Genomic DNA, 72,089 nt, shown 5'->3' with positions numbered 1-72,089 from the left:
ATCTCCTCCTGAAAGAGACCCCCAAAGGAAAACTCCTAGGAATATTGTAACCAAATTCCAGAGTTCCCAGGTCAAGGAGAAAATATTACAAGCAGTCAGAAAGAAACAATTCAAGTATTGTGGAAACACAATCAGGATAACACAAGATTTAGCTGCTTCTACATTAAGGGACCACAGGGCATGGAATATAATATTCCAGAGGGCAAAGGAGATGGGATTACAACCAAGAATCACCTACCCAGCAAAACAGAGTATAATTCTTCAGGGGAAAAAATGGTCATTCAGTGAAATAGAGGACTTTCAATCATTCTTGATGAAAAGACCAGAGCTGAATAGAAAATTTGACTTTCCAATACAAGACTCAAGTGGAACATGAAGAGGTAAACAGGAAAGAGAAATCATAAGAGACTTATTAAGGTTGAACTATTTACATTCCTGCATGGAAAGATGATATGTGTGACTCATGAGACCTTTGTCAGTATTAGGGTAGTTGGAGGGAAAAAATTATATCTAGGTATATATAGATAGATACATAGTTAGATAGATAGATGGATGGATGGATAGATAGATAGATAGATAGATAGATAGATAGATAGATAGATAGATAGATAGAGGGCACAGGGTGAGTTGAAGATGAAGGGGTCATATCTGGAGAATAAAATTAAGGGGTGAGAGAGGATTATACTAGGAGAAGGAGAAAGGGAAAGGTAGAACGAGATAAATTATCTCACAAAAAAACAGAAAAGAAAAGGCTCTTACAGTGGAGGGGAACTGGGGGAAGGTGAGAGGAAATGAGTGAATCTTATTCTCATAGGATTTGACTTAAGGAGCATATAACATACACACTCAATTGGGTATGGAAATCTGTCTTACCCTACAGGAAAATAGGAGGGGAAGGGGGACAAGAGAGTAGGGGGATGATAGAGAGGAGGGCAGATGGGGAAAGGGGGTAATCAGAAGCAAATACTTCTGAGGAGGGACAGGGTCAAAAGAAAGAATAGAATAAATGGGGGGGCAGGATAGGATTCAGGGAAATAGAGTTAGTTTTTCACTGCATGTCTACTATGGAAGTGTTTTGCATAACTGCACAAGTATAGCCTATATTGAGTTGCTTGCCTTTTCAATGAGGGTGGGTGGGGAGGGAGGAAGGGAGAAAATTTGGAACCCAAAGTTTAAAAAAACACATGTTTAAAAAAAATGTTTTCACATGCAACTGGGAAATAAGAAATACAGGAAATGGGGTACAGAAATCTATCCTGCCCTACAGGAAAATAGAAGGGGAAGGGGGAGAGAGATAGCAGGGAAAGCAGACTAGGGGAAGGGGTATTCAGAATGCATGCTGTCTTGGGGTTGGGCGAGGGGCGAGATGGGGTGAAAATTTGGAACTCAAAATCTTGTGGAAGTAAATGTTGGAAACTAAAAATAAAAAAAAATTAATTAAAAAAACAAAAAAAAACAAACAAAAGTGAAAATTGTATTTTTCATTTGATTATCCTTTCCTTCTTACCACATACCTATTCTTACAGGTAATTAAGAAGGGTCTAAGGAAAATCAGGCAATGGACCAAACAAGACTCATGAATTAGATTTAATTATAACATTCTTATAGTCTTTCTCCTAATTTAATAACTTAACTTTGCTGGGCATTCATTTCCTCTTTTATAAAATGAGGGAAGCAGACCAGAAGATGTCTAAAATCCTTGTCCACTCTAAATATTACATTATTTTAGGATTTTTTTCTTCTGTACTTTGCATGGATATTATGTTTGTAGAACATAAAACTATGTTTGTATCTGCTTTTGTTCACTTAATCTTGTGTCTAAGAAGAAACAATAGGACCCAAATATATAATTATCACATTTTAGAATTAGGCCTAGAGAACCTTATCTGTGGTATAATGGAGCACAGAACATAGAGTCAGGAAGATTTTTCAATCAAAATTAAACACGATACTTCAGACGTGGTCTTACTAGAACAAAGTGAAACTATTACCTCCTTTGTTCTAGAATTAGTAATTTGTTAGTTCAACCTATATGATGTTAGCCTTTGAGGACACAAGTTTGACTGCCATTATAGTCCTGGTCAACTCACACCCTCAGGAATAAAATGTCGAAGTATTTTCTAACTTTAAATTATGTGTATAAATCTAAGTTATTAGTGATGGTGATGGTGATGGTAATGGTGATGGTAATGATGATGGTACTATGATGCCTCAATGATTCTATTCTCTCATGATTATGGGTGCCTCTGCCAATGGTACAAAACATATCCCATCTATTCCATCACTTCCAATTCAATTTCTATACTCCCATATAACCTCCACAAAAGTTCTGTTCAACATACTAGGGTTCCTCCTACATATTTCTTGACAGTGTATGAGTATGAATGAAGTGTGTGAGATATTGTTGACTCTCTCTTCCTCTAGCTACATATCTGGTTCATTTCATTTTACATTCATTGATTTCTATTACATAATTTACACAGCTTGCTCTGTAAAAAAATGTCATTAGTAACATACCATTGTTTTTGCATACCGGGAGTGAGAGAGAAAAGATTTCCACTACTCTTTGGGTGACCTACGGATTTAATTCTTTAGACACATTCATATTCACTGTTTCACCATCATAGCATCACCAAAGGAACTTTGCTGTTTAAGAGATGAGTCTTAGTTTCAGAAAGAAACTTGATACCATCAAAAGCCCTGCACAATGTTTCAGAAGAATTTGAACTCTCCTCTCCTACTCTCATTAAATTTTGAACTGATTACATTTGTATTCTACAACATCTGACAAATATATCTATCTATATGCATGTATATATGTATGTATGTGTGTATGTGTATGTCCATATACACACATATATGTATATATGTATGCTCTACAAAAGCCTTAGTGTATTTTAAGTTTTAATAGTGTGTATATTTGTGTGTGTACATACATTCATGCGTGCATACATAATACACTAATGGACCAGCTTTACAACTGTTCATCTAACCACATGGCATAATTCCAACAATAGATATTCTTCATCCATTTGTTTTTTTTTTCTTGTATGGATAGTTAAGCCACCCTTTTTTGAGTGATTATATAACTAATTCAGCAAATTTTCAGTGTTCTAGACAATGTTACCCACAAATAAAAGCATCTACAAAACCTCAGCCAGGACAGCTAGGTGGCACAGTGGATAAAGTGCTAAGCCTGGAGTCAGGTAGACTCATCTTCTTGAGTTCAAATCTGATCTCAGTCACTTATTAGTTGTGTGACCCTGGACAAGTCAATTAACCCTGTTTGCCTTAGTTTCCTTGTCTGTAAAATGAGTTGGAGAAGGAAGAGACAAACCACTCCAGTATCTTAGCCAAGAAAACCCCAAATGGGGTCATAAATTTGACACAACTGAAAACAATTGAACAACACAAAATCTCAACATCCTCAATTTGTACCCTGTGCTGAACACCCCTCATTGACAGTTGCAGAGTTTTAGTAAATGCCCCTCTTTTATATCTCATTTGATACTAATAATTATAGAGTCATTTTATGAAGATATCTTTGTAGTTGTAGCTTTCAAATATTCTAGCCCTCCACTATGTAGAAAGAACAATATGGCCATTCTTCTCATCTTTGCTTTTTTCATGACATTTCCACTTTTTATTGTAGTGTTTTGAAGACTATGATGTTAAAGGTCCAATGTGGTAGCCTCACTAATGGAGGAAAGAGTTTGTTACAGAAATATTGACATATTTTTTTCTGTTTTTGTCTGTTGGATGTTATCTTTCCAATTTCATTCTTAAATGCCTTCTGGGTAATTTAGCTTAGTTTGATTGCATCAACCTTTGCATAAACTTAATTTTCACTCACTTTATCTCATAATTTTTAGTATCATATTCTATAAGGTTTTTATATGAGTTCATATTCTCAGGTAGTGTCAATCTGGGCTACCACATCTCTTTATTCATCAGGAAGATCAGTTTTTGAATACGGTAATTTCTGGGCTCTTTTAGTCTTCTCTTTGTAGTAATTGATTTACATGAATTTAGCGGAAATGCTAATAGTCTGTGACTATGTCTGTTCATAGGATCATAGATTTAGAGCTGGAAGGGACCTTAGGAACCATCTAGTCCAAATCCCTCATTTTGAAGGGGAGAAAGCTGAGGTCCAGATAGGTTGTAACCTGCCCAAAGTCACACAGGTTGTAAGTGTCACAGGCAGGATTTGAACCTCTCACCTCTGAATCAGAGAATGAGGAAGCAGAAATATTCTAGGAAGAACTTGATAAAACCTTGAAAATTGAATTAACCTGCATGGAATATTAAATGTATAATAATGAATATTATATATGTGCATATATACATATATATCATACTTGGCAACTTTCTTGTAAATGTGGACATGGGAAGGATGGTAAAAAAAAATATGCTTTAGAAGTAAAAAAAAATTTTAAATGTTATAAGCTTGCATCCTATACAGATGTTTAACATCTATATATCATGAATACTTTCCTCAAAAAAAAGTTGACACCAAAATAATATAAGAAAAAAAATACCATGCAATTAATTATATCTTAATAGCGAGAACATGATTTATCAATCTGAAAGTCTTATCAATTGTTTATATATGCTCAGACCATCAAGTTATTAAGACAAAGACCAAAATGGATACCAAAATGGAAAAAAAATAATAAAAATGAAGAGATATACATGTAAAGCTAAAACAATTCCATTTTAAACTATTTTATTGAAGCCAAAAATGGAAAATAGATAAAGGGGCACGGTAGGAAGAACACTGTTTCCCTAGAAAACCACTTTTACCCCATTGATATGACCAAAATAATAGCATGTGTGAAAATGATTCATAAATGCTTATTTTCTGCTGCTTCTTTGATAGCAAGTACTATAAGAACAAACATTCATTTTCTATCCTGGATAAGCTCAACATTTAGTCCATTGGGGAAAAAAAGAGTCAAAATTAGCAATAGGCATTATTTCAGATTTCCACTAGTAGATTTTTACTTTAGTTCTTAAATAATGTATGTATATCAACCTCAAGAACACCCACCTTTTCACTAGTTTCAGTGGGACCACTCTCATAGTGAACTCTGTATTCTAGTGGCTTGCTATTAGATAGTATTTTAAGGGATATGAAGTGGTTTCCTCACAACAAAATCTTTGACATAGATCATCCAAATACTATTTTTCCCATTTAACAAATAAGACTCAAAGATTCATTGATTTTCCCAGTTTTAGCCATTTAGTATCAAAGTGAGGATTCAAACCCATTTCTTTTGATTACAATTTATAACATTGTTTTCCAATTTATAACATTGTTTTCTGAAGGTTAATGGCAAATGGGGTTAATATGTTCTCAGTGAATCACTAAAAACACTAAAAGTTAGAGTAAATAGTTCAAATTGTAATTTTCAAAATACAGCTGTATTCCTCCTCTTTAACTTATCTGAAACTTATTTAGGATATTTAATCTTTCACAAGTCCATTTCAAATAGATCCTAACATCCTCACAGAAAAATAATAACTCCTTTGTACTATCTTTACCTGACTTTTCTTATATACATTAGAAGTTGTACTAAACAAAAAAAATTTTGCATAGTTACATTGAGAAGTGATGTGTTAGCTGAACTCAGAATTATGTGAATCCTGGATTTAAATCCTGTCTTTGACGTAAGATTTGTTACCTTGAGCACATCCCTTGGCTTCTTTACACTTTGGTTTCCTCATTTGTAAAATAAAGATAATAATAGTGCTAGAATTTAACTCACAAGTTTGTTTTGAAGGAGAAATAATATGATGTTGCAAAAGTGTTACGTAAATCAGGGGTATCAAAAACACAGCAAGCTGTGTATGGCCCATAACCCAAGTGTGAAGAGAGCCAGATGAAAATGTAATTGGGGTGGGAGCAGCTAGATGGCGCAGTAAATAGAGGACTGACCCTGGAGTCAGGGGGACCTGAGTTCAAATTTGACCTCAGACACATAACACTTATTAGCTGTGTGACTCTAGGCAAGTCACTTAACCCCAAATGCTTCACAAAAAAAAAGTAATTGGGGAGAAATAAAAAACCTAAAAATATGCTAAAACATGGATAAAATACATTTTAAAACTAAGTCAGCATGGGGCCATGTAGGGATCCTTATGTAGTGATTAGTGGCCCCCATTTCTATTTGAGTTTTTTACCACTGATATAGTTACTATTAACACTTAGGTATGTCTTCCCAATACCTAAGCTAACCTGACTTCTGGCTGGATTCTTCCGAAACCTGAAATAAGTTGTTTTTAGGCTCTAGGGTATTATTATCACACTAATATTATTGTATTATGCTGTATTATAGTGCAGCATCATTCAGGAGTTCTTAACCTAAAATCTGTGAAACTGACTTAAAAAAATAAATAAATATTTTGATAAGTGTTAATCAATGTAATTGGTTTCCTTTATTATCTTTTGTATTTTATGTCGTATATTTTAAAACATCATTATGAAAAGGGGTCCATTGGCTTTACCAAACCAATGATTTTAAGACATGACTGCAATGAATAGCTTATACATTCAGTTCAAGAAGAGAGTGGTTTGTATATGTATATACAAGTGTAAGGTTATGTTCAAAAATATTTGTGTGTTTATGAAATACTTCAGATAAGCTTGAATATTTTAATTGATTCAAGTTTCCACCAGAAATCTAGAATGATGTCTCTTTTAGACGAGTCAGAAGTCTTGACAAGAACTTCTTTATATGCAAATAGTTTAGATTAGATAAAGCATTTATTGAGCACTTAGTCTGTGTCAGGCACTGTGCCATGTGTAAGTACATTGAATACAATGTGCCAAATGGAAGCTTTATTAAAATAAATTATAAAGGCCTTGTTACTTTCATCTAACAATGACTTTTCCTAACTGGTATACAGTGCTGAATATAACCTTGACTAAATCACCTAATCTCTCTGAGTCTCTTTCCTCATCTATAAAATGGAAATAACGATATTTATATGATAAAATTCAATTAAGCCATTATGGAATGTTTTTCTTTCTCAGACAAAGAATCTTTAACTGAAATTGATCTGTGAGTGATGGTGTTTTCTATACCTCATAAGGTTGTTTTGAAGAAAATATTTTGTAAACTTTAAAGTGTTATACAAATGTGTTGTTAGCATTCACAGTCCTTTCCTGCCATTAACCATTGTCCCTACTGAAGTGGAAGTACGCCACCCACACTGGAGTGAGAGCATTTTTTCCTTTGTTGTATGAGTTGCCATAGTCAAGAACTTTCTTGGTTTTTCCATGAAGTATAATAATCCCTAAAGGCCCATGTCATATTGGGTAGTTTCCTCAATAAGAATCTATGGGAGACTGTGAAAAAGAATCATATAGAATAAGAAGGTATGGTCAAGTTATCCACATCACTGAGATCAGAGATCTTTTTGAAGAAATGAACTTTTATAACTCTTTTCCTCTTGCTCCTACTTTTCCTTGTCCTCATCCTCTTCTTCCTTCTGCTCATTTTCCTCTTCTTCTTCTTCTTGTTCTTCTTTCTCCTCCTCCTGAAACCACTACTACTCCTGGATTTACTCTGACCTCCATTCTTTATGTGACCTTAGAGCCTTAAGAATAACAGCTTAAGGCCTCAATCGCCCAATCTGTAAAATATGATGATGCATCTTACCTGTTGAAACTGGACGTCCCTTCTGGTTCTGGGATCAATGAGTCACATCAAAAATTTTAGAGGAACATTCCCCCAAAAATAAGACTTAAATTCTATCAGTGTCATTTCTTATAAAAGTATATCCCTATTCCTGAGCAAAGTCATGGCATGTAATCTAGAAGAAGCCTGCATAATCAGAAATTAGAGTTGACAAAAGATAGCTGAAGGATCAGAGTAACTGTATTGATTGTGTCCAGCAAAATTATTACTATGATTGGTCCCCAGAAATAACCAAATCCTTTGAATTCAACCATCCGAAAAAAACAAATTGCTATAACTATTTTTTTACAATTTCCAGGGCCATTAACAGCAAATATTACAGAAGATCATTTTAATAACAAGTTAATTCAAACAGCAGGCAGTAAGTGGTAAGTATATTTCATAACTGGAGCATTCCTTTTGTCTCCTACAGCCTTCTACTTATTATATTTTTATTATGTTTTATTCTAAAGATGCTTCCACAACCTCAGAAATAATTTACTCCTAGTCATGTTTTAAATCAGTGATTTCCATCAATACATGCTTGCTTCAGCATGATTATATTATTTCAGATACAGGAGCCTCACTATGAATGAGTTGAGAGATGCTTAATGCAGTTCATGTTCTTGTCACACTATAAAGTAAATGTATCCTTGAAACCAAATTAATTTAGGAAATAAGACATTCCAAAGCACCCTTGCAATCAACTGCAGGGTGACATATTGTGTTTCTCTTGATGAATGCATCGAGCTGACTTTATGTTCCAAATCCATAGCCTTGTAGAACATTCCGAAAGGAACCCTGGTTTCCACACAAAGTGTCTGAGTTACACCATTGGGAGACAATCTTGCTGGGTGTCAGATCTGCAATGTAATGACATGTCAATTTGATTCCCTTTGTTCGAGAGGCCAGAGCCTATCCTCAGGCCTGAATTCTTCTGTACTTTAGTTTGTCTTTTGTGTGGATGGCACTTCTCTCAACATTCCTTGACAATGAGTGATGCTCTAAAACCCTGATCTTTCACACCCTGTGGGTGACCTATAACTTTCCATGCATGCCCTTTGACCTGGACCCTGACAGTCTGATTGATTGTCCGGTGTTATGATTTATGAGTACCTCCTCAGAATAATTAACAGACAACAGGTGGCAGCATAATAATTTTGATTACCCAGCGGTTCATGAAACTATGACAAAGGTGAATTCATATTCTGAATAAGAGAGGGGCAACAATTAAAAGTGAAACAAAGCAATGCTTTTATGCCATAGTGTTCAGGCTTTTGTCCAGTGCACAGAAGACTTATTTAGGCTGCCAGCATTCCAGTGTGAGCACTGACACTGAGAAGAAATGAGGAACTTCTATCTGATGTGAATCAGAAGATCATTTTCATCATAATATTGGTCAACCTGTCTTTTTTTTTTCTTTCTTCACCAAAGTCTTGATTAATTATGTCTGGTCAAGTCTGTCAGTATGATCAACTTTTAAAACTTCATTTTTTGACAAAGGCCATTGATAAAGCAAGGGTTACAGAAAGAAATCATCTTACTTAATTTGGTAAATCATCCAAGTGCTTACTTTTGCTTACATTGCATCCTAGAGGAGAAATCAACCAAAATTTTTTACCCTCTCCTTTGCCTTCCTAAAGAAAAGAAAAAACACTCCACACACCAAACTTAATTTGGACAAATAACAAGTATAATAAAATAAGCTACATTCTTGGAGAAAAGAAAAAAGTATTTAAAATCCATCTTCTAACTTATTATATTAAATTACGGTTTTTAAATAACTCATTAATATTTGCTTTTATTAGCTCTAACTCTTATTTTCAAACACCTCCCAATCTTCTATACATACCAGATTATTCTTATGTAAAAGAATGGTATCAGCTTTCTTATATAAGTTATATAAGGCTATATAGGCATCCTTGTTTTCCAAGGAAAATTTTTTTTATATTTCCAGGTGACAATACCACCTTTAGGTAAAGTCCATCCCCTTTGGAATAGAGTCATTTTGTTTTTGTTATACACCATTAAAAAAATGCAAGTCAGGTAAATTTTTTTCCACCATCACTTGGCATTTAATCTCTGCCTAAAATAGAACCTAAGTGTTACTAATGAAATTGAAGTACACAGGCCTCTGAATATGTAACAGTCCTTCTTCACACCCAAATGCAAGGTAGTTGAAAACCTTCCATGCATATGAAATGAATTTTGGTACTGCTCCACTATAGTGATATTACAGGCTTATCATTTTAATTGACTTTTTGACTTCTAAAAATATTCCTACAATCCTGACTTACATTATAGTTTAATAACAGCTTAACACATATCCATGAAATATTCATTCCTGTAACATTCAAATTTTAAAATATCTGATGAAGAGCCTGGTTAATAGATAAAGCAGAATCCCTGGAATATTAAAAGCACTTGGGTCTGTGCATGGTTCTGAACTAGAAAGTAAAGCAATTATTATACTGTAGATCACAGATTTTATTTTTTTAACACATAAAACTGCCCCTTCAACAAAACACTATGAAAATGAAAGGCACTTTTGTCCCATAGTCATTGTTATCAAGCCTTTTACATGTAAGCTACCTGCAGATGGAACCACTGTTATCCAGGCTGCTTTTGCAATGTGTGCCTCACAACTGTGATACTGAGGCAGGTGTCACAAAGCTCCATGCTTTGAAAGGTGTTTCGATGAAGAAATCAGTAATTTGCTGCATTTATGGGTTTCTGTAAACTCAGTACTCCCCAAATTTAGCATTTGGCTAGCTCTCCTTTCTTTGACCCTGACCCACCCCTCTGTTGTGAGTACCCCTGAGTAACCAGCTTACCTTTAAAATGTGATACATGTGCAAATCATGATGTGATTTTAGTACTTTGTTTCCCATCAATTTTTAAATTAATTATCTGGAAGCAAGCAGCGGTTAATTTTGGCCATAGACTTTTTGATTAGAAGCTCTGACCCCTTTTGCCTTTTTGGCATCATCTATACAATACCAATGACGTGAAGGATGACCCTTGACACCTGATTCAACAAGAAGTAACTCCAGGACAGATCTTTCATATTCAGCAGTCCTTTTGTCACAACAGGACGGACACTTGGCCACTTCCCTCCCTTAAGAACAACCAGCTCAAGTCAATTAAGCCAACCAGGCTTGATTCTCCCTATGCTGCATTTCAGCTCCCAAACTTATTTCCAGCAAAAATGTTCATCCTCCCATTTGAGCCGATACTTCTGTTTTACAAACTTTACACTATAGCATCGTCCCATATGTTTGTGCTGCACACAAGGAGGTTTCTTTAGAAAGCGCTGATGCTAATTATAAATTTAATTTGCATTTTAATTAGAACCGTAGCAAATTAAAAGCGTGGCAGCTGGAGAATTTTGAACGCTTTGCAGAGATTTGGTGTCAGTATCTCCCTGCTTCTGACTTCACTGTCTTTTCATTTTTCTCCCTCACTATCTTTCATTCACACAAACATATTGGCATTTTTTTCCTCTCCTCATTTCTTTTTTTTTCCGTCTTTTTAAAAAATTCCTATGCCCCCCCCACCTCTAAGGATCAAGTTATAAATTATTTCTTTTTTGTACTGATAAACAGTATACTCTTGTCTTGTGCCAGTACTTGGTGTACCATGGTGATAGAGCAGCTTTTAACTGGGCTTTTGTGGGCCCCCTTAGTACTGTCCTACTTTCTTATTCATATCTGCCATTTATTTACAGGTAAGAATGTAATATGTTTTCCCTTTGAATAATTTAGAATATTGGACTCTTGGCCTTTATTTGCTCCAAACTTTAGCCGGGACAATTGCATCTTTAAAATACCTGAAAACTTTGTCCCAGGTCACTAGCACCTTAATAAAATATTCTGCATGCATTCTGCTTCTCTCTCTATTGCCTCAGAAATTGCAGTGTTCAGTGGTGTACCTTTGGGCAAAAGGCAAGAGCTGTCAGCCTGTGAGCCTGTGGGCGCCAACATATTCCAGTCACTGTTTTTCAGAGCTGTCTTTCACTTGTGATACGAGCATGTCTGTTTTTAGCACTCACGTGAGCACATTTAGTCACTTCTGTCGTTTTCCCTATGTTGTGTCTCCATGGTCATTTTCATTCCTTCTGTTCGCTTCCCCCACAGTGTCCTTGCTCAATAATTTTCATTAATTGATTGACAGCTCTGATAGACCCAACTAACCTCGATCTCACTCTCATGTCTGTTTTTAAATCAGCACTTGTATGTCCAATGACCTTGTCGCCTCATCAGCGATCAGAAAATGAGCATGCAGATATGGTGGCCGCTGATTAGTGGAATAAGGAAGAGATCTCATTTCTGGCTTAAATCCATAACAAGCAATGACAATGAAATTTGACCATTTTGCATTTTTCAAAGACTCTAAAAATAAAGAATATAAGCAAGAAATAGACTGCAAGGAAACTTCACTATCACTCAGTAGAATCAGTACAAAAGAAATATATTCTCCCAAAGCATATCATTCCAAAGAGGGTGGAAGATTTAAGGTGTAGTATATAGCCCACAACAGTACAGTATACCCAAGATCTTGTCAATTAAATGAATTGATGTTGAAGACTATAATTAGAGATTTTAAATGCATAATATAAGTTTAGAGGATATTTCATCTTAGAATTACATGAACTATGTATTTCTACAAAAATGATTTCTTCTTTCACTTTAAAAAATGTGTTATCTTTGTTATCTAATAAATGTTTTAGCTTTTAAATACATTATCATTCAAATGGTAAATTAATAAACCTTGCCCTCATGTTAGTACCTAATAAAATGCATTTCCTGATTCATTTATATCCTAACCAATTTTATTACTAAATAGAAGAAGAAGAAGAAGAAGAAGAAAGAAAAGGAAGAAAGAGGAGAAGGAAGAGGAGGAGAAGGAGAAAAAAAGAAATGAACTCTTTTAAGCTTATTTTTAAAAGATGTGTTTCAGTCTGTTTTGGATATTCTAGCTGCATTGGGGAGGAGTAGGGTTGAGTCTAGATTCATGATTTCACAAGTCAATTACATTCCTGGCGTAGAAACTCTCTCCATTGATTCAGATTATCAAACTCATCCAAAATATATCATTTCAGCAAGTTCCCTAGGACACTGAAAGAGATTAAATGATTTCTCTATGATCACACTTCCCCTGTATGACAAAGGCAAGATTGAACAGTATTCTTAGGATGTTAGTTTTAGAGACAAAAGGTTCCTTAACTGTCATCTTCCAACCAATTCATTTCATAAATAAGTGAAGCCCAGAGGAGTGTAGTAACTTGCCTATGGTCACAAAGTCTACTTACTAGCCAGTAAGGAGAAAAGGTGGAATTTCATCTGAACTCTTCTATCTCAAAACTGGGCGCACTTTCAACTACGTTGCTGACTCTAGCAAGCATTCTACATATGGCATCATACTTCTTTTTAACTATAGTTTAACTTAAGCAAACTTGTTTTATTCTGAGTGACATGGACTTATAAAACTATAATTTACTTATTGCAGGGGGTCTTATTTGTGTGTGTGTGTCATGGACTCCTTTGGTAGTCTGATAAATGTCTTCTCAGAATAATATCTGTTGCCTACATTCATCATTAAATGAAATGCTAAATTTCAAGTTGAGATTTTAAAAAATAAAGGTGCATTTTTTTCCTCTCACCCAATTTCACACAACCCCTGAAATCTTTGTTTACAGAATCAAACATAAGAATACTCACGGTTGTCTTGAGACTCAAGTGAGATAACGGATTTAAAGCACTTTGCAAACATTAAAGTATTATAGAAATGCCTATAATTATTATTATAATTATGTAGCTATTATTATTTAAATGTCTATGAAAGAAATATATTATTATATAATGTCTATTATTATTATTATTATTATTGCTATTACTTTACAATTGGTGACTGCTTCATTCCCTGAGTCTTCTACTGCAGACCTGCTGAGCTCAAGCAATGATTATAGAGTAATATAGGAGTGTGCTGCTAAATGTTTAACAACTTGGCTCTGCAGAAATTGTCAATTTAATATACATTATTAACACTTTCTTAAGTTTAGACAATCAACAAAACAATAAATCGGGCCCTGATTTGTATGTGTGTGCCAATTTGTATTTGTATGCCAATTTGTGAGGTATACTTACAACTAATTTTTTTATGTTTATAAACATTTGGAATTTTATTTTAAAACAACAACAACAACAACAACAACAACACAACCATTAACATTGTTACAGTTAATTCTCCTTCTGGATTTCCACATAACAATATTTGAGTATTCTCATAGCAATGGTTTCTCATCAGCTTAGTCTTTGTTAAACAACTATCTTAAAAGAAAGAAAAGAATCTCAGGACATTACCATTCAACTTGTTTTAATGTTTCTCCACAAATGATGAAAAATACTGAAGTACAGACAAAGAATAATCATATTGTTGTGGTCAACATTATAAATATGAAAATATAAGTTTAAAACATTTTCTGGTTTAAAAAATAGATCTGGGGGCAGCCAGGTGGCGCAGTGGATAGAGCACTGGCCCTGAAGTCAGGAGAACTTGAGTTCAAATCCAGCCTCAGACCAAATACTTGACACTTACTAGCTGTGTGACCCAGGGCAAGTCACTTAACCCCAATTGCCTAAAAAAAAAAAATAGATCTGGTACTAAATTCAAGTCTATGGGGATTCTGTATCTAGCAGGGCCTGTCTCCACTCCTGATGATGCTTGACTTTATCTATTTTTCTGTGTCCTCCATGCCCTTGTCATCTTTCTCCCATTTGCTCCATGAGAGGTCCAGCAGATCTGCCAGGTCCTCCTCTTCTTTTTCCACCAAAGCCTCCTTGATTCAGCCCTCTGCCTCCTTGAGCCACCTCTGTCTCTACTTCGGACTCCTCTGAGCCTACATCAGACCCACCATGGTCTATGAGGCCACCTCTCCCACCCCTCATGCCACTAGTGCCACCTCTGCCACAATCACCACCATGAGGTGGAAAGGGTGCTAGAAGAAATCCCTCAGGCTTAGGGGCCTTATACTGATTGCACTCTGATCTTCAGGCAAAATCCCAATTTCCAGAGCCTGGATTAGGACACTGCCAATTCCTTGCTCTGTGGTGGACATTTCCTCTTCCTGAGGGGTTTCCTCAGGATTCCCTTGGTTCTTTTGGTGGAGAACCTCCCGTCTCCTTCTCTGCACTCCATTCTACCCATGGGACCTCCTGGACCCCTTGGCCTTTCAGGATTTCCTTGGAGAACAGGAGGCATCCCTCTGCCTTCCCAGGGAGGCTTGCCACCTAACATGCTATTCATGGAGGTTTCTTCCAAGTAAAAGACACTTTGTGTTTGCTACCTTGGAAGTTTCTCCTATCAAACCATTCTACTGCAACCTTTGCAGTAGGTGTCCCATCATAGGATACTGTGGCATCTCCTTTTGGTTTTCCAGTTTCCTTGTCTAAGTAAGTGTTTATCATCAACTGTCCAGTTCTTTTGTTCATCTTGACAACCCTATACAGTTTGAAAAAGTCTGCCAGTTCATCAACCACTACATTTTCATTGAATCCCTGTACATAAAATATGCTGTTTTCTGAGTCTTCATCTAGATCTACAGGGGGGCCTAAGTCAAGGTCTGGCCCTACTTTCACAGGTCTACCAGGCTTAGTGAAGCCACCTCATTCTCCATCACCCATACCACCATGTCTTCTTCCTCCTTCTCCCCACACATCTCTACTCATACCTCCACAATCAAACCTCCCTCTTCCCCTGCCCTGGTTATCAGGGCCACTCATGCTCTGGTTTTCTCCAGGTCCAAAAAGGCTTTCAGAATCTTGCGCATATACACCCATGCTACTGAGATAGTCCTGCCAGAATGTACTTTGCTGCCAATAGCTAATGCTCTCTTGCCTACATTGACTTAGAACCTGTCTGCAGGATACAGTTATGGGGGGAGATAGTTAGTGGGGGACTGCTGCCCATAGCTGCCTTGTTGAACATAGTTACTCTGCTTGAAATTGGTATTCTGCTTGGAGTAACTGCCCTGATCATAGTCAACCAGGTAGAAAAATAGCTAGTTGGAGGATAAGATGGAGGCGTGGTATCATGGGTAACTGTAGCTTCCCTTTCTATGTCCTATGCTAGGTTGGCTGTGGCCTGCTGTAAAAGAGGCTGACTAGTCTCAGGAGACTTGATATTATCCTGGGTTCTTGTGGGCATAGTGGTTGCTAGATGCTGCCCATAGATTGGGTAAGCAGGCTGGTTGCTTTATGCAGATTATGCTGTGTATGATGCATGGGTGGTTGTAACTGCAGCAGTGGAGGTATCATAAGCCCCTGTAGCATGTCCTTAAACAGCCTGAGGTGCAGTTGGTATAGTATAACCTGTTGGAAGATACACATAAGAGGTTGCATATACAGTCTTCCCATATGTTGAACATGCCTGAGTCTATATATAGTTAACATCAGGAGGCTGCCCATAGGTTGCATAACTTTACTGCCCATATGCCTGGATGGTCTATGGATAGCCTTGAGTTGATCAGGCTGCATAAACACCCTAGCCCTGATGGGCTGCACTTGACTTAGGTACTATAGTACAAGGATGTCATTTTCTCTCCCTCTTCCTACAATTAAAACTTAACGACAGGGTCTCACAAGCAAGTTCAACTGGATCCAATATACCTCAAAGAACACATGATTTTGTGACACAAAACTTATATTTCCTCTATATATGAACTACTAACAAACTAATTTTCTATTTTATTGCCACAAAATTCTGAAGGAAAAAAAAAGAACAAAAGTCAATTTGGTTTGATTTAATGTAATTCCTGAAGAGGAAAGATTTGTATAAAAACACTCTCAGTTTGTGCTGGCAATGTTAAATAAAGGAGAGGCTCACTTGAGGAACTGTTGTGATGGGAAGGGGAAGGAAAAGAAGAGAAAGAATAAACATTTATATAGTACCTACTATATGCCAAGTCTTGTGCTAAGCACTTTACAAATATTTCATTGATCTTCATAATAACCATATAAGATACGTGCTATAATTATCCTCATTTTGCAGTTAAAAAAAAAACTGAGGTGGGGCACCTACGTGGCTCAGTGGATAGAGCACCGGCCCTGAACTCAGGAGGACCTGAGTTCAAATCTGGCCTCAGACACAAAACACTCACTAGCTGTGTGACCCTGGGCAAGTCACTTAACCCCATTGCCTCACACACACAAAAAAAAAAAAAACAAAGCCAAAAAACAAAAACAAAAACTGAGACAGACTGAAGTTAAGTGATTTGCTCAGGGTCACACAGCTAATAAGTAGTCTATGCCAAATTTGAACTCAAGTCTTCCTGACTCTAGGCTCAGTGCTTTATCCATTGTGTCACCTAGTTGCCTATAGTTTTATGAAGTCTCTCAGGAAAATTTTAAAATTCAAAGAGTGCTTACAATCTGTCGTAATTTCAAACATAAAATGGATCTCAAATTAAAGAAGAAAAGAAATGATTGACAGTTCCCACTGTAGAAACATTTTCTTTGTGCATAAGAACTATTACACCTGTTGGAAGTGGTTTGCAAATATCATTATTCTACTCTGCTAGAAACTGAGTTCATTTAAAAAATGTATTATATCTTTAACGCAAAGTTAAAAATACATATATATCTTCCATTTGTAATTCTCACTTATAATGAGAATTAAATATTAACCCCAGAACAGCATGGATATTTGATATGTAATACTATGTAAGACTGTCATTTTGGAAAAGTTAGCAAATATATTATCTTCAAAGTCTAATTGTTAAAAACTATGGCCAATGGTGTAAAACAAGTTATCTCTTACCCTATTTAAATCATAGCATTGCTAGCCACTGCGGAAATAGAGACATAGAGTGTGTATACCTGATTTAATCAGTAAAGAGAATTCCCATCATTGAAACTCCACAATAAGAAATCTCCAACTCCAATTTATTGTCTCAGAAAGTTCAGTTGCCTGGAGTACTTGGATGTTACATGACTTTCCCAGCTAGTACATATCAGTGACGAGACTTGAACAAACATCTTCCTCACGTCCAGACTCTCTGCTCTTATAAGCTAAAATAGTAAATAAAAGTTCTAATTTCCATAAGGTCATACAAGCCACTCTTTAAACAATCTAAGACAAAAACCCAGCATTTGGGGGTTAAACTATGTATGTAAATTATATGGATTTGTTTTTACAGGCTTTCACTGGAATGTTGAAATGGACAACATAACTTTCCAAATGTTAAATTTTTTTCTTGCTGTTTTGGAAGGGTTTAGTTTTTCTTCAAGTAAGATTTTTTTTTTCTTTTTGAGCTGTACAAAACACTTTCATTAACCCAGGAATGGATTATTTGGAGTGCTAATTAATTGATTCTTCAAAATGCCAATTGACACACTCCCAGGGAAAACCTGATCTAAGCAACTATGTTAATCAAGCTATTGTACGTATGGTTCTGTCTGAATATCAGACCATCTGAAATGAGGAGAACTTTGCCATTATGAGCCTGGACCTCTCATGGGCAGCTAATTAATATGAGCAGAATATGACAGTTGTACTTGTACGTTCACTGTACTGCCTGACAATAACTCTATAAAATTACATTTCAGCTAAAGAATGGAAACAGTGTTAAATACCATTATTTGCCTTCCTTTGATGTCTGAGAGTCATTATGAAAGCAATTACAGCAGTTTCTCTGTCTGTATGTCTACGGGGTATTTATCTGTATCTGTCTGAGTCCTTTGCCAGGTGGAGAATATATGGCATATTAAAGACAAGGGAATTCAGCCTCAATTATCAGGATATGAACAGAGGAAGAAACAAAATCAGAGTTCTGCATATGATCCTGCTAGAAAACAGTAATTTATTATTAAAGCCAGGCAATCTGGGAAAAAACTTGTAGACTCTTTTTATTTATTTAAATTAAAAAATATTCTCCAAGTTCACAGGGCTCGTGATTCTAGGGTGAGATTAATTAAAATCAATGGGGAAATGGGAAAACATAGAAATAAAAGGAAAACAACTCAGAGCAGTAAAAGGGAAAAAAATACTTTGCTTCTTAATATGTTTATTCTCCCCTTCAATCCAGGGTTTACTAGCCAGCTCATAGAGCCCATTTTTTTTTTTCGAGTAAGTTAACAATGGCATGCCTCACACTTGGCATGTAACATCCAGAAAAATGTTCTAACTGTTCTAACTCACTTCCTGGACTTATTCTCCTGGTAATGGATTAGGGCACAGGTCACACGCTTAGATATTTATCTGTTGAAATTCATTGCTGAAAGTTAGATTCCTTTTTAATTTCAAAGGAGACTCCTAATAAATAATCCAGATCAATTCAGTTCAATTCAATTCAGTTCAACAAATATTATTTGAGCATTTTCTATTAAGGTATTGAACTGGGGTGTTCCGAGGAGAGGGGTTACCAAGACTTAGAGCAAGAATGAGCATAGCTTGCCGGAGTGAAGGGAGGGAAGGAGGTGTGTGTGGGGAATTAGAACAAAGGAGGTTTCACATTTATAATGTATCATGTTCAAACTTTTTAAACTATGCATATATTTTATATACACATAATCACCAATTTTTCCTAGTTGTGATCAGTGGCTGAACTTTGCAGCTCTCCTTGTTGAAAAGGAGTAGATGGTGAGACATCAGACTGTCAGGAGAGTCAGAAGCTTGGACCCAATTCCAAGAGCTTTGAGCTAGGCCTGCAGCACAGGGATGTCCACAGCTGATCTTGAACTCAGCCTTAGCCCAGGCCAACAGCTCAGAGCCTAGAACACAAACTCAGTGTATATTGTCTAGAGCAGATTTTTGATTCAGTTTCTCACCTAGGAAAGCAGATTCAGAGTAGCCTTCTAGAGGATACTGAATCACACAATCAAAACTCAGACCTCCCAGTTAGGCCATCTAAACTGTCTTACCCAGAGCAGATCACTAGAAAATTACTAAATTAAAAAAAAAAAAAACTCCACAGTTCTTTCTTTGGATGTGGATAGCATTTTCCAACATGAGGCCTTTGGAGATTTTTTTAGATCCCTGTATTGCTGAGAAGGGTTAAGCCTATCAATACTAGTTATCTCACAACGTGGCTATTAATGTGTACAATGTTCTCCTGGTTCTGCTCATTTCATTCAGCATCAGACCATACAAATCTTTCCAGGTTTTTCTGAAGTCAGCCTGTTCATCATTTCTTATAGCACAATAGTATTCCATTACATTCACATACCACAACTTGTTCAGTCATTCCCCAATTGATGGGCATTCTCTCAATTTCCAATTCTTTGCCATTACAAATAGAGCTGCTAAAAATATTTTTGTACACATAGTTCCTTTTTTCCCATTCGTATGATCTCTCTGGGATATAGCCCTAAAAGTGCTATTGCTGGGTCAAAGGGTATGCACATTTTTATAGCCCTTTGGGCATAGTTCCAAACTGCTCTCCAAAATGGTTGGATCATTTCGCAACTCCACCAACAATGCATCCAATTTTCCCACATCTTCTCCAACATTTATCATTTTCTTGTTTTGTCATGTTGGCCAATCTGATAGATAGGGGTGATGTGGTACCTCAGAGTTGTTTTTATTTGCATTTCTCTAATCAATAGTGATTTAGAGCATTTTTTCATATGACTATAGATGACTTTAATTTCTTCATCTGAGTACTGTCTGTTCGTATCCTTTGACCATTTATCAATTGGGGAATGACTTGTATTCTTATAGATTTGACTTATTTCTCTCTATATTTTAGAAATGAGACTGAAAGATTGGTTCTAAAAATTCTTTCCCAATTCTCTACCTTCTTCCTAATCTTGGTTGCGTTGGCTTTGTTTGTGCAAAAACTTTTCAATTTAATGTAATCAAAATTATCCATTTTGCTTTTTGTAAAGTTCTCTATCTCCTATTTGGTCATGAATTCTTCTGTTCTCCATAAATATGATATTCCTTGCTCTCCCAGTTTGCTTACAGTTTCAGCCTTTATATCTAAATCATGAGCCCATTTTGACTTTATTTTGATATATGGTATGAGATTTTGATGTATGCCTAGTTTCTGCCATACCCCTTTTCCAGTTTTCCCAGAAGTTTTTGTCAAAGAGTGAGTTCTTATTCCAGAAGCTGGGGTCTTTGGGTTTATCAAATAATAGATTACTATAGTCATTGACTACTGTGTCTTGTATTTTTAAAAAGTTAAAATACATTATGAGGCCAGTGATGCTCAAGACGGAAACTCAAAACAGAACTCCAACATACCTATAAGAAAAGTCTCCCTGCCAAAAAATAAAAAAACAGGGTATCTCATGTAGAAAACAATTGATCTAGAAAATAGATCAAGCAGAAATTGTTTAATAATCATTGTACTACTTGGAAGATATAGCTTTTTATAGCTAGTATTTATTTTTTTATTTTGGGGAAGCATTTGGGATTAAGTGACTTGCCCAGAGTCACACAGCTAATAAGTGTCTGAGGTTAGGTTTGAATTCAGGTCCTCTAGACTACAGGGTTGGTGCTCTATCCACTGAAACACCTTGCTGCCCCTTAAAAGCTGTAACTTACAAAAAGTCCAGATATATTATTTCAAGAAATCATAAAAGGAAACTGCCCAGATCTCTTAGAACAAGTGGACAAAATTAAAGTAAAAAAGAATCCACTGGTCATCTCCTAAAACAATGCTTAAAATGAAATCTCCTAAGAATATCATAGACAAAGTCCAGGACTTCTAGATAAAAGAAAAATACTGCAAGCATCCAGGAAGAAAGTATGTATGTGCTGAGGAGATATGGTCAAGGTTACACAAGATTTAGTAGATACTACCATAAAGAGGAAAAGAGCATGGAATATGATATTCCAAAAGGCAAAAGATATTGGTTTACAACCAAGAATAATTTTCTCATAAAAATGATTAAAATTCTATAAGGATTTTGCAGAATAGACCTTTAATGAAAAGGTGATTCTCAAGATCCCTGATGGAAAGACTAGAGTTGAGTAGAAATTTTGAAACGTAAATTTGAGCGTAAAGAGAAACACAAAAAACTGAATGCAACCAAATCATAAGAAAACTTACTTATAAATTTAATAAAGATGAAATATTTGCATTCTAATGGGGTGGGGGGCAGGATGATGCAAACAGTCCTCAAGTATTATGATATGAGCAGAGGTCATAGGGAAGTTAAAAATGGAGGGGTGTTTGAGAGTCAAGATGGTGGAGTAGAAAGAAACAATGCAACTGAGTTCCCATTCACAGCTCCTCCTAACAGATCCATAAAATACACCGGATTTAATTCTGATGTAGAATTCAAGAAAAAAGCCACAATATGCCTTTTGAACAGCTTCATTTGGCATAGGCCAGGTCAGCATAGGTTGACAGAGATCTTCAAACACTAGGGACAGGATCAGGGCAGGGATACATAGCAGGAGAAACATTCTAGTGCTCAGGGAGAAGCTGCCCATTAACACAAAAGGAGTTGGGCTACTCCCAGACCCATACCAGGACACTGCAATGGGGACACATGCCAAATGGCAATTTTGTTGCCCACTACCCACTCCTGGATTGCAGATCCAGGACAAAGTGAAAAGGAGACCTATACAGTGGCCTTGATTTTTTTTTTCCAGGAAAGGAGGCCCTGAATAATTACCAAGCTCAAGGCAATGTCTCAATTCCAACATCTAGCCCAGCCTGTAGAGGACAACCAAAGCCACTTTGAGCCAATAGAGCTTTTCAGTTGGCTTATAGGTACAGACTAGCAGAACTCAGTGCTTTAACAAACACAGACCCAAACCCAGGCCAGGAACTTGCAGAGCTCACACCAGAGGGACGGCAATTAGACTGCCCTGGATCAGATCCCTTTGGGAATACATAAGGTTTACAAATTCCAAGCATGTCTCTGAGATCCTGGAAAGTGACTTTTTCTATGTTTTATCTTAAAATGAGAAAGGAAAAGGAGACTTAAAAACGAAACATAGAAAAGGGTAAGAATGGGGGGCAACTCATATCATGGAATCTCAGGGTATAAATGAAAGTTTATAAAATGGTAAAATATGGAAGGGTGAGTGGGCACCTTTGAACTTCACTTTGAATTGATGTAGAGTGAAGTGAGCAGAACCAGAAGAACGTGTACACTATAACAACATTATAAAAACAGACAATTTTGAGTGACTTAAGAACTCTGATTGATGCAATGAAAAATCATTATTTTTAGAAGACCAGTGATTTATAATGTTACCCATCTCATAACAGAGAAATAATGAACTAGATAATCCAAGTGAGATAGTCATTTCAAAGCATCTTCAACGTCTAAAAGTGTTTTTGCTCAACTGCATATTTGTTGCAGGGATTTTGTTTTTCCTTTTTCCCAGTTTTTTTTTTTATGGGGGAAAAGGAGAAGGAGGAAGAAAGAGCAGATACTTGTTAATAGAAAAAAAATTTTTTAAAAAAGAATATTTGCTATCTTTCAGATTTCTCTATTACTATCAAAGGCACTACCATCTTTTCAATGTTCTACTTTCATAACCTAAGCACTATCCTATACTCTTCAGTCTACTTTATACTGCTTATCCAATCAGCTGCCAAATCTTGCCATTAACATTTCCAAAACATCTCTCACACCTGACTCCTCTCCATTCATGCTGCTCTCACACCTTAGTTCAAGCCTTCATCATCTCTCAATTAGATTATTGCAGCAACAACATCCATCATCTTTCTTCACTCCAGTCCAACCTAAAACAGCCGCCAAAGCAATTTTCCTCAAATGACATCTGACCATGTGACTCCCGTATTTCTTGAACTCCAATAGTTTCCTATTGCCTCTAATATAAGATATAAATCCTGCAATTTAGATTTTAAAGTCCTTCACAATATGGCCACAGTTTACCTTTTTAGCCTTTCTAGCCTCATTAAACATTACTCTCCCTCCCACATTCTGTGATCCAGCCAAACAGTCCTTCTCTGTGGTCCTCACTCATGACTCTCTATCTCCTATCCTCATTCCTTTGTAATGACCTTTTCCTGTTCTTAGAATGTACTCCCACTTTAACTGCCTTAAAGAATCTTTCTCTTCTTTTAAGATTCAGGACAAGCATTAGCTTCTGCTTGAATCATTTCCTGATCTTCCCAACTGCTGGCATCCTTCTTTCAAAACTATGGAAATGATTGTTGATTAATCAAAATAAATTAATAAGAACAAAAAAACAACAATGAATCCAGAAAAGCATGGAAAAGTTTACATGAATGGATAAAGAGGAAAGTGAGCAATGCAACAACAGCCACAATGACTCCAACAATGTAAATGAAAGGCATGGAAGCCACAACACAATCATGTTGTGCAACTACAAAGAAGTTTTTTTCCAAAGAAGAGACTGAAGAAGTCACTCCACCTCCTTGCAAATCATGTCAATTGTTTTTCAGTGTTAATTTTTTATGGCTTTTTTTAATGAATGATTTTCTCTTTTACGTCTCAAAAAAAAACCTTTGTTTTAAAGGATGACTCTCTTTAAAGGGCAGAGGAAAATGGTTTCAGGTGGAAAGAAAGCAGTGTTAAAACAAAAGATATCACTGAAAAGCATTTTAAAAAGTAAAAAAAAACTATATGTAACTAATATATATAGACTTGTATTTATTTATGCAACATATATAAACATATACATATGTACTTGTTATCTCTCCCATTAGAATATAAGCTCAATACAAGTAGAGATTTTTTCTTGGTTTGTACTTGTTATTCCCAGTGCCTAATGCAGTGTCTGGTACCTGGTACTAATTAGTACCCAGTACTAATGTAGAATCTGGTAAATATAGGGGGCTAACTAATGTTTATTGAACATTTCTTCACAGAGAGCCATTTCTGAAACAAGAGGTCAGTCACCTTTCTGTTCTATGAATCACTTCAATATCTGAAAATAATTTGTGAATCATCTACTTAACTTGCTTCTGCTTACAACCAAATGAGGAAGTGGAGAGAGGTAGACTCACACCAGATGGTTGAAAAGAATAATACTTCAGTATTTTATTAGATTTTTTTCATTAAGATTTTTTAAGGATAATAGTTTGTTCTTGTAATAAAAATTAGATGCTACGTATCTTAATAGCTAGCATTTATAGAGAAATTTCATATTTGCAAAATGCTTTACAAATATTATCTTATTTCAGCCTCACAATAACCCTAGTGTTATTTTCCCCATTTTATACATGAGCGGCCAATGTCAAGTGACTTGCCCAGGGTCACATTGCTAAGTGTCTAAGGCTGAATTTGAGCTCAAGTCTTCTTGACTACAGGGCCAGTGTTATATCACTGAGATGTCACTGAGGTGCCTTGTGAATAGACAGCTGTCCTTGACCAGAGGACTTGAGTTGAAATCTTGTCTCTGAAATGTACTGGCTATGGGATCCTGGGTAAGTCACTTAACCATGCAATGACTCAGGTAATTCCCTCCGATTAAAAATTTCAGAAGAGTTACAGATAAGTATTTCTAAAATAAAGTTTCCTTGCACAAGTTCCCCACTCAAATGAAAACACAACTTAAGACTAAATAAATGTTTGTAAGTACTACATATATACATGTAGTTGAGTAGTTAGGTGGCACAGTGGATAGTGCTAGTCCTGGAATCAGGAAAACTCATATTCCTGAGTTCAAATTAGGTCTCAGACACTTATTAGCTGTGTGACCCTGGGCAAGTCACTTAACTCTGTTTGCCTCAGTTTCCTCACCTGTAAAATGAGCTGGAGAAGGAAATGGAGAAGTAAACTGCTTGCCAAGAAAACCCCAAAAAGTATCACAAAGAGTCAGATGCAATTGAAAAATGACTAAACAACTAAAACATGTATATTCATCACAGAATATACATGGGTGACTATATTATATATATACATGTTTCTGTTTTGTCTGGATCTGTGGTTTTATCAGTATAGCAAATTCTTGCAAAGAAATTCCATCCTCTGTTGCACATCAATAATTGTTGAGTAACTCGGGGCCTCTAGAGAGCATTGTAGGTAGAGTTGACCTCAGGGTCAGGAAGTACTGGATTCAAGTCATATCTCTAACATTCTCTGAGTGACCCTGGGGAGTCATTTAATCTCTCAGTGCTCCAGGCAACTTTCTTAAGACTATAACTTGCTGAGAAGGTAATAATAAAATAACAATAATGATAATAATAAATAATAACAAGAAACATTCATACAGTACTTTTTGTTTATGAAGTACTTTATGTATGGAGCCCCCATATGTTACCAAAAAAGCAATATAGGCATCTAGCTTTTTTCTCTAAAATCCAGGGCAAATCGTTCCATGGCTTCACATTGTACTTTTCTCCTGCTATTTAAGGAGCTTAGTTATACAGTTTTACCAAAAAAATTTTTTAAAACAAATCCAGATGCCTTTGGATTAAAGAAGAAATATTTTCTTTCCCTTATCATTGAGCTAAGACTGGCTTCTCTGCTCTATCATACACTATGAAAGATCCCCACTAGTCATTTTATTTCCCTTTATACCCATACCTTTTATAGCACACACTTGCTCAAGATGCAATAAATAGTAGCTTTTCTCTATTTAGAGGCAAAACCACTCATCAAAGTACAAACAGCAAATAAAGAGGACTTAAGTGAGCAAGAAATTCCAAAAGGCAGATAAATGCCAGGCAACTGTGAGGTACAGAGAAAGGGGGAAACAGAAAGTGGATACATTCACCATGTGTGAGCACCTGCAGGAGGTGGACACAATCAGGCCCAAGTTTTGGCCAAGCAGATCATCCCCTGAGCAGATCAAATGAGAAAGGAAGGGTTCCATCTGTGGTAGCTAGGTGGCACAATGGATTGAGCGCTGGGCTTAGAGGCAGAAAAGTCTGAGTTCAAATCAGGACTTGGACACTTTCTAGCTGAATGATCCTGGGGCAAGCCACTTAACCTCTGTCTGCCTTAGTTTCCTCAACTGTGAATAGCACCTGAAGGCTGTTGTACAGATCAAATGAGATAATATTTGCAAAATGCTTAGCACAGTGCCTGGCACATAGTAGGTCCTTAATAAATGCATGCCCCCTTCCTTCTTCCCGGCTTCCAGTTCTTCACATTTATAGTCAGTCTATCCTTCACCTTTTTATGTGTATATATCGGATGTTACCCCTCTCCAAAGAGTGCTTCCACATCCCCAGGACCCCTTTCTCTTGTGTGGATCTGAAGGCCTTTCAGCCTCAAATTTTGCTGGCAAAACTACCCTTCCCAGTATCCCATGTGGTCAATACATGGCTACACATACATAGTGTACCCTAGTGCAATTTAATCTAATAAAACTTAAAATTTTGGGGCAACCTTGTACAACTCTATGAGATAGACCCTTTTAATATTCCCATTTTACAGATGAGGAAATTGGTGCTTAGAGAAAGATTTAGTGATTTGTCTAATGTCACACAGCTTCTACAGGCCTGAAATGGGATCTGAACTTCTTCACTCCAACTCCAGCACCCCATCCACTGAGTTGCCCAACAATTGTTGATGTGTCATGGTGGAATTTCTTTCCAAGAATTTCTTATACTGATAAAACCACAGATCCACACAAAATATAAACCCACTGTGCTAAGGATCTCCCCACACTGATGAAATCTAGTAAAAAAAAAAAAACAACAAAACAAATAAACAAAACCACCTCCTATGTGTGCATATGTGTGTGTGTATGTGTGTGTGTGTGTGTGTGTGTGTATGCATGCATACATGCAGGACATGTCACTTGTTGAAAAAGCACAATGCAATGGAAAGAGTGCCAGATTTAAAATCAGAGGAACTGGGTTAGAATTCTAGATGCCATCACTAGTGGCAATGTGATTGGAATGTGGTAACGTGACTGGAAACAAGTACCTTAACCTTTTTATGCATCAGTTTTCTCATCTGAAAAAGGTTGTTTGACTAAATCATAGGTAAGGTCCAATGAAGCTCAAAATCTCTTTATGTAATTTTTTTTCAAGATAAGATGTGAAGTACCTTTCTCTGAGAAGTTTAGGAAAAGTAACAAGCTCTTAAAAGCAGGAGGAAGGAGAGGGGGGAGTTAAGGTCACTTTTTTCCAAAAACAGACACATTCCAACATTTGTTCATTATTTTTTCTGAATGTTTAATACATTATCAAGACAAATAGTAAATTCACATAATCTTACTAATATTTTAAATAATTCTTATTCTATTATCCTACCTAACTTAAGAAAAATATTTAAGCTCACTCAAATCCACAGAAAACTGGGTTTTGATGCGTTGTATGAATTAGACAGTAGCAACATTAACTAGTGAGAAATATATACTTATTTTCTTCTTCTGAGAGGATGATTAATAAAGGTTTAAAAGCCTTTTTAGTTTTATAAAATTAATTCAGTGTTTAATTATATGAGATTAAAAATTCACCACACATTACACTGTAATTGGTATAGATGGGGCCAAAAGTTATAACCCTTGTACAAGATCACCTTTTGTGCTTTTACAATATCTAATAACAGAGCCATTTTAAATTATAAAGGCTGATACTATTTAACAAGTTTCTTTCCTGTTTTAATTTTAGCAGAGTCATCTTCGATCGGGAACTCACTGGTGTTCCTGAGGTCATAATTCTGAACAATGAATTGAACTGAGACAGAAGTAACTATAAAACCCATGCACTGGACTTTGCTAGATTACAGTAAATGCATTATCTGAACCAAAGTGGCTGGCTGGATGCTTATATGTAATTAATTTAGGGCAGCTCTACAGCTTGCTGGATAAAATACAATTTTTTCTCACTCAGAGGACTCATCACTTTAGGGAATACCAAGGCAGAGTAGAGGTTTTCTGGAGATGAGGCATTCTCAAAGAAGCCTAGAAAAATTTAGGCTCCATTGGTAGCAGGTTTTATTGATCCTCCCGAGTGTCTCTAGAACTATCAGGGATTATTGTTTCTGGGTTATGAATTATGTCACAATCTAGGAAGATATAAGAATTCTATCTGCAATGCCTTGGACCCCACTTGCATAGGGAAAGACAGAATCAAAGTCGTGTCAGTAGGTACAGAACTTTACCCATCAGACAACATTGCTTCTGTAAATTATGTGAGCTCATGATTCTTAATAAAAATTCAGAGCAAAGGATTTTGGAACTATGAAGGATATTATATTTAGATCCTAAGTATAGTATTCTAGCTGAAATTTATGAATATGCAATATGGTTCTGGGTATGAAATCAGAGGAGTTGGTCTTAATTCCTGGCTCTGCTACTTATTAATTTTGTAGTATCAGGCAAGAAACTTCTGTTCTCTAAGCCTGTTCCTCTATCTTTAATGTGAGAACACTGGACTAACCAACCCTTCAGATTCAATTCTATGATCTTATGAAATGTAGACCATATAAGCTCGGAGGCATCCCTTTTTCCCCAATTCCCACACCCACTGATTAGTTGGGTTGGTAAAGCTTGGCTACAGATCCGTCTCAAGATTCTACCTGAAGGGTAAGGGATAGATTATCTAATGCCCATTGGTTTAAGTTCCCACCAGGATGCTTCTCCTGAATATTATAAATTGACAATCACTTAGTAAGATTTATGTAGCATTTAGAAGGGGGCATTTACTAAAGTAGTACAATAAGAACTGGAATAAAATATCATCCCAATTTTAATGACATACTCTCCCTCAGTGCATAAAGCACATGACACAAAAGGGGTTAACAAATAGCTCCTAATTGGTGTAAGTCCTTCATTCCCATTTGTGGGATGCTCAAGAAGTTGTCTTTATGCATACTGTAGTTTCTTTTCTGGACTTCATGTAGAGTTATGAAACTAGTGTGGCTTTGGTTCCTAACATAAACAATGCCAGAAGTTCATACCAGGATGTTATTTAGGACATAGCCTCCGGATTCTTTGAAGCTGAAAAGTCCTTCTCTAGTTAAAAGGGAGAGAGGAAGAAGACCTGGACAAGACTAAAGTGGAGACCTCTCTTTCCTCCATAGCTGGTTCCTTCTCAGGGGGTTCACCTAGAGCTCCACATTCACTCTAGTTTCTCAAATTGCAACTATTCTGAGCGGGTCCACTACAGATTTACATGGCATAACCTGAACTGGGCCCTCAAAGATGTTAGTTCTTCTATGATAACTCACTATTTCCATCACCACAAGGCTATTCCAAAATTTTTCATCGCACTTCAGACCTGTTAGGGGAGACTCCCTCTCTCTTCCTGACCCTCTTAGCTGAGAAGCTTGCTTTGTACTTTACTGAAAAAATTGAGGTCATTCTCCAAGAGTTACTGCTTCTCCGCTTCTCATCTCATATCACTCAGATGCCTTCTGTCACTATCTCTTCGTTCACTTAATCCTTTCATTCTGCTATCGTGCCAAATATTCCCTACCTTTTATAACAAAAGTCCTTAAGGAAACAGTTGTCTATAGATGTCTCTACTTCCTCTCCTCTCCCTCTCTTCTTGACTCTCTACAGTATGGCTTCTTATCTCATCATTCAACCAAAAGCACTCTCTCCAAAGTTACCAGTAATCTCTTAATTGTCAAATCCATTGGCTTTTTTCTCAGTCCTTATCAATCTTGACCTCTCTGCATCCTTTGACGCTATCGATGAATACTTTTTTCTTTCTAGGTTTTGGGACTCTATTCTCTTCTGATTCTCCTGCTATCTCCTATGTAGCTTAGCTCCTTCTTTGCTGGATCTTCATCCTGGTCACTCCTACTGAGTGTGTCCCACAGGGCTCTGACTCAGGCCTTCCTGTCTTTTCTTTCTGTATTGGTTCTCTTAGCTCCCATTGATTCAGTTATCATCCCTTTATTGTTGATTTTCAAATATACTTATTCAACCCTAATCTTTCTGTTGACCTCCAGTTTTTGTATTTCCAACTGCATATTAGATATCTTAAACTGGATGTCCTATAGGCATCTTAAACTAACTATGTCCAAAACTGAACTCATTATCTTTCCCAGTCCCCTAGGCTCATGACCTAGATGTAATTCTCAACTTCGTTATCTCTTAACCCCCCACCATCCCTATATCTAATCTGTTGCTAAGGCCTGTCAACTTCACCTTTGCAACATCTCTCAGATATACCCATTCTCTCCTCTGATACTACCAGGTACTTATTCCAGGCCCTCATCTCCTCATGCCCAGAATATTGTAATGAACTGAAGCTCATTCTGCCTCCCATAAATCTCTCCCGACTCTAGTCCATCCCCCCTTCAACCAACAAAGCTATTTTCCTTAAGTGCAGGACTTACCATGTTACATCCTTACTCAAAAAAACTCCAGTGGTTCTATATCACCTCCAGTATCAAATATAAAATCCTCTATCATTCAAATTGTTTCATAAACTAGTCCTTACTCGTGTTTTCAGTCTTCTTACACTCCCTATTCACAGTGTATTATTTAATGCAGTGACACTGGCTTTCTTAGTGTTACTAGAAATAGATTTTGAATCTCCTACCTCTGGATATTTTTACAGGCTGTCCCTCATGCCTGGAATGGTCTCTCTCCTCATAACCTCCTGAATTTTCTGGCTTCCCTCAAATGTCAGTTTAAATTGCGTCTTCTATGGGGAGCCCTTACCAATCCATCTTAATTCTGGTACCTTCCATCTGTGTATTGATTTTTATTTATTTGTTTGTACTTGTTCGTACTTAGTTACTTGCAGGTTTTTCTCCCATTAGGTTGTTAGCTCCTTGAAGGCAGATACTGTCTTTTATCTTTCTTTGTATCCTCACCAGTTTTCACAGTACCTACCACATAGTAGATGTTTATTAAATACTCACTGACTACCTGACTGACTGAATTTTTCTTTTCCAGCTAATTTAATGCTTTTATAAAGGGCCCAGAGCATAATAAAATCTCCCAACCAATTAGAAAAGACTTCTTGTCTAGCAGCAGTTCAGTCTTAACACATAGCTTATAAAGACTTTTCACATTTAGTGTTAATGCCTATGATTGAGGCCAAAAAAGTTTCATCTAGTTAAGGTATCAAACTAAATGGAGGTTGGATGACTTCAACTGCTACATGCTATTACATAACAACTTCTCCAGTATATAAATTGGTTGAGTTCTAAAAGTCATAGGTCATTATTTGGAACTCACAATGTACTTTATCATAGAAATGATTTTTACACTGGTATGTTACCAGGCAAACCAACATAAACCTCTTTAATCTATATGTGACAAATATAACATATTTACCCTAAAAGGGGGAAGGGGAGTGCGCACACACATACCTTTTTTGGTAAATATGTTATATCTCATACACTTTTTATAAATATGCTGTATTTCAGTATATGTATACATGTAAACACATATGTGTATATTCCCACAAGGCAATGAGAGCTCCCCTAAATTTTCTAGATCACCAGTTTCTCATTGATTGAGTTTTCTATGGCTCAGGCTGCATAGAACTCATACCAAAAATTCAATCACTATCCCCCCAGTTCAATTAAATCCCAAAGAAGGCCTCTCAGCCCCCTTAAAGGGAAACCAGCTGAGACTACATAAAACAGGTATCTCTTGTACTAAACCAATTAACAAACATTAGTATCTCCCAAATCTCTATCATGAGACCTATTTTTTACTCCTCTAGATGCTTTCTTTTACTGTTCTACTTTGCTTCTGTGTTATGAATCACTAATTTCACACAGATAACACCCAAGTCTATATATCCAACCTTAATCTCTTGAATTCTAATCTTGCATTTCCAGCTGCCTGCTGGACACTTCCATTTGAATAACTGTTACCATTGAGTTTGAAATCGATATATCCAAAAGTACATCCTCCAGTTTCACTGACACCATTATCCTTTTAATCACTCAGCTTATAGCCCTGGATTCATATGTATATGAGCTCTCAGTTATCTCTCCCAGCAAGCAGTTGATAATTCTACTTATTCTATCAACAAAACAAATAAAAATCCCTAAAACTACATTGTAAAAATACTATCAAGAAGGAGAATATTAGGAAACAACTCCAAACAAAGAGAAAAATTCTGCAGTAACTTCAAGAACCCAAAAAACAATAATGGAAGAGTGGTTAGAATATTTAACAAATATTTGAATCAGTCAATAAGAATATATTAAATACCTATGTCACTGATCTCCAGGGACTTAGATTCAGCTGAGGGAGACAACATATATAAACCTGGCACAGTTGGGGAAAGGAAAGTAACAGTTATACAGTGAGGAAATAGAAAACTGGCTTCAAGAGCCGTGCGGCCCTGAGTTCAAGTTCTGCGTCTGACATATATAGTGACACAGATAAGTCAGGGAACCTCTCAGTACCCTCAGCAAATCTTTGAGGCCATAAGTTATGGAGAAGATATTCTACACTAGAAGATGTAGTCACTCATGAGAACTCCTTGTAACAACAAAATCCCAGGTCTCTATCCAAAAATAAAATAAAAATACAATATTATAAGATATGACAGACTATAAAGTAATAACCAATAAAAATAAACATCCTGGCACTAATATACCCAATCAGGACTGCTTTTCAAAGTAGACAACCTGAGAGCTTATTAACTTATTTAAAAAATGTCACCATTATTCAAAAGATCATTAAAATAACTTTTTTTTGAACTGGCAAATGAGTTTTAAAGTTCTAGAATTCTGAATAAAAAAAACTAAGAGGACTGATGACTTAAAAAGGTTGAAAATTAGGAAGGCAGGAGCTACTTTGACAAAAGATAAGAAAAAAGAAGTATAAAATCTTAATATAATGAAAATATTAAACAAATACCAAACTACAGTAAAATTGGAAAGAAGTATGAGATAACTATAACTGAAAACAATTTGTCAGGAATATAGTGCAAAGCAAGACAGTATAAGGATTAAGGTTCCCTCTGGGGAAAACTATGACAAAACAGAAGCAAAATTGAAATAGCACATTTTAAGAAATTATAAATGAAAATCATAAGTAAGAAATTGAACTGAGAGGTGTAAGGGAGCTAAATGGAATCAACAAAATCATTAGAGGTGAGTCTGTGATTTAATTCAGCCGGAAATATAATTGTCAAGCTCCAGAAGTAAAAGTTCAAAAAGAAAATATAGTTTGAACCCATAGCAAGGAGCTTCTTAGAGGCTCCAATTTGGAAAATTTTGCACTGCCTATGACAAGCTATAGAAACACCACAATGTATCCTCTATGGCTACTCAAAAGGACTGGATTAGTCATCCACATAAGAAAAATGCAAATTGTAGCTCTTTTACAAACTCCCTAGATCATGATGTGTGCTTGGAAGAACAGCCTCCTTTTGGTGAGAGTAGTCAGAATATGGTATATGTAGGCATACTTACTTGATGTGTTGGTTAGCTTTCATGAACTATTTTTTTCTTTCTTTCTAATTCTGTGTTTCCAGGATCACATTCTAGGTAGAAGACATGGGAGATGTTTGTATGCAAATGAAGGTGATATAAAAATCTAAATACAACAATAAAATGTTTAAGTATCTTTCTAGTATAATATTGTTTTGCTTACTATTGAATCACCAATGGAAATGACAATCCTCATGGTTAAAGTCTTCTTGAGTGAGAAGAATAGGAACAATAAAGGCTCATGTGCCTATTGTAGTACCTATGACAATACAGGTGGCTGTCTCTTGGTGGTTCAAAATAGGTGAGCAAGTGTCACTTGCATGGACAGGATTTGTAATATATGCAGCAGTGTTTTCTTTTTCTACTCTGCAAGAGTAATTTTCTTGCATCTTATACAAAGCTGAAATTGAATCTCTGAAATAGTTTAAATCAGGATGCAAATTTAATCTGAATATGCTGATTTCAAACTGAAATATAAGAACAAGATTCTCCAAGAATGCTGGCACTTCCAACACTTACTCCAGAAAGAGTGTAGATTTTTTTTTTAAGTCTACTCACGTATGCAACTCATAAAGAGAAGAAATTTAAAATCTGGTTGTTTGATTCTATAAAATTATGACATTTCAGAGATTTTTTAAAAATTTCTCTAGAATCAGCCCTGGTTTTGCCCAGGCAATTAAAAAACAAACAAATAAAAGTATTAGAAGTATGATATAGTGGGAAAAAACCTCAAGTGGCTTAACCTTACTGAGTTTTACTTTTCTCATCTGTAATGATGAAGGTGTTGGAATTTAGGAATGTACTAATAAATGTTTAACAACTACCTCTCCTTTTTAAAATGTGTATACACATATTTTTAAGTATAATGTGAATTATTATTATTTTCTCCATTACTTTCTTAAGTCTAGATGATCAATAATTGGTTGTTGCCCTTTATACTTGAAGAAGACCAAAATGACATCACTATGTTGGGATGAGTATACAGTGTGCTTGACTGCGACTGATCAGACCAATATAAGCTCAGAAGGCTCTCCCATGGGTTGAGCACAAATAGTCTATATAAACATTTGGAAGTGGCATGTCTCTAGATTTGCATATCTCATGTTTCTTTTGAGCTACTTAATTCTGCTTTGCTCACAGTGCCTTCTTTGATATGGGCACACTATGCTAGGCAGTCCTGTGACAGTGTCTCCCATGTCTCACAATAAATTCCAAAGTTCTTCAGAAAGACCTTGAGAGTGTCCTTGTATGGCTTCTGACTGCCTCGTGAGCATCTACCTTCTGTGAATTCTCCATTAAATAGTCTTTAGGCAAACGTATGTTTGGCATTCAAACAACATGACCTACCCATTCAACAGAGTTATGCTCTCTGCAGTAGTGTTTGAATATTTGGCAGTTCAACTTGAGAAAGGACCTCAGTGTCTGGTACTTTATCTTGCCAGATGATCTTTAAAACCTTCCTAAGACAATTCAAATGGAAGTGATTCAATTTCCTGGAATGTGCTGATATACTGTCCAGGTTTCATAGACACAAAACAATGAGGTTAACACAATGGCTCTGAAGACCTTCAGTTTGGAAGGCAGCCTAATACCTCTTCTCTCCCACACTTTCCTTTGGAGCTGCCCAAGCACTGAGCTAGCTCTGCCAATGTGTGTATCAATCTCATCATCTATGTGTACATCCTTGGAAATTTTACTAACAAGGTAAGTGAAATTAACCATAGCATTAAAAATTTCTCCATTTGTTGTAACCAATGTTTCCACATGTGGATGGCATGGCAATAGCTGGTGGAGAACCTCTGTTTTCTTGGTGTTAATTGTCAGGCTGAAATTAGCACAACTGGCAGGGGATCGATCCATATTCTGTTTCATCTCAGCCTCAGAGACTACACTGAGTGCACAATTATCTACAAACAAAAAGTTGCATACCAACTCTCAATTTTAGTTGTGGTTTGTAGCCTTTTTGAATTAAATAATTTATCATCAATGAAGTAACTGACCTTGATGTCGTTTTCATCCTTGTTGAAGGCATCTGACAACATCACTGAAAACATCACACTAGAAAGCATGGGACCAAGCACACAGCCCTACTCCATTCCTTTGGTGACTGGAAAAGCACAACAGCATCATCCATTATCCACAACTCATGCAAGCATACTGTCATGAAATTAGCATACAAAAATGTTGAACTTCTCCAGGCAAGCAAATTTTGACATAATTCTCCATAAGCCCTCACAACTGAAAGTATCAAAGGCCTTGTTCAGATTGGTCAATGTTATTACCAATCTCCTTTCAGCTCCTGGCATTTCTCCTGAAGTTGTTGGGGAGCAAAACACCATATCGACCATTCCTCAGCCCTTTCTGAATCCACATTAAATTTCAGGTAGATGACCATCTTCCAGGTGAAGGATCAGCCTGTTAAGGAGGACTCTGCCAAGAATCCTGTAAACAATGACTAAGAGAGAGACCCCCCTGTGATTATCACAGGACAATCTATTTCCTTTACCTTTACAGAGTTGGACAATGGAGATGTCCTTGAACTCCTGAGGGATAACCTCTTCTTGCCATGTAACCTGGAAGATTTCAGTCAGCTTTTGCATGAGTAGTGGACCCCCCCTGCCTTATAGATCTCAGCTGGAATAAAATCATTACCAGGCATTTTGCCACATGAGAGGAGCCTAACGTCATTCAAAACTTCTTTAATTGGAAGTTTGGCCAGAAAGGGATTGACTTCAACCTGAGGTATATGGTCAGTGGCCTCAGCATTGGTTGATGGTCTATTACGAAACTACAGAAATGTTCATCCCATCTCTTCAGGATCATGTCCTTATCACTAATCAATGTGGCTCCATCAGTGCTGAGAAATTGAGATGAACCATAGGTCTTTGGCCCATAAGTAGCTGTCAAGACATCATAAAAGCTCTTTAGATTGTTCAGCACAAAACTGAATTTCTTCTGCCTTCTTACTGAGCCAAGAATCCTGCATCTCTCTAAGCTTCACTTGCACTTTACTTTTGATGGAATTAAACACTGCCTTTGTAGAGATAGATAAACTATCCTACTAGTAAACCCTGTGCTTTTTTTTTTCATTTAGTAACTTGTGAATTTCCCCTTCATTTTCATCAAACCAATCCTGATTATTTTTTTATTTTTCTCGAGTAGATGCTATTATGAGGAATATGGTGAAGCTGGCATAAATTTAACAATCAAATCTAATTTAGTCAACAAGCATGTATGCCTCCCAAAAGGAGTGAATGACAGGCTTACGACAATGCAATTGTTACATGTAGAAAAGTGTCATGCCATCATTATCAGTATATATGTTCCTACCATGACAAACCCCGATGAGGTCAAAGAAAAAATTTATGAAGACATAGAGGCCTTTATCATAAATATGCCAAAAGAGGACAAGCTTGTAATTTCAGGTAATTTTAATACTAGAGTAAGCACAGACTATCAGACATTGACAGAGAGTCTTTGGGAGGAATGGAGTAAAAAACAGCAACAACAATGGTCACTTACTACTAAAGACTTGTGTATCTCATGACCTCCTTATCACCAACATTATCTTCTGTTTTCCTAAATGCAATAAAACTTCATAGATGTACCTTCACAGGAAGTGTAGTCATTTAATAGACTATGTCATTATGTGAAGAAGAGACAGACGGAATATGTGAGCAATAAAGATGATGTGTGCTGAAGAGTGCTGGACAAATCATAGACTTATCCTCCCTAAACTGAACTTTCACATTCAACAAAAGCAGCAGCACTGAGGCAAGACAACCACCAGAAGATTTAATGTCAACAAATTAGAATGCTTCTCCTTGAATAAACAGATTGTTGCTAACTTGGAGGGAAAGCTGAGCCAACACATGGTTGGCCACAGTGGAACAGAAAAGGAATGGGCAGTTTTCAGAGACATGGCATACAACTCCACATGTAGTCAACTAGATAATGAATGAAACAGTATTTCAAGCCCTGATTTGTAAGGTTTGTCCATTTCTGAAGTGTAGATCCTTACATTGAAATTTTAACAATTGGTTCCCACAACCCTAAAAGAGTTAGCTCCAGCATACACGTGGTGGTAGATAGCATGATTTCTAATTCCCCTTCAACTCTGAAGTGAGTCTGTCCTACCCTGAAATTAAAGCAGCATTTGTAGATAAAGCTTGCGTCCTTCCTATCAGTCAGTTCAATATAATAATTCTTCCATTAATTAAAGGCTATCTTGAAATACTGAGAGTTGTTGTCATAAATTTGCTAACAGAAACAATGAACAAGTTAGAAGAGATGACGTGTTTTCCAGGATTTATATTTGTCTCTTTCTTGAAGCCACATGGGGCACTCATAGCATCCACAACTAGAAGGTAACTAAAAGTCTATCCAGTCTTACCTCTTCATTTTACAGAAAGAATATGAACTTGGGGTATTTAGCTGAATTTCTCAAGGCCACATAAAGTGGTCAATATATCAGAGGTAAGATTTAAACCCAAGTCCTCTGACTCTGGAGCCAGTCCTGTTTCTAATGCATCATGAAGCCAAGGGATTCGTCCAAGATAAAAATACAATTGGGGCAGTGGGACTAAATCCCAATTCTACACAATTGAAGACCATTGCTCTTTCCCACCTCTTTTCCCTCTCTTCTAGGTGAGACATAAACTTTTTTCACAAAAAGTATGTTCTTATTCTCTTAGGGTATAGCATTCCTCCTCCACATTCACCATCCTCCTCAACAACATAGAGGCTAAACATAGCTATGGTCAGGTATTCTCTCTTTCATATACTTCAAGGTAACCCTGGAAGTAAGGCAGTCATCCCAAACTTTGGCCCTGATCAGTCTTTGAGAGTGTTGTGTCTGAGTCAATAATACTGTCTTCTCTGCCTTCTCAGCTACTATCAGCACTTGGGAAACTAAAAATTCCCTCATCGTCTCTGGACTCAGACCAATTTTCCTGAAAAAAGTTTGAGACTAGAAACAAGTTTAAAACATTTAGTTAGCAAATAAAAAGCATTCTTCCTGGTCTGTCCATCTACATAAACAAGCAATTTAAGAAGAGAAACTGAAAATGAAGGGTTTTTCTTCTATGGTCAAGTTTCTCACTATTGTTTTTTGCCATTATGAAGTGTTGTCATTAAACAGAGACTGACCTTGGACACAAATTTAGAAAATCTAGAGGTGAACAAAGACACACATACGCGCGTGCACACACACACACACATACACACCCGCTCATTCACAGAAAACTGTTAATCGCATGGTTTTCAGTTTATTCAAGTTTCCTGGTCTCTTTAGCTATTTGGTGTCAGTCACCTTTCAATCCCTTAATTATGATGCCTGTCTCCTTTATTAATACAATTGACCAAAAAAAATGAGCAAATACCAGCTAATGGTTAATTTGTGAAGAACCTTGTCACATAACCATGGTTATAAATAGAGTTATGTGTATGGAGGTAATTAGAAAATCATAAAAACAAAAGTGGAACATGTGTATGGTTATGCTTCTGACAGGTGGTGTGAAGCAATTCTACTAGGTCCTTGGAGGGCCCACATATAATTTGTCACACATCAAAACAAATGGTACATTTAAAAGCACTGTACATATATACTCATAGCATACACTGCTGTGCTATGAGCAGCACTGGAGTTCAGTGTGTTAAATAGAGAAGAATGAACCAATTCTTGGAACAACCATCTGGAGGCACTATAGATACCATCAGGGAGGTAGGTAAAGAAGAGCTGGTGGGATATAGAGGGGTACTTCCAGAAAGGTAGCAAATGTTTCTGGTGTATCACAGAAAGAGGCCTAGAACTACATCCCTAGCACACCAAATGACCCTCCAAAACTGAACTTCAGTCCACTAATCATTTTCTGCTGCTCTCTTCTATTCCTTCCCAACCATCTTTTGCCCCACCCTTGTCAACAATTCAATTCAACACAAATTTATTAAGCATCTATTATATGCAAGGTACTCTATTGGGTGCTGGGGAAGAAAGATAGAAATGAAACAGTCCCTCCTTTCAAAGAGTTTAAATTCTTCTTGAAGAGAAATAATTTGTAAGGATAATTTTTTTTCAGTTGTTTTAGGCACATCTGATTCTTCATGACCTCATGGACCACAGCACACCAATACCGTCCATGGGTTTTTCTCGGCAAAGATACTGGAGTCATTTACCATTTCCTTCTCCAGTAGATTAACACAAACAGAGGTTAAGTGACTTGTCCAGGGTCACATAGCTAGTAAGTGTCTGAGGCCAGATTTGAGCTCAGGTTTTCCTGACTCCAGGTCCAATACTATACAAAGCATTTGGGAGAGACAGAGCCCTCTAACATCTGAGGAGGGGGACTTCTACAAAGGTTTTATGGAGAAAGTAACACTTTAGCTGAGCTTTGAAGGAAGATACAGATTTAAATAAGTAGATTTGATTTGGGAGTGCATTTCTGATATCAGGAATGGCTTGGGCAAACTCATGAAAATGAGAGTCTGAATGTCAAATTCATAGAAAAGCTAGCAGTTCCGGTGGCTAGAACATAGTCAATGAGAAGGATTAAAATGTGTATTAGGGATATAAAGGTAAATTGGACTTAGACTATAGATGTTTTAAATTCCCAGATGAAAAATTGATATTTTATGCTAAAGAAGCACGGAGCCATTAAAGGTTTGCTTGCTTGTTTGTTTTTGCTTATTGTTTGTTTAGCACAGGAATAACAGAGCCAGATTTGTGTTTTAGCAAAATTAATGAAGATGGATTAGATGAGGTGATAACCACCTCAGTGGCCAGAGGACATAGTATTAGATTTGTGGTGAGGAAAACTTGAGCAACAATCCTGACACAGACATTTAATAATCGTATGACCCTGGACAAGTCACTTAAACTCTGAGCTTCAGTTTCCTCATTTTTAAATGGGAATAATCATAGCGTGTTACCTCCCAGAGTTGTTATGAAGTTCAAATAAGACAACACACACAAAGCTCTTTCCAAGTCTTAAAGTGTTACTATGTGTTAACTATTAACAAAATAGTCAAAGAAAAATATAACAAAGCCCTGAATTGGCGCGGTAGCTATATAAATGGAAATGAGACAGCTAATAAAAAATGCCGTGGAGGTAGAACACACAGGACGTAGATGGGGCAATACAAGAGAGGGAAGAGTCTAAGAAGATGAATTTGAAGTTATCAGTCAGGATAAATGTGTGTATAATGGTACCCTAAATGGACATAGTAAAACTTTTAGGAAGGACAAGTTTAAGGAAGAAGATTAGAAGTCATTGGACATACTGAGATTGGACATACTGAGTTTGAGATACCAATGAGACATCCAAATCATATGTAGAAGGCTGTTGGTGATATGAGACTGGTAATCAAGAGACGGATTGGGTGGATTACAGATTTGGGAGTGACTTACACAGAGATGATTGTTGAATCCATTGGAGAGGGTGTGATCATCATGGCAGAGAACAGAGAGAGGGAAAAGAAGAGAGACCAAGACAGGGCTAAGGAAGTGGGGTGATAGGACACTCATGCTTAGGAAACGGGAGGTGAAAGAGCAATCAACAATCAGACAGGTAGGCAAAGAGCTAAGAGAAAATAACCTCTAAAGTATTTTAATGAAGTGTCACATTTGCTAAGTTAGAACTTTTAAAAATCTAAAATGATATGAGATAGCCTGCTATGTTCCAGGGATCATAATCTAATTTCTATGAATTGGAAATTAAAATACACTGTAAAAATGTTCCTTGTAGCATTTCACCACTCTTACTAAATTTGCTAAGTGACATATGTGAAGGTAAAACATTTTGTGGAAAAAGCCCCTGTCTGGAGTTAGAAGACTAGGTTCAAATATTGGTATTTACTATGACATTTTCTCATTTGTCCTAGGGTTTGGGAATTTGGAGAAGAAAAGACCTGATAATACCTGTCTTGCTGTGGATATGCATGATCAAGTAGAATTTCTTGTAGTGGATGCTGAATTTAGGTTGGGAATCAAGAGAAAAGTCAATGACCTACATCCAAACTGGAGAATTGATTGTAGTGCTACTGTTGGTTAACAGATACGGTAGCGATACATATTTAGTAGATTCTGGACCCTGAAAGGTAATAGCTTTTGAGTCTCTTGACCCAGGCAAACCAGATACAGTAAATTGTTTTAATTCTACAACTTCCTACACAGAAACATATGTATTGCCTGTCTTGTCTGACTGTCTTCTCATCTCTTGTCTTTCTTCTCTCATCCTCTGTTCTGTTCTCTTCCTTCCCATTCCCTTCTTTTTTCTTCTTTTCTCTTTTCTCTCTACTTCTCCTTTTCCCTGTATGCCTCTCTTTCTCCATTTCTCTGTCTCTGTCTCTCTTTATCTCTTTCTGCCTCTCTATCTGTTTCTTTCTCTCTCCATGTCACTATTTCTGTTTATCTTTCTTATCTCCCTCTGCCCTGTCTCTGTCCATCTCTCTCTCTCCTTCCCTCCCTTTCTCTCTCTCTCTGTCTCTGTCTGTCTGTCTCTCTCTGTCTCTCACTGCCTCTCTCTGTCGCTCTCTCTGTCTCTCTGTCTCTCTGTCTCTCTGTCTCTGTCTCTGTCTCTGTCTCTGTCTCTCTCTCTCTCTCTCTCTCTCTCTCACACACACACACACACACACACATAATTTTATTCCTGGAGTCACTCATCCCTCTCACCACTCAGCCAGCCCTGATTTCTGCTTATTCTTATCATGGTGACATCTCGATCTTTCTGAGATACACCAACTAATGTGACCTCCTTGAGATCAGAACATTTTTTACTTTTTAAAAAAATCTGATTGTTATTTGTAGATGAAGTTGACACACACTCTTCTAAAAAATTCATGTTATAAGTTTTTATTTTTCCCTGCTTCTGAGATCATCCTCACTACTTGACTCTTATTATTTCGGTCTTTAGGCAGCAAGATTATTAACTACAATGTGACATGAAAAAGTTCTAGGTTTTGAGTGTTAAGTGGGAGAGAAATGTCAAGTAATATCTAGTGTGTCCCTGTAAATCTTATGGAAGCCTTCTACCTCCCACATATGGGAGAAGATAAGATAGAATAAGTTATCCACAAAAAGAGAGGTTCTTGAACTAAAGATCCTACATGAAGTTTCAAGGAGATAATACTGATATTATAAGTTAATTCAAACATCAGAAAGGGCACATGTCCTTATTCCTGAATGTTATTGTTAAAGCAGAGATAATTTCTATATTTCTACACTCAGTTTATCTACTTTTGGTTAGAAATTAGAAGTGAGAGAAAGCGGAGAGGCTTCATGTATTGAACATGTTTCATCTATGTTAAGGTGTGGGCTGCTCTGATAGGGACAGGTCATGGGTTGATTAGTAGATCAGCTACTGGGAAAAATCCACTTGAGATACTGGATCTTGGCTCTCTTCATTGTGACATGGAGTGATCTAGGCCTCTGCAAGAAACCTAAGCCAAGACGGCGATGGAACAGTGGAGGAAGCAATCACTACCCAGGCCAGCCTGGTAGCACAAAAGGCAAACAATACCCTCACGGAGGGAGCACCAATTAGGAACAGCCTCATGACAGATCTAACTGGGGTCAGAGTGGTAGCATCTACAACAACAAGTGGAAACCAGATAAACCTAAAAACAACCTAAAACATGTGGATGGGGCAGCTGCTGTTGGAGTAATTGTGGGAGGGCTTGGTGCTACATGCTGGGGAGTGCTATGACCAGGCCTGTCATGCACTTTGGCAACAATTATTAAGACTGCTATCATGAAAACCAGTATTGCTCCCCCAACCAAGTCATGTACCGACCCATAGACCAGTATAACAAGCAGAACCATTTTGTGAATGACTGCACCAACATCACAGTGAAGCAACACACCACCACCACCACCACCACCACCACCAAAGGGGAGAATTTCAAGGAAACAGATATCAAGATTATAGAGTGCATGGTTGAACAGATGTACATGCAGTACCAGAATGAATACCATGCTGCTCAGCACAGCTATTGCTAGAACATGGAGTTCTTCTCTGCTCTGCCAGTGACCGTCCTCTTCCTCAGCTTCCTTATTTTCCTGATCATGAGCTAAAAAGCCTTCCAATGTTTACTGTCTTAATGTTCATTCTCTTAATCTTTGCAGAAAAGGAAATCCTTCAGTCTGCAAAGGCAGCCCAAATAGCAGCAGTTTTTCATTTCTGTTTGTCTGTCACCCACAGTTTAAGGCCCTTACCACTCATGAACCCTGGGGAAGGTACAGTAGATCCCAAATGCCCAGCCACTGCTTTCCCTCCAAACCATTTTGATCATGCATCTGTCAGATCAGTAACGCCTTTGGCAGCATCCCTTCTGAGGGAGGAGATCATTGGTAACTTCTGGTCCATCTAGACACTTCGGTAGTATAGCAGGTTGAGGCCAAAATAAAAATAATTTCAAAACGTATTTTCCAAATAGACACAACCACTGGTCCTTTTGCTTGCTGAAATGTCACCTAAATGTTCCTCCCTGCTTGTGGTTCATTAAATTAGTAGATAAGGAAGTAGTGGACTCACACTAATTACAAAACCCCATTTCCTCTTTGTCTGATCAGTTGTGATATCATAGGGAACTCTTTCATACATTTCAAATGACCCTGATGCATTTCCCTCTTCAAACAAACAATAATTTTCATCAATTGGATAAAGACTGGAGACTGTCTAGGCAAATCACAGAAATCACCCAACAGTATGGGTCTGGACTTTAGCAGCCGAATCAAGCGCAGCTATTCCTATGCAGTACTATGACTACTGTCTTCAGTTCTATAATGGGATACACTCAACAGAGACTACACCAAAAATATATCCGGCCCAGGGGCTGGGTCTATTTGTAAATGATGGGATGAGCATAATTGGGTAAGTTGTGCCCTGTGCTATGGAGACTGTTCTTCTGGGTAACCCACAATTGGGAAAGTAGTGTTACTTTGGGTGTGCTTTGTTGTCATCTCAGACCATTTTGGTATGTACCTATTGTTCAAATCCGGTATAAACCATGTCTACCAGTGCATCCCACCCAAGAACATGAAAATGCAAGGCAGATACTACCAGATAACTAAGGAAACCCTCTCCAACGCTAGCAAATATGAAAGGTCAGCAGGACCTTGGCTGGCTCTAATTGCCTGCAAGCCCACAGAGAAGACAGCATTGATAGGGTTAAGGTAGGGGCTGATTAGCCCAGAGGAACCAGCAACTTGTTAAAGTGTACTTTGTCTTTTAAGATTTAAGGAGACAGTTTGGTAGATTTATAAACAAAAGAAGCACATGTAGCTTTTGTTTTTTCCTGTCTCAAGATAGAGCAGCAACTATACTGGATGAGCACTTAAAAGTCAGATAAAAAGAAGAATCCTTCAGATGAAAGAATTGGAAGAAATTAGCCTTTTTAAAAAATTCAATCCAATCCCCAAAAACAATATCTCAGAAAAGGGTGAGAAGACAGGGAGATGATCTGTCTAAATGAGTTTTGTTTGAGTTGTGAAAAAATTGTTCTAACAAAATAAATTACTAGGTTTTAGTTGTCACTATTCTGCAATGTGGATTGGCTTGCAACGTAAAGGTAGGCTTTGTAATCAGTAAATATTGGATATGATAAACTAGAAATTCTGCTCAGAACAATTATCACCCAGAGTAGTATCCAGTGTATTATGTGTCCTTCCAAGGTTCCAGATGCCTATTCCATGAAAAAAAAAGTATACTGAGGCTTTCAGCACCATGTGCTGATCAGGCTCCTGCAGGAGTCCACAATGCACAGGGGAAAGTGGTCTTTGAAATGTGCATGCACTTAGTAATATAAGGACATTTTATAGATTTGTAACTTTGCACATACTTGTTTTGAGGTATTAAAATTTACAAAGGTTTAATATCTGACTAAAAATTAAACAGGTCACAGATGAAGTGAGAAAAAAAGAGAAGTGAGTGCAACCTTCCTTTATGGACGTTAAATATTATTTTAATGGTTCATGAGAATTACAAAAACAAACAAACTAACAAACAAACAAACACATATACCAACAACCAATACAAGTCTCTAACAGTTGACAAATAATTCCTTGGAAATGAATTCAGCCCTTCTGGACATTGTGCGATCTTCTACTTTTAGATTGGGTTTGTAGATCATAGATCTGGAGTTATAAAGCACCTCAGAGAGCATCTCTGCCTCATATTGAAAATGGAGAAACTGAGGAGCCCAAGCTGGTGACATGACTAGCTCATGGTCATGAGGGTAGCAAGCACCAAAGGCAGGATTTGAATCAGATCCTCTGAATCCAGAACCGATGCTCTTTCCAATGGACCATGCTATCTACTCTTATCAGAAGAAGGGTGGAATGGGGAAAATGCTGAATTTGGAGGCAAAGGACCCGATTCCTCATCCTGGCTACTTTCTACAAAAGTGTGATTTTAGAGAAGTCACTTAAACTCCCAAGATATAGTTTCTTTATTTATCAAAATGAAAGACTGGATTTGATGACTCTAAGAGTCCTTCAATTTGAAATATATGATCCTATGAATTAAATAGTTAATTACGGGAGGGTAGAGTTCTTGCTATATAATCCTTTGTACTCCCCTATTGCCTCACAGTGTCATGACCATAATATGTATTTAATAAATATGTTGGTTCAATAAAGCCCTATTATATTACATTTCAGTGCACTGAGTGCAGATCTAATGAATTAAAGGAATGTGTCCCACTTCCAACATTCCCCCAACTTGTTTTCAGGGCATAAATTCTGCCCTGTTGGGGGAAAAATACTGCTCAGTATATGATATGAAAACCCAAAAGAGATAACCCATCCATCTGTATTTACCTTTTACCTTTCAATATACAACCTTTAGTGATCTTTATAAAGCTGATTTTTTCAGTTGTTTTGTTCTAATGTAGTTGAAAATAGCATGAGATTACAGATGTAGCATGAGGGCAGTGGAGATGACAAAATAAGCTGGGCCAGTTTCATAAATCATATGCTATCTCGAGTAAATGTAAACAGGGCCTTAGACTAATAAGAAAAGAAAGGACTTTCTTTTACAAAATGAAACACTGTGACAACTGCTTTGTGGAGTGCTCTAAGAGCTGCCTTAATTTATTTGGTTCTTTACAGGGATCATATAAAAAGGATTATTTTTTCACCCCTGCACTTTTCCTCATCAGAGCTTATTAGCAGCAGTTTTTGAGGGTGACAATAACAGTGACAACAATAATAATTATTTGACATCTGAACAGCAACAATATGTTAGGCAGTATCCAGAGCCACTACACTCATCTATGCAGCGTACAATGAAAAGTAGACAAGGAAAGGGAAAAGGTAGATTTTTTTTAATGAATTGTAAATTTTGGTGTAGTGGGATAGGCATTTTGGGATCTCAGTACATTTTCTATGATAGCAGTAATATTTTCAGGAAAGAAAATGGTGGCAACTTGGGAATGTTGCAAACAACCAAGTTTATTTGATTTGACCTCTCAGGTTTAATGATACTTTGAGAAAGACTTCCCACAGGAAGGAAACCAGAAAGTTGTGAGGCATATTATTTCATAATCATTCTGACTTTCTCTGAGAAATCTTCAAGATCTGTTAACTTGAACTGGTATTCCCAGAGTCTTGTTTTATTGAGTGTCTGTTCATTCTAAGAAGCCTGAAAGAATGTTTCAGAAAACTTATAATTATTATTTTTCTTATTTTTCCATTGGCCAGTGAGATAATTTCAAGTTTTGCACATTGCACTCTACTCAGTTGTTTGTTAATTGTCATGTTGGAAATTTACAATTTAGAGATGTTCTGAAGTGATGATAAACTTAGGAAAAGCTATACATCAAAACAGACAATTAACAGATGGTAAAAAACAGTAGTAAATTGAAATTTAATAAGAAGGTGCTAATGATTCTTGCAGAGCTTTGCTGAAGTGTAAAATATGACCAAAGTAAAATGAATCTGATTTATATATTTGAAGTTACTATTTTTCACCTTGAAAAATCTTGAAAAATCAACACCTTTGATTTTTGTTCTTCTTTCTTCAACCCTCTATATAACCACTCTCCTACACACACACACACACACACACACACACACGTTCTCAAATATTCCATTAATGTATTTTTCAAAGAATCACAGTAGTCTATGTGAAAACAAAGGAGAAAAAAAAGACATATACAATCTTATCATATCAACAATAAATGTTTGTAAATATGCACAAAATGAACTGCTAAGCACTGAAGATACAAAAAAAAATCTTGAACATGCCCTTTCCTTCAGGGAATTCATACTATAGCTAGAGATACAAGATAGTCATATGAAGTCATAAATAACAATAAAAGAGGAGGAAAGATAGAAGTAAAAAATGAAGGGAAGGAAGGAAGGAAGGAAGGAAGGAAGGAAGGAAGGAAGGAAGGAAGGAAGGAAAGAAGGAAGGAAAGAAGGAAGGAAGGAAGAGGAGAAAAGGAAAAGCAACAAAAGGGAAAGGGAAAGGAACTTTGGGAAGATTTTTGCGAACAAAATCAGTTATTCATGAAAATATTAATAGACATAAATAACTCACAAGAAATTAAAATAACTAAAAGACAATTGTTAATAACATCACTAATACATTATATATGAAACCCTAAATTTAATATCCAAAAAAAAATTCACATTGGTTCATCATCTTCCAGCTGATTGATAGCAGACCAGTACTTTTGCACATAGTTAACACTTCTCTTTTCTCTACCAAGGAGGATAACCTTTGCACAGCAAACTATGGAAGGAACATGGCTAACAGGTAGTTAATACACAAAAAAATAAGAGAGTAGCTACTTATCCTTGATGAATTCAGATCACTTGGCCCAGATGAGCTACACCCTTGGATACTGAAAGAACAAGAAGAAATTATTACTGAGACACTGTTAGTGATATTTGAAAAATTGTAGGAAATAAAATCCCAGGGGCTGAAAAAAATCAAAAATTACCCCTCTCTCTGTTTTAATAGAAGAGAACAGAATCAGAAGGCTAATAAACCAGTGAGCTTGACTTTGATTCCTAAAAATATTCTAGAACAAATCATTAAGCAGGTTTATTGAGTATTTGGAAAAGGAAGCACTGCTGACAAGGAACCCACATAGCTTCATCAGATTTAACCTTATTTCCTCTTGTAGCAGTTTATCTGGATTTTAGCAAAGCCTTTAATGAATTGTCAGTCCAAGCAACTATTAAATGTTTACTAGCTTATTATGTGCCAGACATTGCTCTAAGCACTGTGCATATAAATATGAGAAAAAATAAAGACAGTATCTGTCCTCAAGGAGGTTAAATTCTAATGAGGAAAATGACACATAAAGGGAAGCTGAAAAGGGAAGGGAAGACAAGTTATATGGTGAAAATTGAAAATAAATTCCTGGAAAAGCCATCCAATCAGAGAGAGGGATCTCAGGAGAAGAGGATACTTCTGAGATATGAGTTCCAAAGCTGAAGTGATCTTTCAAGATAAAGAGGTTACCTGGGCATGGTGAAGGCCAGAGGAGTACAGCATGGTGGTGAAGGAGAAATAGATGCATGTGGATTAAGTGATGCTATAGTCGTGTTTATAAGTGACTGAATGGTAGAATGGCTCAAATCATCTTGACAGGAGGTGGAGTAAACCAGGAGTCTACTTGACCCTGTGCTGTTTAACATTTGTATCAGTGATTTGAGTAAAGGCAAAGATGGCATGATAATCAAAATTTGCAGATGACATAGAGCCAGTAAGAATAAACAGTGTGCTAGATGACAGAATTGAGATCCAACTAGATCATTACAAGGTAGAGCACTAGACTGTATCTAATCTGATGAAATTCAGTAGGAAGAAATTTAAAAAAATTCACTTGGGTTCGTAAAACCAATTTCACAACTACACGATCAAGGAGGAATAGTTAGTAGTTTGTCTGAAAAAGATCTGGATGTATTCTTGGGCTTCCAAATTCAATTTGTCAGAAAAGAATTGTGAAAACAAACAAACAAACAACAACAACCAAAACTAAAGTGATCTTGAGTTATGTTAAGGAAATCACATCTGCCAAGAATAAGAAAGTGATAGTCTCTCTGTACTCTTTCCTGATCCAATAATATCTAGAGTGCCCTGTTCAGTTTTGGATGTCCAAATTTAATAAGAGTATTATTTAAGTAGAAGTCATCCTGAGAAGGATAACCATGATGGTGAAAAGCCTTGATCCCATACCACAGGATGATCAATTGACTATTATATGAATAGTCTCTGGAAAAGAGAATATTTAATTGGGGCGTAATAGATATCTTCCAGTAGTCAAAGGGTTTTCATATAGAAGAGGTATGAGTCTTGTTCTGTTTGACCCTAAAGGGTAGAACAAAGAGTGTTGGTTAGAAGTTGCAAACAGGTATCATACCTAATGACAGAGTAGTCCAAAGATGGAATGGAATGGATTGTCTTAGGAAGCTGAGTTCTCCCACACTAATAGATTTCAAGCAGAGGCTGAATGAACATATTTGTGGTAAGATTTCCTTTGTAGAATGGATTGGACCATGTCAATACTGAGATTCCTCTCTAAAACTGTGTGATTTGGTAAGTGTTTATGGGATGGAATTGAATTGAATTTTGCATTTATTTAACCGTTAGCCATTTTGTAAAATAAGTGGGATAAGGGATCATTTGTGTTACAGAGGAAATAAATCACAACAAAACCAGAAGAAATAAAGAGAATGATCAGAAACTATTATACAAAATTACATGCTAACAAAATTGAGAATGCAAAAGAAATAGAGGAATAATTTCAAAAATATAAAATAACTAAATTGACAGAAAGCCAAATACAGATTTTAAATAACTCAATCTCAGAACAGGAAATAGAACTAGCTGTAAAGGAACTACCAAAGGAAAAAAAATTTGTGGCCCTAATGGCTTCACAGGACAATTCTATCAAATTTTAAAGAATAATTAGTACCCATGCTTGCACAAATCATTCTCAAAATGTGAGGAAAAAAAAAATCTCACCAGAATCCTCTTATGAGACAAAAATAGTTCTCATACCTAAACCAAGGAAGGACAAAACACAGAAGATCTACAAACCAATATCATTAATGAATATAGATTCAAAAATTTTAAATAAAATCCTGTTTCAGTAAGAAAACAAAGTATCTAGGATTAGTTTTAGTAACATCCATACACTATAGATAATGGTGTTGTCCTTGAGATCAAAATAGAAATATTCAAATCTAGAGTTTTCCTGCAATGAATGACATATCAGAATAATGAATCACAATGAAGAATGGAAAACAGAAGGTTGAATGCACATGGAAGAAATTATGTACATCATCTTTCTGAATGTGTTCTTTTGTCAACGAAGAGCTTCCTTGAAGGTAGGGGTGGAAGGTGCCCAGAAGGCACTGAATAGCCCAAAGAAATGCTGGATGGTCACATAACAAGGATAATAGATAAGTGAGCTGTCTCATTTACAGATTCACTCTCAAATGACTGACAAAGAGACCAAAAAATTTGTTGGAATGAACTATGATTCTGCATGTTCAAAAGGAAATGAGGATGTTGAGCATAAATCCAAACATCCTGGTACTGGGCATATTGGCACTCTCAGTATGTTAAGCAGTAATGAACCAAAATAAATAAACGAAAAATTATAACCCAGTAAGTCTGACCTAAGTGCCAACATTGAATCACTTTTTCAATTATTTCAGAATGCTTGACTCTTGTATGTAACCTCCTTGAGAGCAAGGACAATTTTTTCCTTTTCTTTATATTCCCAGAATTTAGTGCAATGCCTGGCATGAATTAGGTGCTTAAAAATGATTATTGATTGACTACTTTTTCCAAGACATAGAAAGGCAAAGTAAAGCTGACTGTTATAACATAATTTTTTGTGAATTGGGAAGGAGTAGAAAGCCAATCAAGATAGTTAGAGACCAAGAAAAATAAAAAAAAAACCCTCTAAATGACCCAGATAAGCTGCCTTCACTGTTCTAATTCATTGCATGGAATCTCCATTTCACTTGGCCTTACCTTGTATACATCTGAGGTCCATATGGAGGTTGATCATATGGTGAATAATCTGTAACAAGAAGGGTGAGGCTGGTAGGAACTCCCTCTGATTCACTAAATTATTCTGGCAACAAGTAAATTTTAATCTCTTCTGCCAACCCCTACTTCCACACTGACTCTATATCTATGAGTGTACTTAAATCAAAGTAATTCCATAAAAGGGGTGGAATTATGTGTGAGGTGTCTGTATCCAGGTAATTCCATTTTCACATGGAATTTTACTCCAAAAAACATGCCAATGGTATGAGAGAAAATGGAGAGAAGTTGAAGACATGAGGCTCCTTTCTCAGTCGAATTGGTGACTGGTATGGTACCTGAAGACTTAAAGTCACAGGAAATGAAATGACATATTTTGGATCAGTTTTTTTTTAATCAATTTTAAAGGAAGATGGAACCAAAAAGCAAGTGCACTAAGACCAAGGATGTTCAACATAGGACCATTTTCTGGTTTGCAGAACAAACCCGTGGTGATGAAGGGACTTGCCAAAGGCCATAATATTAAAAGTTAGACATTTATTATTCAAATCCAAGTATTATTATTCTAAATTCTGTATTCATATCATTACAATCATGTTACATAAGAAGTGATAAGGAATCATTTAAATAGTAAAATAATTTCTTCATTTTTAAAATGAATTTGGATTAGATAACTATATAAACTCTGCACTTTAAGCCCTAACATTCTAGCATTCTAGGATGTGTGTGTGTGTATGTATGTGCATATGTATATGTGTGTATGCATGCCTGGATATGTATATATGTGTGTATGTACGTGTGTGTATTTATATGTGTGTATATGTATATGCCTATACAAACACATGTGTATATGTGTATATATGTGTTTCTTCATGTAAACCTATAGGCAAGTATATATGTATATGTGTGTGTGTGTGTGCCTATATGTGCACCACATATACATGTATGTGTACACACATTCATGTATTTATTGTTGATCTTAGAGATAATCTAGTCCAAATTCATTTAGATTAATGTATATTTATATGATGGTGCATGTGTGCATGCATAGATAGAAACATTTAACACATGTGTGTGATGTGAATATGTGTATTTTTTTTTTTAAATAAAATCAAGCCAAGGAAGGTAGGTGGCACAGTGGATAGAGCAGCGGCCCTGAAGACAGGAAGACCAGAGTTCAAATCTGGCCTCAGACCAAACACTTGACACTCGCTAGCTGTGTGACCTTGGGCAAGTCACTTAACCTCAATTGCCTCACTAAAAAAAAAAAAGATTTAAAAAAAAATAAAATCAAGCCAACTCCCTAATACTAAATTGTAGAACAATAGCAGCAGCAGGAGTTTCTTCTATAGGAATTGTGCACTCCCAATGATGTCACAGGTTTGGAAAAAATAGAGCTATGTGTATGTTTGTATGCATACATATATATATACATATATATGTATATATATGCATATGCCCATGTGTGTAGAGAAAGAAGTAGATGAAATAGAGATAGATAAGAGACTATAAAATATTTAGCATTACTAATCTTAGTTTAATAACTACAGCAATATTGCTATATCTTAAATTATCCTATTCCACTAATCATTATTAAGTGTCTGTATTTATGTTGCGGAAATTTCAAATGGTGCTAATTCCTTTCATTTTTACCCCAACATATTTTTATGGGTCAAAGTAAAGAGGAAGGATACGGCATATAGTTTAACTTCAGTTAATTTAATATAAATAATAAAGGAAAAACAAATCTCCACCAATGAGACTTTTTTGGAATCAGTTTATGAAATTAGAAAGGAATGCAAATTTCTTTAAAATTAGTCTGTTTAGGTCTTGGACAGTGAGATAATATCCCATAGATTAACATTTAATTGAAAACAGTATTTACTGCTCTAGTGCATTTGATGGAGTCTTTTGCTTGGGTTCTTTATGTATAATTGTGTTTTGCAACCAATTTAAAATAACTAGATGAGAGTTTTTCTTACAAAAGGTGAAGATGAGTTCTTACAAGGATAGAATGTCTACAGGGATTGCATTCTAAAAGATTGGAAAAAAGTAATTTCCATTCTGCTATGTTTAAGTGATACTTTCTGCATGTAAAGTGACTTTTTTCAAAATCACACTCAATTCTTCTACACAGCAGATGCAAAGAATTTTCAAAATGAACATCACAAGAATCTGAAATATTCCCATTAAATGTGTGGCCAGGAGAGCAACTTTCCATTTTGGTGAAGAATAAGGTCATTCATTTACATTCTGCTAGAAACTGGACTACCCAAAAATGACATTTCAGTCAAATGTACTGTTTGAACCTAACTGTTGGAGTTTTCTAGCTTCTGGTCAAAATGTTTCATTGGTATGAAATGAAATGGAGTTCACTTCCTTCTTGCCTTTATTCATGTCTCTAAATTAGCTATCTGACTATACAGAGATACCTGATTGAATCCTGCTATTAAATAATTGACCTGCCACTAATGGAGGGAGTTTGATTTAGTGAAAAGAGCAATGACTTTGGGGTCAGAACACCTGGGTTCTCATGATAATTTGACCCCAGTGTAACCTTGAATAAGACACTGAAATTATATGGAACTCAGTGTCTTCATCTGTAAAATTGTAGGTATGGAGACCAGAATATGGCTAGATGACTTCTAAGTGACCATATAACTCTAAAGTTATGATCCAAAAATTGTAAATCAGCATATAATTAATTGTATTCCAGTAAACATGCAATATTCTTTGGTGCTTTTTTTTATTTTTCCTTTTTTTCTTTAGTTTACTACAACATAAGACTTATTTTTCCTTTTCCTAAAATATAATGTTTCTGGAGCTCCTGTGCTTATTCAAATGTCCTAAGAGGAACCAGCACCACATAGGTGAGGAAACTACTCTACCTATGCAGGTCAACACCTTCTCTGGAAGTCTTAGAGAGCTGTCCAAGTTACTGAGAGGTTGTGACTTACCAAGATTCATGAAACCTTATTGTGTTTGAGAGTAGATTTGAGCTCAGATTTTCCCAGGTTTAAACCTGAGTACCAAGCTACTATACTTCATTGCTTTTCACCTAGATGTTTGATAAATTGACATGGCTTGTCCAGATCCTAAATGAAATACCATAAAACAATCTGGAGAGCCATACAGCTGACTCGATGCATGGAGTAAAGGAACCCAACATTAAAGCCAACTGCTCTATGTCATATCACCTACTGCTATTTAATTTCTAACACTCTTTCCCTTTGCAAAAATCCAACCCAGCCCCAAACTGAAGTAAAGATTGTTGACCAAGTGACACCATAACAAGTGAAAAAGGAAAAAGAGATTCCCTATATGACACCAAAACTGGTTTGACTGACCTTATTAAATTGACAATGTTGGTGCTACATAAATAAGCTTGGTTATTCATTACTAAGAGACATAAAATGCCTGAAAAAAAATTATGAATTGAATCAATGTCAGGCTTGTAGAAAGTTTGTAAGGTCATTTTTTCCTTCTTCCTCTCTACACTGAAATATCTTGGTGATATTTTGGAAGATACAATGGTCTTCTTTTTCAAAGGGAAATAGGTGCTCAAGGACCTCATCACCATTTTGCACCCACCTTCCTGAATTTTGGGACAACACAAATTTACACAAAAAATTTAGTGGTAACATAAGCCAAACAAAGTATGTATTGCCTATTACATGCCCCTTAAGCTGACTGTTTGAACTTGATTTTTGCTTTTTTGTTGTTGTCTATTTTTTTTATTATTTCCTATGTAGGGAATAAAAAAAAATCATTGACTTCATAATAAATAAACACAATGGACTTATTTCATGGTGACATGGCCTAAGACAATACATGCCACGTTTTTCTCAGGTAATTTTAGATGATTAGTATTGGTTACTTTTATAATCAATAGGTCTTATACTGAAAGTGAAGAATATTATTCTTTTACTTTAAAAATTATAAAAAGGACTTCAAATAATGTTCTCAGTAAACCAACTGAGCGATCAATCAAAAAGCTTTCATTAAGTGCTAAGTGAGTCAGGCACTGTGCTAACCACTAAGGGTACAATAAAAAAACAAAATCAGTCCCTCCTCAAGGAGCTTACATCAATTAAATCAACAGTCTTCCATAGAGTCATGTTCCTTCTCTTTATATTTGGAGGCCACAAGATGTAAACATGCAATGCACTGAAAAGAGTCAAAAGACTGGGATTAAAGTCCTGGCTCCATAATTTATTAGCCATTGGTAATCTCTTCAATCATCTATAAAATTTGTATCATGATATTTGTACTGTCTTTCTCACGAAGATTTTGTTGTCCAAGTAATTTGCAGACATTAGAGAACTGTATATTAACTTATTGTTAGGAAGAAACCATTATATTATCATAACAATTCAATGAACTTTTAAACTTAATGCAATGACATATATGCCAGGCACAATACACAATACAAAATAATCTAGCCACTCTAATACTTTTAGAGTAAATAGTAAGACAAAAATGTAAGAAACATCAGAATTTCCTTTCAATTAGAAAAATTTACAGCCACATCAGCCATATTTTTATAAGATTATAAGTAGTATCTTTTCAAAGCTATGTGAAAAAAAACTAGAAAAATAGTAAAAAGTGGTATTTCTTGGGCCCCATGTTGACCTCATTAAGGAACCATAAATACTTAACATCCTATATGTCAGGTCCAGTCCTGATCCAAGATAATGAAATTAGATTACTGGAGTTACCTGTCTACATGATGACTAATCCCCTAAAGAGGACTACATGATGATAATGTGCCTACCATTGAATTGACTTCACATACCCTTTGTCTTTAACTATCTTGATAGGGTGTGTTTCTTAATATCTAGAACTTCTGAGACATCCTCTCACCCCATTTTGGAACCTTTACTTTTCATTTCTTTGCTTACCTTCTCAGATTTTCTGTCTTTTGCCTTATCTGAAGAAAAGTAGATGGGCTAGGAAATAAATAGCATTGCTAAGATATGGGATGTAGAAAATTGATGTTGGCTATTTATTATAAGAAAATCCAAAACCTTTGATTCAATGAAAATGATTTGAAATTCCATCTTTATTGAAGTGATTGCCTTTCAAGACATGAGAAAAATTCATTTTGAGCTTCTAGTTCAGCTATGAATAGTAAAGTCTAAAGAAATTCATTAAGATGCTGACATTTTCTACTTGTTGCATCACAACCTCCCTCCCCTACCCCTCAAACTGCAGGAGGTGACTGTCAGTGAACTTGTCTATGATGAACAGGTGAGAATTACAGAGAACTTGGAGTACAACAATGGGCAGCACAGTTACCCTGAGTGGTTAGTCCGGAGGACTTTGGGGAATAATATATAATATGTAATGTGATTATATTTATAATGGGACTGGACTACTGTTAAATTAGAAGGTCAGGTTGTGCCTTTGTTAATCAGTAACACAATGCTGCTGTTAACATTTTTATACTTTGCACATTTCAAAATGTAAGGGTTAGACTTGCCAATGTAAGTGCCAAACAAGGTGAAAATAATATTAGCACCACAATATAAAATTCTAATAAGACTGCATGAAAAATAAAGAGCCCAAATTACTTTTAACAAAATAATAAATGGTTTACTGAAAACTGAATGCCATTCCTTAAATGTGAGAACATGCAGGCTAATAATGAGATTTCTTCCCCTGATGGATATTGTAGGGTTTATAGATTTATTTTCTTAAGGTTTTGAAGGGAGTTGCTTAACCTTTCATTATTAGGATACAATAAATCTGCAGTTTATCAAATCCTATGTAACTATTAATATTTTTAGGCAGTAGCTATGATTTTAAGTTCCATATATAAGATTTTATATGACCTTTATATGTAAAATTCATAAATTTTCTCTTAATGAATAAAGCAAAAAAAAATTCTTAAAGGAGTAAGCTTCCTCTTTGGCCACTAGAACTGAATCCATGGTTTTCCATTAACAAAGTCAATGGATAATGACTAGTTTCAGGACAGATGGTATAGGACACATTTTTTATTAGTCAGATCACTATCATCCAGATGAAAAAAAAATATGTCTAAGATGGATATGATTGTATCAAAGTTAAGGATTTTGCCTATTTGTCTATAGACATCCCTAATTGTCTTTTCATCAGGAAAGCATAAATGAGTACAGACTGTTAAGATGGCTGTCAGGTTATGGGGTGGGGTGAAGAAGACATGATAACATTTCAATATGTTCATGTCTTTATATATTGTATTTTTAAAGCAGATTTGTGATTTAATTGCTATAGGAAGCTCATGGCAAGGAGCTTAATCTGCCAATGCAGATAAATACCCTTTCTTGGATTTATAGTCACAGAGCTGTTTAGGGTACTGAGAAATATGTGTCAGAGGTGGTACTTGAATTGTGGGCTTTCTAAATCTGAGTCCAGCTCCTATTGGTATTAAAAAAAATCTAATCTCTAGGATCACCTAAAGATTCTATCATGTGATAGCAGTGAAATAAATAGTTGGGTCAATTTCTAGGAAACACTGATATAAAGATTTTTTGGTCCTCAGTATAAGGGCCCTTGAGTGTGTCTGTCAGCTTAGTTTAGTCAATAGTGGGATTTCAGAGATAGAGATACCTGAAACTACAGGTTTAGATCTAGCCTAGAGAGTAATTAGAGGGAAAGAGATGTGGAATGAGGAAGCCTAGCTACCTCAAGAGGCCTTAATTTTCTGGTTCCCTGAAGTAGATTATATAAACCAAATCATTTGTCTAGTTCACCCCTTAATGGACCAATTACCTCTTTCCAATACATGTGGATTATAGAGCATATAACTAGTTTTTCCTGGGCCCCTGAATCTGGTCATCTTTACTACATGGCCGTTTGCTCTCTGGTCCTAAATCTGTGTGTCAAAGTAGTCTCATCACTATATCCCTACTTTGGCTCAAGCTAAGATGACAGGCAAAATTAAATCCTCAGAGAAACTGGATATATTTCCTAAATACACAGCTTGGGTTCCAACTACTTCTCCAATTTAGGGACATCAATCAATGGCTGTACTTCAGTCCTTTCTCTAGGGAAGAAAAGATGTTTTGAATCAGTGAAAGAAATTCCCAACCTAAACTTTCCCCACGTGATTAAGAAATCACACATCCTTTCTGCAAATGCGTATTAAGCAGCCCCAAGATACGTAATGCTGTGTATCAGACAGAGTCCTAATCACAATGAATAAGATTGTTCTCCCACTTCCGGGGCTCAGCTCGGGTATAACTCCCTCTGTAATGGTATTTCATGGACCCCCCTGTGATTACTATTCTTTCCCACTTCAAATTTTTCAAGATTTTTAATACATAATGACACATTATGATATACCAAGATGATGCCTCAGCTTTAACACCATATTTCTCATTCCCTTTTGTTAAACTCTCCAGGATGTTTCAATATAATAAAAAATACATATTGAGAAAGCTTTAAATGAAACATTAATAAGTTTACAGGTCTCCTCCATTGTTAGTGAAAACTGTAGTGGATGAAAATGTTTGCTAAGAGATTTGCAATTTTTAACAAAAATTCCAGGAAGTCAGGGGCTTCTGGGCAATGTGTGAATCATAATGAAGAGATCCATCACTTTCTAGGGAATAGGTTGATTCTCTAATGGCGTAACCAGATCAATAGGTCATGGCATCTCCATTACCTTACCTTATGCTGATTCTTAGTAATAATAGAACAGAGTACTAACAAAGCCACCTTCTATAGGAGCCCTCCAGAGTAGTCGAGAGAAGGTCTTTATTTAGACTTCCTCTTCTAGTGTTGCTCCCTCCAATCTGTACTGTGAGGAAGGGGTGTATTGGAGCCAGCTCAGACCAGCTCCCAAGACCCAGAACTGATGGTTATATTTTCATTGGTAACTTTTACACCTCAATAATCAGTAAACTTTACAAATATGACTGATCCATACTGTCTCTGTGATGCTGGGTAAGTCACTTAATCTCTTAGGGCAACTCTATAAGATGGTAATTTGCTGATACTCAATAGTAAAATCCTCATCAGGAGGATTAGTAAAATCCTCAACAGGAGTTCCATCTGCCAATAAAATCATGGGCTTTTTTTTTGTACTCAAGGTACTCTGGTAAGTATTGAGGATACACGGGCAAAATTAAAATGAATAAATAAATAAATAAGATACTTGACCTCCAGGACATTATATTCTAAGGGTGAGTTACGAGGATAAAACATGAACACTGATGAGTTCAGTGAAAGATTCAGGTGAATGGAAATTTAGAAAGAGAAAAATAGGTAATGAGCTTTAAAAAAAAATTGAGTTAGTAAAGAGCTAGCAGTATCAGGGAAGGACTGAAAGAGGCAAGGAACATTGAACTGAACTTTGAGGGAAGATAAGTATTCAGGAATACATTCTAGATATGGGAGACAATATAAATATATGTTACTCTGAGGAGATGGGAGAAGGAACTTAGGAGTTTCTTTTGATTGAAACTTGGAGATTGCGAAAGAAACAAATTTCAATATTTTAAATGATTGTAAGTTCAAATAGTGCAAATATGAATACAGGTGGCCACTTCTGGGGATCCATTACTTGCACTAATTGTGACCTGGCTGTCTTACAAAAAAGGCCGATAAGGTAGGTTTAAATCAGATTGTGGAGGATATTAAATGTCATACAAACTAAGAAGATCATATTTTGTCTTAGAGGTGAGAAGAAATAAATGAAGATTTTTGAATATTTCTAGGGGGTTGACATGGTCAAATCAACATATACATTCTTCCTATATCTTTGGGAAATTATTTTGGCAAGTTGTGCTAAGTATGCATTGAAGAAAGGATTGGTCATTCCATTTGGAGTCATTCTGACTTTTTCAGTTGATATAATTCATGTCAAATAGTGATAGTTTAGTAAGAGTGCTCAGAACTCTTTGTTCTCAATTAACTATCAGATTTGACTGCTTTATAATAAAACTGATTTTTTTTTCCATTTGCTGTCCTTGAACAGAAAATAGAAAGTTGGAATGTCCTTCCTCTTGCATATTATGAACACTGTCACCTGGTTCAGGTATTATCTGCATAGTATAAATTTCCTGAGCTGTAAAGTCCTCATCTTGAAGCCCAACTCCTTCATTCAAATTATAGAGGGAATAAACGATCAAATTTGCAGCACATTCCAGGAAAATTGGCTTGTCACGCATTGCTTGAATTTGAAATTTCATTTCCTAATTGCATATGTACATAATGCATTCCTTCCTCTTTTCTACCCTTCATAATCCTTGTCTCCATCCCAGGCTCAAATTAAGTCTTTTCTTCTCTGTTATGCCCTCTCTGAATCCCAACAATTACAAGTCTTCACTCCTCCTTCAGTTTTTTTTATATTATATTTATTTGTATACATGTTGCACCCTCTCCCTCCTAGTAGAATGTAAACCCTTTGTGGTTAGGGACTGTTTCATTTTTGGCTTTGTATTTCCCACACCTACTATGGTGGCTGGTACACAACAGACCCTTAATCAGTGCATGTCAAACTGAATTGACTTGACCACCCACTTAGCCAATTATTTCTCTCTTTGAACTCCACAAAGTATAGCTGCATATAGCTTTTGTACATCAGTTAGATGAGAGGCAGCTGCTTCTGCCTATTTGAGAATGAAACACCCATAGTTATTTATTAATTCTTCCCCCAAATAGTAAAATTGTCTTTAATGTACTTACTTGTATCATTTATGAGGAAATACATATATAATATGTAAAAATGCTTATATCATCAATTTATTGTTTAATATGCTCATGTTCTGAGGGACAATGTGCTATACAGAAGACAGTAGATTGGCCTTGGAATCAAGAAGAGGTAAGTTCAAAGCCTACCTCTGACAGATACTAACTGTGACACCATAATAAAGTCACTAGACAAAGAGGCATCTAGATGGCTCAGTGGATAGAGTGTTGGGCCTGGAGTCAGGAAGACCTGAGTTCAAATCCAGCCTCTGACATTTATTAGCTATGTGATCCTGGGCAAGTCACTGTTTGCCTTACTCCACTGGAAAAAGAAATAGCAAATCACTCCACGATCTTTGCCAAGATAACCCCATGGACAGCATTGGTATGATGTGGTCCACAAAATCATGAAGAATTAATTGGATACAACTGAACAATAGTTAGTGCAGTAGATACAGAGCTGGGTCTAAAGTCGGGGAAACCCATGTTCACATAAAGACTCAGATACTTCCAATCTGTGTAACCCTGGGTAATTCATTTAACCTCTGTCTGCTTCAGTTTCCTTAACTGTAAAATGAGGATAATAAGTATACCTTTCACTCAGGATTATTGTGAGAATCAAAGAAGATATGTGGAAAGCTCTTGGCTTTTTTCATAAACCAGTTCCTGGCACATAGTAGGTGCTTAATAAATGTTGGTTTTGTTCTTTCTTACTTAACTATTCAGTGATGCGAACAACTTTCTATGATTAAGTTGCTAATAAGTTGTAGATATGCATTGGTAGAGGGAGTTTCAACACCAAAAATTCCCATACTGATGAAAACACAGGTCTAAATAGAAGAAAACAGAAAACTGTACTGGTGTCTATAGTGTTGTCTGCCTTAAATTATAATTGTTCAGAGAGCAGGAATTATATTTCTAAATTGCTCTTTATAATTTAGCAACTTCCAGATAGTATTCACTAAAAAATATTGACTGTGATATTATAATATTTACCTTCTCAAATATCAAACAAGATCTTTGATCTGATTAATATGTTAATTCCAAAAGTGTAGGCCATAGTTCAGACACATTGACCCATCCTGTGAAACTCTTTCCAATGCACTTTCATAAGTTTACCATGGAGGTCCACCTGATGTACTAGGGGGTTTCCTCACTTTTCTCTGAAATCCAAAGGGTTTCAGTAAAGCACAGGGACCATCTGTAGGTTTTTATTTGCCCCAACTATGTGACTATCTTCTTTCACCTTAATTCATTTCTTTGATCACACAATATTTTCTCTGGCTCTCGTTTACAAATCATTATTTCTAACACTTATGTGTAGCCACTGTTCATCTCTCCATTGCTCTTTGTGTAATACTTATATTTAATTCTTCAAAGACTATAGTATTCTATAAGTATTCACAATCATATGATACCAGTAAAATATTGACATTAAAAAGATGATCCTTTCTTTCTGGGAGAAGTTTGGGATCATTAAAGGAACTTTGCAGTCTCCCAAAGGGAGTCCCATCTGTTATCTTCTGGTGTTTATTGTTGGGCCAACTCCTTGTCTACTTACGTTATCTGTCCAAATTAAATGCAATGATGGAAAAGCTCTATAGGTTGTTCATCTAAATGGTGGTTATAATCAGGACAACAGAAATTCTTCACCATGATTTGTTTATTCCTATGTGAATGTTTACCCCAAGCACCTTTGTGTGTTTATTAATCTCAAAAAAGAGGATGTGAGATATTCTGGTACTTTAGGCAAACATGCCAATGTCATCTGCAAAGAGAAGCATGTTCTATATCATCAAAACAGGGTCCTATGCTGGATCTCCTCTGTGACAGTGGTAAATTCATTTGTACTTCCCTGTTTTGTGCCTTGCCTGATATTGATGATCAAGGACATTGAACATTACATATGTTTTATCTCTTTCAATAAACTTTGAATTATTTTTATATATGGAGGGGAGATAACTTGTTCAAAGAGCAGATTAAATGTAATGCCTTGCTCCACTGAATCAAATATATATTTTTATATTCAATAACAAGACAAAGTAATATTTTGCATGATCTATACCTTTGAATGAATTGTGTAAAGATGTGATTTACCATGTGCAGTGGATAGAGTGCTGGACCTGAAGAAGACTCAGCTTCCTGAGTTCAAATCCAGCCTCATACACTTAGTAGCTGTGTGACCCTGAGAAAGTCACTTAACCATGTTTGCCTCAGTTCCCTCATGTGTCAAAAGACCTGAAGAAGAAAATGGCAAACCACTGTAGTATCTTTCAAGAAAACCCCCAATGGAGTCACAAAGAGTTAGACATGACTTATACAACACAACAGAAAGAACAAAATCACTTATAAGACTACTGGTACATGTATCAATGATTGCATAGATAAGAATGTGTTTCCATATTATAAATACGCACACATATATAGATATATAATATATCTGTTATTATGGATGACAGAGAGAGAAAGAGAGAGAGAGAGAGAGAGAGAGGTAAATGAGATAGAATTTGGGACTTGGAGTCAGGAAGACTTCCTTTTGAATTCTGCCACAGACACTTAGTGACTATGTGACCCTGGACAAGTCATTTAAGTTCTTTGTACCTTAGTTTCTCCAACTGTAAAATGAGGATAATAATAAAACTTATTACAAATGGTTGTTGTGAAGATCAAATGAGTTAACATATGTTAAGCACTTTCTAAACCTTAAAATGCTATATAAATACTACTTTGGATGGTGATGATGATAATACAGTAGTTGATATTCTCTTTGTCTCACTATCTCAATTTTATTGAGGTCTAAGATGTTTTTCCATGTCCTTGATGACTTCTAGTTCTTTATATTCCTTGAGAATAATTTTTTTTTTGCTTTTTGGCAGGGCAATTGGGGCTAAGTGACTTGTCCAGGGTCACAAAGCTAGTAAGTGTCAAGTGTCTGGGACCAGATTTGAACTCAAGTGCTCCTGACTCCAAGGTTGGAGCTCTATCCACTGTGCCACCTAGCTGTGCTCGAGAATCAATTTCTTGATGCCCTCACAAGTGTGTACCTTTCAGCACATACATCCTCTGTACACATTTGATCTAATCTAAGTCCTTGCCTACCTTTGCTCATTTAGTAACATTTCTACCTTTTCGACTATACAAGTATAGCCTGCACTGTGATGGAAAGTTTTGTCCAAGTATAATGGATTTACTGCTCTTGATGGTAAAAAACATTTGTACAAAAACTTGGCAAATCTTTCCCATCCTTAGATTTGTTATCTTCCTTCCATTTTTATCCTAAAATGTTGTTTTTTTAATCCTTAGTTTTTCTTAGTTGAGTGTCTTTAAAGCTAGTTTAATTCTCCATTTCCTCCCTGTTTTATGAAGTGACACAACATATTTTCCCTTATCTTTTAGAGTTCATTAAATTTTTCTACATCTTTCTCTACAACAGAGTTTGCTTTAGAAAATGCAATAATAATCATGTTTTTCATTTTGGAAACACTAGCTATGAGCACTGCATTATGAGATGACCAAATATAATTTCTTCATTTGTCTCTGGTCTCCATCTTGACTTTGATACTTCTTTCACCATCATAACCAAGCAGCTTTTTCGCCATGGAAGACCACCCAATCCCTGGAATTCCTTCTGCTGATTAGCCACTTCTTTGAGAACCTACAATTTAAGGAAAATGCCCAATTTAGCCATATTTACTCCTTTGTTCCTCTTCTGAATCTCCAAACTTCTTTCTCCACCATTATCCTGCATGACCATCCTCTTCGCATTCCTGCCCACTTCCAACCCCCCACTTTTCAGCTTCTTTTTATGCGTGGTCTTCCTCCATTAGAATGTAAGTTCCTTGCAAACAGAAAATGTCTTCTTTTTTACTTGTATTTGTATTCCCAGAACTTAGCATAGTACCTGGAATGTAATAAGTACTTAATAAATGCTTGTTGACTTGATGGTTCCTGTATTTGTTGTTGCCTTTAGGTACGTTAAAAAAGTCAATAGTCTTTAATCCTTTTTTTATCTCTCTAAGAAGAACCTGTGAGCCATCTTTCCATTTAGCTTCAACTTCCTTGTTTCTTCTGGTTTTGTTTATACTGAGAATGTCAAGAGTGATCAGTCTGTCTCTCCAGTATTTGATAATTCAGTTTGTCTTGGAATAAAGGTCTCGCATTTAGTTTTCCAACAGGTGTGTTAATTTTTATGGATGATCTAAAATCTATGTGATTATTACAGCTCTCTGTCCCATCTTTTCTTCTTGAATTTCCTTTTTTTTATTATGAATTTAATAATCATCCATAGCCATGGACATCTTGATGTACAAGAAGAATGCATAGTTCAGAAAAATTTATGAAACTTCTTATTTCTGCCAAAGAGTTTGTTTTTTCTGAACATGAGATTTAAAAAAAAAAAACTATCCTATCCTATGTCCACTTCTGATCTTCATTTTCCTCTTTTTATTCATTTTTACTATTTCTTTGATATTGTTTTCTTTCTTTTCTTCTTTTGTTCACATCTCTCTCACTACTTATAAATTCCTCCTCACATTCAAATTGAAGGTCTGTTGTAATAAATCAATACAGTTAACTAAAACAAATCAACACGTTGGCTATATCGGAAAATATATTTCCTATCCAATAACTTTTATCCATCATCTCTCTGCCAAGAAATAAGGAGTATGTTTCATCATCAGTCTTCTGAAGTCATAATTGGTCATTGCCCTAATGTGCATTCTGAAGTCCTTCTGTCATATTCCTTTACACGATTGTGGTCATTGTATAAATTATTTTCCTGGTTCTGCTCACTTCATTCTACTTAAATTCATACAAGTCTTCCAAGGTTTCACTATTATCACCATATTCATCATTTTTACAGTGAGATGATATTTTGTCACACATAGGTCCCAAAAGTTTTAGTGCAGTTTTAAGCTATTAAAGTTTAAAGCTTTACTAATTTTACTAAATAAAAGTTAAAACTTTATTAATTTTAGTAAGCATTATAGATGAGTAAGCCATAAGTGTTTAAACTACATTAAGACTTTTGGGATATCCCATATTAATATAACATAACTTATTCAGCGATTTTCCGAATGATAGCTATCTACTTCATTTCCAGTCCTTCTCTACAACAAAAATATCGCTATAGATCTTTGCAGACATGGGTTCCTTTCCACCGTGTATGACCGCTTTGAGATATATACCTATGAATACTATCAATGAGTCAAAGAGTATATATACTTTATTAATTTTTTTGGTTATAGTTCCAAATTACTTCCCAGAATGATTGGACTAATTCACAGCTCCACCAACCCTCTGTTCCTTTTTTCACCACTCTGGCACCATCACAATAATAGCTAATAATAGCTAGCATTTATGTATTGCTTTAAAGTTTGGATAAGATATACTTTATAAATACTAACTCATTTTATACTCACAACAACTCTTACAGGTAAATGGGATAAGATCAGCATTTTCCTAATGCAGCTTCCCTGACTTCCCTGATTTACTCCTCTTACATGATATCATTGGTTTCCCTGAGAGCAGCTTCTAGCCTGGAGTAATAAAAGGTCCTAGCCACTTCTAATCTATAATTCTCAGACTTGGTGGGTACCTGAGACCACATGAATCACCAATACCCTGATGCATTTTCAGATAGATGTGTGGGTGGAGGTGCACATCCAGAGAATCTAAGTGCCACTATATCATTGTTGTATATTCTGGCTGTGTTTGAACAAAATACACTTCCTTTTTTCAATTACTAATGAGTGCTTCTTTTTATCCCAATGTTAAAACTAAACTAAGAAGGTACTGTCTTTAGAGCCATGCTTACAAAAGTATATGTTATTATTATCCCCATTTTACAAAGGAAGAAAGAGGTAAATATAGGTTAGGTGCCCAATCACACGACTTGTCAGTGTCTGAGGTCAAATCTGAACTCACTTCCTCACTTCAAATGGGAAGGTAATATCTAGGACTAAAATTGAATTTTTTTTTCTTATTTCATGAATTGTCATGGCCAAAGAATTCATCTCCATTTGGCCAGGTCACTGGTGAAGATAATATTTAATAACTATTATAGTAAATGTTTATTGTCTGACTAGTGAGACCCTCCATACTTAGACTAGTCCTCAGAAAACAGATCCAGTTTGTTGTTAGGACCATACTTGAAATCTTTCCACTTTGGTAGTTAAGAAAGCAAATATTAGATCATATTTATTTCTTCCCTGTATAATCATTCCCCTTTTGGAACTGTTAAACTTCACATTTATTTAATACTTTATATACTATCTCATTTGAGTCTCAAGACAATCCTGTCAGGTCAGTATCAGATATTAGTATCTCCATTTTCCAGATTAAGAAACTGACATTCACGACTTAAGTGAACTTGTTCATAGTCATACAGCTAACAAAAGCCAGAAGTATGATTCAAACCTAGATCCTCTAATTTCAATGTGTCATCTGCTATATTACGCCTCACTGTGTATAGAAGTATTCCTTGTACCTCCCTTACTTCTACCATGCTTCCTTTCAAATGAGTAAAGTCCACAAGAGGAAAGAAGAATTAGCAAATTTATGTGAATCAGTATTCACTTTACAATTCTATAACTAATGAGAATCATTTCTTTCTTAACAAGGTACAATTCCTTGTTTAACATTAACCATTAGCCTTAACAACATAAGTCTTGAAAGGACCTTTTGGGTATCCCAGTGTACCAGGCATCACAGAGCCAATGAAAAAAGGAAAAACAATATTGTGATTGTATTTCAGGTTATGAAAACATTCCCTAAACTACACATTTGTAATTCTTGTTGAATCCAGGAAGGTATTATTGAGAAGAGTCTTAGAAATTAAAACACACTGTTTTAAACTTTCAAAAATCTCTCTTCTCCTTCCCACTCTCTGGTAGTTGTGTCAAGTATTTCCCTTGCTACTGATTCTAATAGCATGGCCTAATTAACTCATTTTATCTTTTGCTATAAATCAATTACAATTAAAATATAGTTTGTTAAATCTCAGTGGAGTATTGTTTCACGTTAAAAACATTTTTACTCATGAGATCAAGTGTGATTAATTTCAGTAAGAGGTTAAAAGTTCAACTTACTCTGAGAGGAGGGAATTAGGTACAGATTCTTCCTTTCTAGAATATTTTATATTGGTCCTGAATGCTCAAATAAGCAAGAGGATAACTCCATATTAGCCTTAATTTAATAGTCAAACAAAAAATGTGATGTCATTTCAAGTGACAGTTTATTATTAAAGTGCTTGATAAAAATGTATTAATATGCACATTACTAAATCAGTAATTGTAGATTAAATTGATACTTTTATAAATGCATTAAAAATATTGGGCAATGCTCCAAGTTTGGTGTATTGCTTTGGCCATTTTAATACAGCTGAATATACAGCAATTATATAGTCAGTCTGGGAATATAAACAGTTCCAAATGGTTGGGGGGGCACAAAATGTCGATTTTTTTTAAAATGAGGAAACAATATATATCCTTGTTTCTCATAATATTTTCTCCTTAACCTGGGGATTTTGAAATTTGACTATGATGTTCCTGTAGGTTTTCATTCTGAGATCTTTTTCAAGTGGTGATCAGTGGATTTTTTTCTATTTCTGCTTTCCTCTCTTGTTCTAAATCTTCAGGACAATTGTCTTTCATTATTTCTTGTAGTATTGTATCAAGATTCTCTTTTTTTATCATAGCTTTCAGGTAGTCCAATAAGTCTTATGTTTTCTCTTCTTGATCTGTTTTCCAAATCAGTTGTTATTTTTTTTATGAGATGTTTCACATTCTTTTCTATTTTTTCATTCTTTGTATTTTATTATTTCTTGGTAGCTTATAATGTCATTCACTTCCCCTTGTCCGATTCTAGTTTTCAAGTAGTTGTTTTCTTTCTTAAGATTCAGTTGATTTTCCTTTCATAATTTTCTTGGTTTTCTTGGATTGTTCTTATTTTTTTTCTAATTTTTCCTCAATGTCTCTTATTTGATTTTTAAAGTCCTTTTTAAGTTCTTTCAAGAATTTTTTGGGGATACATAACCATTTGACATTACTCTTTGGGGCAGTAAAGGTTTTTTTTTGCTCCTCTGAAAATGAACCGGAGTCTTCTCTATCCCCAAAATACCTATCGATTGTTGGAATTTTGTCCTTTGTTTACTCATTTTTATTTTATTTTGTTCTGTTTTTAATCTTAGCAGCTTGTTATTATAATCACCTCTAGTTCTGGGGTATTGGGGATGATGCCTCTGGCCTCAGGTCCTTCTTACTATTATTTTATGACCTTTGTCTAGGGCCTAACCTCAGCACTCCTTTTCCCCTCCAAGGCACAGCTAGGGCCCCCCAACCACAATGCTGGAAATATACTTTCTCTGTGAGGACCCTCCAGTAGCTGAAACCTTTAGTTCTCTCTCTGGCCTGGAACCAAAACCAAGAACTCTTGTCTCCTGTAAGTGCTCACAGCCAGAAGTAATCCGTCCGAACTGCTTCTGCACTCACCAAGCAAGTACTGGTTCCTTCTCCTTGTTTGTTGTTTGTGGTTTCAATGCAGATAGCCTGGAGATGTTGGCACTTCACTTAGGACAAACCTCCATCCTGGAATCTTTCCTCTGGTCTTCTCCAGTTGTCCCAGGAGAACCACTGCTCTGCCCTAACTCTTATTTATTTTTACTTCTCTACATTCACCCTGAGGTGCTATTTTGTCTTGTTTGTGGAGGAAATTTGGAGAGTTTGGAATTTTCTGACCTACTCTACTATCTTCCCAGAATCCCCTGGAAACAATATATATTAATGGTAGTTGGTGTGTATAGAATTTTAGCTAAGATTTAAATAGATCAATAATAGTTATTATTATTTTAAAGTGGAATTTTGTTTCACATAGCAAAATATATTCTCCAGAATAGAAGAAATGATACTTAAATTGCTCAGATCATGTTTTATCTCAAGCTCTGTGTTCACTACCTGGCACCAAATTTTGGGGGAGACTGACAAGTGGAAGTATATCTAGAAGACCTTGATCGATGATCTCACGTTGGTGAGAACACCAGAAACTATGATATAGGAGAAAAGGTTGAGGGAACTGGAGATGTTTGACATAAAGCAGAGAAGATGTTGAAGGAATGTCACACGGAAAGAGAGTTATCCTTATTGTTTGAACCCAATGTAGAAGATGCTGATAAATAAATAGAAGTTACTATGTCAAAGGAAGTAGAGGTTGGGTAAGATTTTGACTTAAGATGAAGAACTTTGATAAAGACCCATTATAGAAAAGATCTTGACAAATCAGAATGTGTGAAAATGAGGATTATCAGGATGCTGAGGGGACTGGAAATCTTGTCACATGAGGACCAATAGAGGGAACTAGAGATGTTTAGCCTAGAGAAGAGAAGACTTTGTGGTAATATGTAGCTATCCCTATATGTAGGGTTTATAAGGGTTCTTAGGTAGAAGAAAGATGAAACTATCTATTCTTAACCCACATAACAGAAGTTTGAGCAATGGGTAGAAGTTTCAGAGAAACGGATTTCACATTGATAAAAGGAAATCAGACAAATAGATTTAGTTTTCATTTCTTTTTATTTCTTTCATTCTTTTTTCTTTCTTTTACAGTTAGGATAAACAAAGGAAGAAAAAAATAAATGCTTGCTGATTGAAAAAATAAAAGTGTTTAACTGTATTGTTTTGTTTTCAAGACCAAACTTACTAAGTATGGAAAGGCTCATTATCACCCATTTGACCATTAAGTGGTATATTCTCTGTCCATGATGATGTATGAAATAGATAAAAATGTAAAATGCCCCCCCCAGGGTCTGGACACATTCCACTTTTTCAGAGACAACTGAAGACTGGTGAAAAACAGATGACGTAGTTCTTAGACAACCTACAAAAAATATAATTTGACTATTGGAACTCTACTGAGAGTTTGTTCAATAACCAATATGTCTATGCTGTATGGCATAACCTCCAATCATTAGAAAGCAAAACTAAGCAGGCTTAGATGCTAACATAAAATAATATTACTAGACACACATAACCAGAGAAAGCTTAGTAGAGAATAACAGATGGACAGTATGAGTGCTACTCTAAAGTGAACAAAATAAAAGACTTGTGTCCCCAGAACTAACACAGTACCTGACAAAGAATAGGGCTAAATAATTGCTTATTGTTTTATTCAAGGGAAGACTTCCACAATAGAATCATGTATCTAGAGGTAGAAGTTGTCCTAGAGGGCATGTAAGATGGCACCTCTGTTTCATAGATGAGGAAATCGAGGCCCAGAATGATTATGGAAATGTTTTCCGATATCACATAAGGGACAGCAGCAGATTTAGGATTTGAACTCAGACCCTATAGCACTAAACTCAGCACTCTACTATACTACCTGGAATAGTGGTTTAAAACTCAAATAAAATTAAGCTCACTAATATGTACATAAAGATTCCTTTGTAGGCCATGTAT

At 36.1% G+C, this 72,089-nt stretch overlaps 2 pseudogenes; one reads left to right on the top strand and one right to left on the bottom strand.

Moving 5' to 3' along the window:
- Positions 1-14,356: 14,356 nt before the first annotated feature.
- Positions 14,357-16,199, bottom strand: LOC114035673 (annotated as a pseudogene).
- A 21,084-nt stretch (positions 16,200-37,283) lies between these two features.
- On the top strand, positions 37,284-44,021 carry LOC114035672 (annotated as a pseudogene).
- The last annotated feature ends 28,068 nt before the right edge of the window (positions 44,022-72,089 follow it).

The sequence above is a fragment of the Vombatus ursinus genome, unplaced genomic scaffold (genome assembly GCF_900497805.2).
Source record: "Vombatus ursinus unplaced genomic scaffold, bare-nosed wombat genome assembly UNPS02009205.1, whole genome shotgun sequence".
Lineage (NCBI taxonomy): Eukaryota > Metazoa > Chordata > Mammalia > Diprotodontia > Vombatidae > Vombatus > Vombatus ursinus.
This window is presented reverse-complemented; position numbering and strand designations above follow the sequence as displayed.